This window comes from Nannobrachium achirus, assembly GCF_963921795.1.
Source record: "Nannobrachium achirus genome assembly, chromosome: 23".
NCBI classification, from domain to species: domain Eukaryota; kingdom Metazoa; phylum Chordata; class Actinopteri; order Myctophiformes; family Myctophidae; genus Nannobrachium; species Nannobrachium achirus.
Window position 1 is genome coordinate 50,702,707 of NC_137830.1, and position 60,522 is coordinate 50,763,228.

The window sequence follows — 60,522 nt, forward strand, 5'->3', positions numbered from 1 at the left end:
CTCTACTAAGGGGTCCCTGCTTCATCTCTCTCTGCTAAAGGGTCCCTGCTTCATCTCTCTCTGCTAAGGGGTCCCTGCTTCATCTCTCTCTGCTAAGGGGTCCCTGCTTATCTCTCTCTCTGCTAAGGGGTCCCTGCTTCATCTCTCTCTGCTAAGGGGTCCCGTTAAGGGGTCCCTGCTTCATCTCTCTCTGCTAAGGGGTCCCTGCTTCATCTCTCTCTCTCTGCTAAGGGGTCCCTGCTTCATCTCTCTCTGCTAAGGGGTCCCGTTAAGGGGTCCCTGCTTCATCTCTCTCTGCTACGGGGTCCCTGCTTCATCTCTCTCTCTCTGCTAAGGGGTCCCTGCTTCATCTCTCTCTCTGCTAAGGGGTCCCTGCTTCATCTCTCTCTGCTAAGGGGTCCCGTTAAGGGGTCCCTGCTTCATCTCTCTCTGCTACGGGGTCCCTGCTTCATCTCTCTCTCTGCTAAGGGGTCCCTGCTTCATCTCTCTCTCTGCTAAGGGGTCCCTGCTTCATCTCTCTCTCTGCTAAGGGGTCCCTGCTTCATCTCTCTCTCTGCTAAGGGGTCCCTGCTTCATCTCTATCTGCTAAGGGGTCCCTGCTTCATCTCTCCCTCTGCTAAGGGGTCCCTGCTTCATCTATCTCTCTGCTAAGGGGTCCCCGCTTCATCTCTCTCTCTACTAAGGGGTCCCTGCTTCATCTCTCTCTGCTAAAGGGTCCCTGCTTCATCTCTCTCTGCTAAGGGGTCCCTGCTTCATCTCTCTCTGCTAAGGGGTCCCTGCTTATCTCTCTCTCTGCTAAGGGGTCCCTGCTTCATCTCTCTCTGCTAAGGGGTCCCGTTAAGGGGTCCCTGCTTCATCTCTCTCTGCTAAGGGGTCCCTGCTTCATCTCTCTCTCTCTGCTAAGGGGTCCCTGCTTCATCTCTCTCTGCTAAGGGGTCCCGTTAAGGGGTCCCTGCTTCATCTCTCTCTGCTACGGGGTCCCTGCTTCATCTCTCTCTCTCTGCTAAGGGGTCCCTGCTTCATCTCTCTCTCTGCTAAGGGGTCCCTGCTTCATCTCTCTCTGCTAAGGGGTCCCGTTAAGGGGTCCCTGCTTCATCTCTCTCTGCTACGGGGTCCCTGCTTCATCTCTCTCTCTGCTAAGGGGTCCCTGCTTCATCTCTCTCTCTGCTAAGGGGTCCCTGCTTCATCTCTCTCTCTGCTAAGGGGTCCCTGCTTCATCTCTCTCTCTGCTAAGGGGTCCCTGCTTCATCTCTATCTGCTAAGGGGTCCCTGCTTCATCTCTCTCTCTAAGAGGTCCCTGCTTCATCTCTCTCTCTCTCTAAGGGGTCCCTGCTTCATCTCTCTCTGCTAAGGGGTCCCTGCTTCATCTCTCTCTGCTAAGGGGTCCCGCTAAGGGGTCCCTGCTTCATCTCTCTCTGCTAAGGGGTCCCTGCTTCATCTCTCTCTCTAAGGGGTCCCTGCTTCATCTCTCTCTCTAAGGGGTCCCTGCTTCATCTCTCTCTGCTAAGGGGTCCCTGCTTCATCTCTCTCTCTAAGGGGTCCCTGCTTCATCTCTCTCTGCTAAGGGGTCTCTGCTTCATCTCTCTCTCTGCTAAGGGGTCCCTGCTTCATCTCTCTCTCTAAGGGGTCCCTGCTTCATCTCTCTCTGCTAAGGGGTCTCTGCTTCATCTATCTCTCTGCTAAGGGGTCCCTGCTTCATCTCTCTCTGCTAAAGGGTCCCTGCTTCATCTCTCTCTGCTAAGGGGTCCCTGCTTCATCTCTCTCTGCTAAGGGGTCCCTGCTTATCTCTCTCTCTGCTAAGGGGTCCCTGCTTCATCTCTCTCTGCTAAGGGGTCCCGTTAAGGGGTCCCTGCTTCATCTCTCTCTGCTACGGGGTCCCTGCTTCATCTCTCTCTCTCTGCTAAGGGGTCCCTGATTCATCTCTCTCTGCTAAGGGGTCCCGTTAAGGGGTCCCTGCTTCATCTCTCTCTGCTACGGGGTCCCTGCTTCATCTCTCTCTCTCTGCTAAAGGGTCCCTGCTTCATCTCTCTCTGCTAAGGGGTCCCTGCTTCATCTCTCTCTGCTAAGGGGTCCCTGCTTATCTCTCTCTCTGCTAAGGGGTCCCTGCTTCATCTCTCTCTGCTAAGGGGTCCCGTTAAGGGGTCCCTGCTTCATCTCTCTCTGCTACGGGGTCCCTGCTTCATCTCTCTCTCTGCTAAGGGGTCCCTGCTTCATCTCTCTCTCTGCTAAGGGGTCCCTGCTTCATCTCTCTCTCTGCTAAGGGGTCCCTGCTTCATCTCTCTCTCTGCTAAGGGGTCCCTGCTTCATCTCTATCTGCTAAGGGGTCCCTGCTTCATCTCTCTCTCTGCTAAGGGGTCCCTGCTTCATCTCTCTCTCTGCTAACGGGTCCCTGCTTCATCTCTCTCTCTGCTAAGGGGTCCCTGCTTCATATCTCTCTCTGCTAAGGGGTCCCTGCTTCATATCTCTCTCTGCTAAGGGGTCCCTGCTTCATCTCTCTCTCTGCTAAGGGGTCCCTGCTTCATCTCTCTCTCTAAGGGGTCCCTGCTTCATCTCTCTCTCTCTCTAAGGGGTCCCTGCTTCATCTCTCTCTGCTAAGGGGTCCCTGCTTCATCTCTCTCTCTGCTAAGGGGTCCCTGCTTCATCTCTCTCTGCTAAGGGGTCCCTGCTTCATCTCTCTCTCTCTCTAAGGGGTCCCTGCTTCATCTCTCTCTGCTAAGTGGTCCCTGCTTCATCTCTCTCTCTGCTAAGGGGTCCCTGCTTCATATCTCTCTCTGCTAAGGGGTCCCTGCTTCATCTCTCTCTCTGCTAAGGGGTCCCTGCTTCATCTCTCTCTCTAAGGGGTCCCTGCTTCATCTCTCTCTCTCTCTAAGGGGTCCCTGCTTCATCTCTCTCTGCTAAGGGGTCCCTGCTTCATCTCTCTCTGCTAAGGGGTCCCGCTAAGGGGTCCCTGCTTCATCTCTCTCTGCTAAGGGGTCCCTGCTTCATCTCTCTCTCTAAGGGGTCCCTGCTTCATCTCTCTCTCTAAGGGGTCCCTGCTTCATCTCTCTCTGCTAAGGGGTCCCTGCTTCATCTCTCTCTCTAAGGGGTCCCTGCTTCATCTCTCTCTGCTAAGGGGTCTCTGCTTCATCTCTCTCTCTGCTAAGGGGTCCCTGCTTCATCTCTCTCTCTAAGGGGTCCCTGCTTCATCTCTCTCTGCTAAGGGGTCTCTGCTTCATCTCTCTCTCTGCTAAGGGGTCTCTGCTTCATCTCTCTCTGCTAAGGGGTCCCGCTAAGGGGTCCCTGCTTCATCTCTCTCTGCTAAGGGGTCCCTGCTTCATCTCTCTCTCTAAGGGGTCCCTGCTTCATCTCTCTCTGCTAAGGGGTCCCTGCTTCATCTCTCTCTCTAAGGGGTCCCTGCTTCATCTCTATCTGCTAAGGGGTCTCTGCTTCATCTCTCTCTCTGCTAAGGGGTCCCTGCTTCATATCTCTCTCTGCTAAGGGGTCCCTGCTTCATCTCTCTCTCTGCTAAGGGGTCCCTGCTTCATCTCTCTCTCTAAGGGGTCCCTGCTTCATCTCTCTCTCTCTAAGGGGTCCCTGCTTCATCTCTCTCTGCTAAGGGGTCCCTGCTTCATCTCTCTCTGCTAAGGGGTCCCGCTAAGGGGTCCCTGCTTCATCTCTCTCTGCTAAGGGGTCCCTGCTTCATCTCTCTCTCTAAGGGGTCCCTGCTTCATCTCTCTCTCTAAGGGGTCCCTGCTTCATCTCTCTCTGCTAAGGGGTCCCTGCTTCATCTCTCTCTCTAAGGGGTCCCTGCTTCATCTCTCTCTGCTAAGGGGTCTCTGCTTCATCTCTCTCTCTGCTAAGGGGTCCCTGCTTCATCTCTCTCTCTGCTAAGGGGTCTCTGCTTCATCTCTCTCTCTGCTAAGGGGTCCCTGCTTCATCTCTCTCTGCTAAGGGGTCCCTGCTTCATCTCTCTCTGCTAAGGGGTCCCTGCTTCATCTCTCTAACTCTAAGGGGTCCTTGGCCTGAAAACATTGAAGGGGTCTTCAACGTTTTCAGGCTCTAGAGCAGATGTTCTCACACTTTATAGGTCACGACCCCTAAAATAATCATATATGAACTGGGGACCCCCCAGTTCAAACAAAGTGTAAATTGTAGAGTTGAAGCATTACATTTAGATTGACTCAGTTCCACGTTGCAAGGCGTTGTGAGCTTGTAGATCGTCTATTTTCACAATATTTGCCTCTTTATGTTATTTGACAATTTGTCCAATGTTTGACCAGTTTATACTTTGATTACTTTTAAAAGTTCTTTCATTGTCACTTCACTGTCATCTGGGGACCCCCTGGGGGTCCCTCTGGGGGTCCCCAGATGGGGGTCCCTAAGGGGGTCACCGGGTGGGGGTCCCCCTGGGGGTCCAGACCCACAGGTTGAGAACAAACCTTTTCATGTCAATCTGAACAGTTTGTTCCAGAGACTCAATTTTTACAAGATAACTTTTTTGAAAATAGCAGATCTACAAGTTCACAACACGCCGTGATGCGACATGTTGTGTGCTTGTAGATTGTCTATTTTCAAACAGTGAATTTATACAGTAAATGGTTATAGTGGTTACACTGATTTTGATGCTATATACATGAATGTTGCTGGGGACCCCCTGGAACGCCTTCAAGGACCCCTGGGGGTCCCCGGACCCCACTTTGAGAATTACTGTATGATGATATCATGATCTATAAATCTGTACAATATTCATGTTTAAATGTGTTACCCCCCCATCGCTATGGAAACCAAACCATATTGATTCTATAAACCCCCCCCCGTTCCTGATTATTACATTATGATACACCACCCTGTCTGTCTGTCTGTCTGTCTGTCTGTCCTCACAGCCTGTCTGTCTGTCTGTCTGTCTGTCTGTCTGTCTGTCCTCACAGCCTGTCTGTATGTCTGTCCTCACAGCCTGTCTGTCTGTCTGTCCTCACACAGAGACACAGTGGAGTCAGGGTCATATAACCCAAAGCCAGCATAGAGAGGTTCAGTAAATGTGTCCTGGACGGTATATAGGTGTGTCAGTGTGTCTGATGACACTTCATAGAAGGACAGAGTCCCAGCAGGACAATCCAGATACACTGCTACTCTTTTGGAGCCAGAGGGACGATTAGGAAGGTAAGTGAGCTTACTATTGTGTGTGACAGTGTATCCGTTACCATGGTTACCATCATAACAGGTCAGATTCCATGACATTTTATTGCATCCAAGCTCACATTCCTCACCCTCTCCTTTCCTACTGATTCCTCTGTAAGTTACTGCTATATCAACCTCTCCACTCCTCTCTACCTCCCAGTAACAGCGTCCAGTCAGACCCTCTGTACACAGAACCTGGACCTTTCCATCAAACCTTTCTGGATGATCAGGATATGAATGAGGCTGTTCCACCCACGTTGCCTTCCTGTTGGTCTCAGAGAGAGAGAGGTTTGTGTCTGCTGTGTTTGAGTCCAGTGTGAGACGATGAGAATCTGATGAGAAAACAACACAGTAAACATTAAATACATCATTCACTGAGTGACACACATACGCACAGGCGCACACACACACGCACGCACGCGCGCACGCACGCGCGCACGCACGCACGCGCGCACGCACGTGCATGCATGCAAATACACCCACCCACACACACACACACTATAATAATGGATCAGGTAAGGTGTGTGTGTGTGTGTGTGGGGGGGGGGGGGGTTACAGAATCAATAAAGTTTGGTTTTCCATAGCGATGGGAGGGGGGTCTCTGTGTGTCTAACACATTTAAACATGAATATTGTACAGATTTATAGATCATGAATACAGTGGTTCTCAAAGTGGGGTCCGGGGACCCCCAGGGGCAGGGGCGGTAACATAGGGTACACCTGGGAGCTCAAGCGTACAGCTATGAGACGTTCGCCGGAGCCGGGTCTTTTTGGACCGGACTGCCACCCCACTTTTCAGGCTATCGACCTATTTCTTCTGTCATTTGGTCCGTTTTTTCCCCCCAAACGGCGCTATGGTCCCTATGTCCCCATTGTCTTGCTAAATCGCTGCTGGAGCTTGTTGCGACCCCCAGTCACTCATGCTAATTGCTTCCAATACACAAGTCTGTCTGCTATTACATGTTCAACCGGTTCTGATGGGCCAGGCTGCAGTGGTGTAAAGTAACAAATTACATTATACTCACTCAAGTAGCCTACTGTAGGCCAAGTACAATTTTGAGGCTTTCTCAGAGGCAAGTATTGTAGGCTACTTTTACTCTACTACAAATATTTGTAAACAGCTGTTACTTTGCATATTTCGATTATTATAAAGGCATACATTAACCACTTCAGTCTATATATTTAGGCCATTAGAAATGAAAATACAAGATCACAATGCAGACGCTTAGCTATAATTGTGAGCTTAGAACTGCTAAAATATTTGTATCTATGGTAGGCTGTGAAAACCTGTGAAATGGGACATTCTGCAAATGACTACGTTTTATTTATACAGTACATTTTGATACCAAAACGTCATTATGCAAGTACATTTTGGACATGGGACTTCTAACAGAGTATTTCTACTTTTAGTTACTTAAGTAAAACATGGGAGTACTTTTCTATTTTTCTTCACTGACGGCCGGGGCTGCTAATCGAGCATCGGCTCGCTCACTCTCTCTCTCCTCACTCACTGTAGTCAGTGCGATGCAAAGCAGTTCATATCTAACTTTAACAGTAGCTTGAATTTCCCTTCCTTTATTCACATTTAAACTTAATTTATTTTCTCGAAAATACATTGAGCGTAGCAGAGCCCTAGCTCATCCATAATGCTGAGATTACAGAAGGCATAATATGTCTACAACATTGTAGGGTATAATAATTAATATTGAAATAAGAACAGCAGGATAAAACAAGTTATTTATTGTGAAAAAGGGGTGGGGTCCAAAACGAGCACCCAGCTCAATATTGAAACTTCATCGCCCCTGCCCAGGGGTCCTTGAGGGGGTTCCAGGGGGTCCCCAGCAACATTCATGTATAGCATCAAAATCACTGTAACCACTTTAACCATTTACTGCTGAACGATTGACTACTTGAAAATAGACGATCTACAAGGTCAAAACGCGCCACATTGCGGGACGTTGTGAGCTTGTAGATCTGCTATTTTCAAATGAAGAATATTGGGAAAATGTTGTGTCTGGCACAAACGTTTTTCAGATGGGGTCCTTGACACACACCTAGACACATGCGCTCTGTGAGCTTGTAGATCTGCAATTTGTAAATAGCCAAGGTGTAAAGTATGGATAAAGTGGTTCAAATGAGTGATGCTGTGAACATTTTGCTGGGGACCCCCTGGAACCCCCTAAGGACCCCTGGGGGTCCCCGGGCCACACTTTGAGAAGCATCAACCACTTTAACCCTTCATCGACCGGTGTCTCCCAGGGCTCTATACCCTCCACACTCCAAAATAGCCGATCTACAAGTTCACAACACGTCGCAGCACGATGAGTTAAGAGCTTGTAGATCTGCTATTTACGGTGAATGTTCACGTATTAAGACATGTCCAACATTGGGACGCGGGGTTTAAATGGTTAATGGTTCAAAGAAGGTTCTTTGAGGAACCATCTGTGGTTGTGAGCTTGTAGATCTGATATTTGGGCGGGCGGACATATCTCAGATCTTAATGGGTTAACCGCTTAAACCTTATTTCAAATATAGTGAAAATAGCAGATCTACAAGCTCACAACGCCTCACACAGTGTGGTGCATTGTGAGCTTGTAGATTGGCTATTTTCACTATATTTAAGCAGTTCTGTTTTAATGCATTTATTTTTGGGGAAATGTTTTTAATTTCAATAAACAATGCATTGATGAAAAAAATAAAAGTGCTGTAGTTGTAATTTGTACTTTTTAATAATTGTAGCCGTGGACCCAGTCACCAAAATGGGAGGGGACATGTGATTTTCTGCGGTACTTTTTATTTCTGTTTTATCTATTAGTTTGGTCATTAAGGTCCACAGAATGAGAGGCCTGCTCTGCTGGAAACATCGCGAAAGAAAGTTATGGCCATTTGTATATTCACTGTCCCATTGACTCCACTAGAAATATTAAAAAAAGGAAAAAAAGTCTGCTTTAATTAGCATGTGAGGGGTCAAACTGGGGGTTTTTCTTCATGATCCTGAATCCAATGCAAGCATTTGTTTTGCATGAAAACATTCCTTGGGCTAGATTTCGGCCCCCCAAATACTGTGAAAAGTCATGAGTCATCACCTTTTTTCCACTTTTCACAGTTTTGGGCTGCTGAAGGTTAACCCAAGGAATGTTTTTCATGCAAAACAAATGCTTGAAATGGATTCAGAATCATGAAGAACCCCTAGTTTGACCCCTCACATGCTACTTAAAGCACATGTATTTTATTTTTTTAATATTTCTAGTGGAGTCAATGGGACAGTGAATATCCAAATGGCCATAACTTTTTTTCGCGATGTTTCCGGCAGAGCAGGCCTCTCATTCTGTGGACCTCAATGACCAAACTAATAGATAAAACAGAATTAAAAAGTATGGCAGAAAATCACATGTCCTACCCTATTCCTTGAGCTTTTGGGCTTGCGGGTCCCCGGCTATTGAGTATTTACTGGATTTTCAGGACAGGAAAATGTGGATTCAAGACATTTCCTCACTAATGTGTTTGTAAAGATGTCTAGTAACACATTTCATTTAATAAATTCCTTCTCAAGACATTTCCTCACTAATGTGTTTGTAAAGATGTCTAGTAACACATTTAATTTAATACATTCCTTCTCAAGACATTTCCTCACTAATGTGTTTGTAAAGATGTCTAGTAACACATTTCATTTAATAAATTCCTTCTCAAGACATTTCCTCACTAATGTGTTTGTAAAGATGTCTAGTAACACATTTCATTTAATACATTCCTTCTCAAGACATTTCCTCACTAATGTGTTTGTAAAGATGTCTAGTAACACATTTCATTTAATAAATTCCTTCTCAAGACATTTCCTCACTAATGTGTTAGTAAAGATGTCTAGTAACACATTTCATTTAATAAATTCCTTCTCAAGACATTTCCTCACTAATGTGATTGTAAAGATGTCTAGTAACATATTTCATTTAATAAATTGCTTCTCAAGACATTTCCTCACTAATGTGATTGTAAAGATGTCTAGTAACACATTTCATTTAATAAATTCCTTCTCAAGACATTTCCTCACTAATGTGATTGTAAAGATGTTTAGTAACACATTTCAAAAGGTTGAAACTCCCCTAGGCAGGGGTGTCACACCAAATTCTGGGCCCTGGGTACAAGGATTCACTGCGTGAATGTTCCCATGAATGTTCTTCATAGGGGAGGGGGTTTAACCCATTTAGACTGGGAACGTATTATTACGCGTTATGTTGTGCTTTAACTATTGAAAAATAGCAGATATACAAGATCACCGTGTGGCACCAAGTGCCGCTCTGCGAGCTTGTAGATCTGCTATTTTTGAAAAATAAAATTGAAAACCCTTTGTTTATATGTCAGTGGTGCTCAAACCTTTTCATGTGAAGGACCCCCAAAATGATATGTATTTGGCCACGGACCCCCATCTCAATATATTTAGTTCCAGGGACCCCTCAGAAGCAAAAATTGAGTTACAAAATACATATATATACAAGGACGCAACGCGGCACACGGTGCCACGCTGTGAGCTTGTATATCTGCTATCCAAAGCCTTGTTTTGTGTGAGAATCTCTATTTGTGGGAGCGTTAATTAAAAAGTATCTTTCTTAGTTTGTAGAATCCTAGGAGACACTGCTCCTCAGGAGTCCAGATCACCTGGAGGTTCTCTGGTTCCTCCAGAGGTTCTCCTGGATGGAGTGGAGGAGTGGAGCAGGACTAAGGTGCTCCTCACCTGGGTAGAGGGGAGCATGAGGTCCTGGGCTGTTCCCCCTCACCTCTATGGATGTGGTCAGCAACACTTTGTATCTGCTGAAGAACAGCTAAGCCTGTTGATTGAACTGTATTTTAAATGGTCTCTCTAGGGGTCCCCAACCCCAGTTTGGAACCACTGCCCTGGAGGGGGTTGAATTTCAATGTTTTGGATTGTGTTACTGAACACCTTTAAAACACATTGCTGAAGGTTTTTATAATATCCTCTGAATACAAGGAGGGAGGGGCCAACACAGTATAAAACACTGTATAAAACTGTGTATAAAATGTCAATGTGACAGACAGACAGACAGACAGACAGACAGACAGACAGACAGACACTCACATCTTGTAAGGAGTTGAGGGTTAGTCCAGTGTTCTCCTCCATGATTCACACTGTAGGAAATAGAACAACAATGAATCAATGTCTGACTGTCTAACACACACACACACACACACACACACACACACACACACACACACACACACACACACACACACACACACACACACACACACACACACACACACACACACTAGGGTTTAATACCGGGGTCCCGGGATCCGGGCTTCCCGGGCAGAGTGCACGTAAATTCCCTCCCGGGAATTGGCGGCGAGACCCGTCGTCCTGGAGGTTGTGTTTTTTCTTGTTAGAAAATACAATTTACTAGCAGCGCAGAGGCAATTAGACTGCCTGACACGTTATCCTCACCAGCCGTGCAAGCATCTCATCTGTTTCAGCTGTGTGGAAGGATTTTACCAGTCTCTGTGAGCTGTCAAGCAAGCCTGTCATCGAATATAGCTGATCTACCATCTCACAACGTAACGCAAAGTGCCGCGTTGTGAGCTTGTAGATTGGCTGTTTTCACTAGGCAAGTTTACTTCTTAAAGTGATGCGGAGAAAACACTGACAGATGATAATGGCACATTTATTTTCTTATTGTTGCATTAATTATGCTCTTAACGTTTTTACATGAGAAACTCTCCAGCAAAAAAAAAGGAACAAAATAGCCTTCTACAACCAGCTAAATGAAGAGCACGCACACCGTTCGTGAGAAGCTGCGGTGCGGTGTCGCGCCCTGTGAGCTTGTATATCTGCTATTTTTCTATAACTACGAAACACTAGATTTGACATCAATTGCCAAGAAATAAACTGTAAACACCAATAACGCATGCATTATTGATGTGTCCACTCCACCCAGTCAATTGCACTCACAAATGGCAACTCTAAATATGAAATAGCCTACTCTGTTGGTTTGCATTTCCACACAATATATTTTAACCAGAATTAAAACATCTGACAGCACTTTGTGACCATTTATGAATTGTATTGGCGTAGGCCTACCTTTCAAAATGAGTGGGATGGTTGCACACTTGTGCTTGTTTGCTTGAAGTTAGCAGAGCGAAGATGATTTTTGTGTTGCAGTGAACAGAAAAGCGCTTCTCTAAGTCGTGATATTTTGTTTTTAAACAAGTAGGCGCAGAATTTGCAGAAAACGTCTTTTCAAAGAGATTGGCCTACTGTATGTGGCAGGAAAATGAATAACATCCATTGCTGCTTTTGACAGTCCCGTGAATCGCGCAGCCACAGAGACCGTGTGTGGTGGATGATGTGAATTTGTTTTGTAGCCTAATGTCCGATCGGATATAAAGGTCCAACAACAGCGAGTCCTGAACTGAAGTCCGGATGACAGCGAGCCCCCGCGGACTGGCAATGATCATCATATCTTTCTAGTGAACTGAAGTTCTGATGACAGAGCCAAGCCCCCGCCCTGCGGACCGGTGATCATATCTTTCTACTTTTTGTCTCCGCCAGGCCGAGAGATATAGGAGACCGTTTTGCACCGTTTTTTCTTTTTTTTATATATATATATTATATATATATATACTGTATATATATTAGGGGTGCCACGGTTCACGGTATAAAACCGAACCGTACGGTACGCCCTGCACGGTACCCCGTTCAATACGCCTTTAGGAAACCGCGGTCTTTTTGTGTTTGCAAATTAATTAATTTCTTACAGCTGGACAGCCACTGTGCATCGTGCACAAGACAATCTCCACTAAACCCCGCTCCGCAAGTAAACACGCACTATAGCCCTCACCCCCACCTACTCTGTAACAAGAGCCGACATTCACACTCGCAGCAGAGCAAAGCAGTTGAGTCCTCACAGAGACAGAAAAACAAAACGAAGCAGCTAGTCGCTAAGCTGTGCAGTGCGGAGCGCACGCATTGTAGTTGTTGTAACATGGAGAACAAGTCCAGGAGAAATCTGCTTGTTGTTGTTAGTCCCAAACATCAGTACAGTCTGTTTTTAGACTGACCATAGCAGGCAGCGTTAGCAAGCAACATAGCCAAACGTAGCGTAGCCCCCAGCCAGAGTGTCAGACACCCGCTAGTCTCACTCACTCACTCACTGACTGACTGGAGGAACAACGCATGGTGAGTGTTGTTGCCATGTCTGATTATTATAAGCCACGTTGAGCTTGTTTTTATGTAAAGTTGCTTGTAGGCTAAATAATGGTGGATGCGGTGGTGAGCTTGTAGATCGGCTCGGCCACTTTCAAATAGCCGACGTGTATAGGTTTAAAGACCTCACGTGGCCTATATTCACTTATTTAAGCCTTGTTTTCATAGATCTGGTTGCTTATTCCTCTCGCAAAGTTTGGCAACACAGTGAACACACCCGTCTATTTTGGTTATAGTAATGAAAACTTACAGAGGTAGATTTGCTCAAGCTTGTAGCCTACTATAGTATCTCTTGTTGTGTGCAAAACAATTTGTTCATAAATAAAGCACTTTGAAACTGAAGACGATGGCCAATATTGATGATAATAGAAAAGAAAATAATTTTCCCCCTTTTTATTTTAATTTTATATTATTATTTTTTTAACCCACCTTAAGGCTAAGAGGCACTGTCATAATTCAATTCGCTTAGAAGCAAAATAAAAATAGATTTTTGGAAAGTAATTTATTTATTTTTATTTTTTTAATGCAAAACACGTACCGAACCGTACCGAAACCGTGACCCCAAAACCGAGGTACGAACCGAACCGTGGGCTAAACGAACCGTGACACCCCTAATATATATATATATATATATATATATATATATATATATACAGTATATATATATATATAATATACATATATTAACGGGACATCCCGGGGAGCCCGGGATAAGGTCAGAAAATTCCCGGGATTTAAAATGAGCTAAATTCGGGAAAGTATTAAACCCTAACACACACACACACACACACACACACACACACACACACACACACACACACACACACACACACACACACACACACACACACACACACACACACACCTAGTCTACTCTACTCACTTCAGAGTCTCCAGTTCAACATTGTAAGGAAACACTGCACTAACCAACATGGACACAGTCCAAGTCTACTCACTTCAGAGTCTCCAGTGCAGCAGAGAGCTTCTTCAGACCAGAGCCTCCTAAGTGGCTGAAGTTCAAGTCCAGCTGTTTCAGATGGGAGGGGTTGAAGGTCAGAGCTGAAGCCAGAGAAGAACAGCCTTCCTCTGTGAGCCCACAGCCTGACAACCTGCAGAGAAATCCATATTTAACAAAGTGCTGTTGATGTTCAAGTAGAGATCCACACAGAGAGAAAACACACTATTTATTTACCTCAGGATCTGCAGTCTACACTCTTCACTCTTCAGTAGAGCAGAGAGTTGCTCCACTTGTGATTCCTGCAGGCAGTTGAAACTGATGTCCAATTCTCTCAAATGGGAAAGATTAGATCTGAGAGCTGAGAGCAGGATGTCAAATCCTGTCTGTGTGAAGTTACAGCCAGCAAGTCTGTAATTAAAGATTACATATCTGGATTGATTATCAGAGTTTTTGGAGGAGGGACCAAAGAGATGGAAAGAACAGGCAGGCAGGAATAATGTGAAGTAAATCATGGTCATCTTCCAACAGGAAGCTAACTGACAGGAAACAGGAAGCAGCAAGTTAACAACAGATTAGTCTCGCGTAGCCAGACAACTATTCCACAATCTCTGAATGCTTGTCTGGGACAGCAGCTCCCTAACGGTGAGTAATGGAAACGGGCATTACCGTTCAAGAAAATATATTTAAAAATGTAATTTCTGCTAAGCAGCAAGCTATACATGCTTATATGATTTTTATTTATATAATGATAAATGTGTGCGATGTGAGACGGAAACGGAAGTGACGAGGAGGCTTCACTTCCGCTTTAACCGGTACTCATCGTTCTTCTCTCAATGCACCAGACTGTATGACGGGAGCATTTCCAAATCGCGGAGTCAACAGTCTGGCCACGCGAGACTAACAACAGATGATCCAGCAAACTGACAGAGAGGACGGACAGACAGACAGACAGATAGACCTGGTAGTTATAGTAATAGTTGTAAAAAAAAAAGTAAAGTGAAAAACCTCCCCGGGGTGGTGACCACAATCGCCTCCTCCTTCAAAGGGAAGCCTACTAACACTATGGCCCCCTGTGGACTCAATGAAGAATTTGACATCAAGCCTTTTGTGTGACATGTTTTCCTTCATCTGTATATATTTATTTATATATTTTTTTCTATTCGTGTGTACATATGTGTTGTTTTTCTGATGTTACCGTCTTTTATTATTGCCTTTACTCATCTGATTACATTTTGTGTACTGTTTATATATTTTGTTTTGGTCTTTTCTTTAGGCGTATACTGAGGGACTCTGTGTTTTTTACACATGTTATTTTGTTTACATTGTTTGGCTATTTTATAGCTTTAACCAGGCTACACTGGTAGACTGTTTATAAATATTGTCACTAGCCCAGATCCTCTGATTTTTAAAAGGGCAGTGTTATTAGAGAGACTGTGTCTGTCTGTGTCATTCACTTTAGACCTGATGAGACGCAGAAGGGCGTCGAAACGTTGTCGATTTTAATGTTATAATTAATAAAGAATCAACTTTGGGAGCGAGCCACCAGTGTGTGGACTTCATCTTCTTTTCCAAAAAAAAAAGTACACATAATATATCAATATTTTATCGCTTCTTATTATTTTTATTATTTGTTTCTAGTCAGTGTGGGTTACCATGATATCAGCCTTTATTGACTAAATGAAACAGACAACAGACTGCTGGTGCTGGTGGGCTGGGGAACCAGCAAACCTTCCAGTCTGTGTTTACACCAGTTTGACACTCAATGATTGTGTAAGTGGACGTGATAATTCCCTAGCAGCCATGATGGATCACATATTGTATTTACTGTAGCGTATCAGTGTGATGTGATGCCAGAGCATAGGGGAGGCTATGCCTTCCCAAATGCTACTGGGTAGTTTTCAAATTAGGCTATAGCCTATGTTCTCTAGCCTAAGAAAAAGACAGAGAACATCTTAAAGGACAGCAGTCATCCCGCCCATTCCCTGTTCTATCTCCTCCCATCCAAAAAACGTTACCAGAGCATCTCATCGCACACCACCCGTCTCAGTAATAGTTTTTATGCTCAAGCAATCAGGTTGCTTAACGAAGAGATGAAAGCGAGACGTAGGTAGTCATGTGCACTGTACGCAGTTTTTAAACTGTACACTGTTACACTGTATGGTTTTTGTTGTTTTTGGGTTGTCTTGGGTGACTTGTTGTCTTGTTGTTGTGGGTTGATGTTTTTGTGTGTAATAAGGCTGAGAGTGCTCCTGGCACAAGCATTTCATTGTATGTCTGTACCTGTATGGATATGCATGTGACTAATAAACCTGAACCTGAACCTGAACCTGAACCTAATATACAGTATGAGCGCAGCATTATATAGACAGATTTCTTGTTTACCAAATTTGAGACTTCATGCGCAGGTGCCTAAAATGTAATCAATTCCCCAAATGTGTTGTTTTGGGGTGCGCTCAGCGCTCAGCGCGGGTTTCAGTTCATTCGTACCTCTTCTGTGTTGGCTGGTGAGACGTCACCCGGCCACAACGGCATTGCACGCTGAGAACAGCTGACTGTACAAGCTTCAGTCATACTATAGCCTACAAGCTCACATCACGTTGTGGATGTGCCCGTAGGGACTCTGAGCTTGGAGGTCTGCTATTCTCTGCGTGCAACATCGTTGGAGAATAAAGGCTTGATCCTGATGGCCATGGGCTGCAGCTGCTGTGATCATACTCATAGAGCACTCTCTAGTCTCTGTCTCTCCGTTCTCAGTGGAGGAAAACGTACTGCGATTTTTTTAAACGTATCAATACTGCATTATTGAAATACTTTGTTACAAGTTAAAGTCCGGAATTCAAAATGTACTTGGGTAAAAGTAGGCTACGAAAGTGATGGCATCAAAATAAGCTCACAACGTGTCACAGCGCGACGCGTTGTGAGCTTGTAGATCGGCTATTTTCAACTATTCTTTATAGGTATAAAACAGGGCTAAAGAAGGTTCTATGTTTTATAATATAATCATTTATATCTGCAAAGTAACTAAAGTTTTCATATAATTGTAGTGGAGTGAAAGTAGCCTACAATATTTGGATCCGAGATGTAGTGGAGTAAAAAAGAAAAACAGCCTGGCATAGATGCTGTTTGGCTCACCCGCCGCCTAGTGGCCAGAGTGAGGACTAACCAACACCATATCATGATTCTACCATGATGTCAACTTAATGCACACTCCTCTTATTAGAATAAAACAATAAATAATAAAACAGAACTAATCTAAATAATGCTGGTTAATTAATCTGACCTCAGTATCTCCAGTTCACAATGTGGACTCTTTAATCCAGCAGAGATGAGTTCCATGAATGAATCCTCCACGTTGTTATAACTGAGATCCAATTCTCTGAGATGTGAAGGATTAGAGCTGAGAGCTGAAGACACAATTTCATAATCTGGCTCCTCAAGTAGACAGCCAACAAGCCTGTAAATGTAGAATATGTAAAAACAGAGATTATCAACACAGATTAGATCAAGTTCATGTTCAAGGAAAAAGAAAAAAACAAAACCATGAAAAAAAAAATCATTCAACCCCAAACATGGATCACATGGTGAGGGTTGTATCAACGCAGCCCCAGAAGCATTTCCACTTAAACCAGGAGGAACACTGATGTGAACATTTGAACTGTTTGTTGTGTGTCTTTAATGGTTATTTTATGTTCATAGGAGTTTGGTCATTCTAGGGTCAAGATCACTTGACCTTTGGTGTTGTCAATGTTTTGAGGGCACAAAGGTCAAATGCCAGGACAGGAAGGTCATCAAATAAAACAATGATTTAATGTCCATGGAAATAATTAATTTAACCCTTTTACTGCCAAAAATCTATTGCCAGTAAAAGTGTGTGTGAGACACACACACACACACACACACACACACACACACACACACACACACACACACACACACACACACACACACACACACACACACACACACACACACACACACACACACATATTAGACAGTGTTTTTGGTGAATAAATTAAGTGTTTGGTTAGAGGAGCTACAGGACTGTGGACATAGGAACATAATGTGACTGTTGTGATATTATAATATATTATACAGGTACAGTATAACTCATGTCTGTTTTATTTAACTACACTGGTAATATTACATTATATATGTAATGTGTTTTTTTATTATTCTCTTCTAATACATTTTCTATTATCACATGACTACTAACCGAGCCTTTCTGGTGTTCCTCACAGCTGGGACCAGTCTGGATTTCCCCCAGTTGGTTGTTGTTCTGTATTTGCCCAGGTCCAACTCATCCAGAACCTCCTCTGACGTCAGCAGCATGTGGGCCAGAGCTGAACACTGGGAGTGAGTCAGTTGTGTCTTTGATCTGTCCCCTGACTCCAGGTACTGTTGGATCTCCTGATGCAGTGAGTGGTCGTTCATCTCCATCAAACAGTGGAGGATGTTGATACATCTGTCAGGAGAGAACCTTTGATCATTCATCTTCTTCAGGTTGTCGATGGCTCTCTGGATGCTCTCTGGACTGTTCTGTGTCTGACCCAGTAGCCCCCCTAACAGACTCTGGTTGGACTCCAGTGAGAGACCATGAAGGAAGCGGAGAAAGAGGTCCAGGTGACCATTCTTACTCTTCGTGGATTTTTCAAAGGCTTTCTTCAGGAAGTCATCAAGGGTCATTTCTTCTTCTTCTTCTTCTTCTTCTTCTCCTCCTCCTCCTCCCAGGAATGTCTTCAGTACCTTCATGTTGTTCTGTGTGTAACAGTGGAACAGGTAGACTGCAGCCAGAAACTCCTGGATGCTCAGATGAACAAAGCTGTAGACCTTTCCCTCAGATTGAACAGTCTCTTCTTTGAAGATCTCTGTGCACACTCCTGAGTACAGCGAGGCGTCAGTCACATCAAGACCACACTCTTCCAGGTCTTCTTGGTAGAACATCATGCTACCTTTCTCCAGATGTTCAAATGCCAGCCTGCCAAGCTTCAGAAGAACCTCCCTGTCCTTCTCCATGAGCTGCTGTTGATTCACATCATGATACTTCTTCCACTTCCTCTTGGTCTGAACCCACAGGAAGTGGCTGTACATCGCAGTCTGGGTCTTGGGCAGCTTTTCTGTCTCGTCTGTCTTCAACATGTCCTCCAGAACGGTAGCAGTGATCCAACAGAAGACTGGGATGTGACACATGATGTGGAGGCTCTTTGACGTCTTCATGTGTGAGATGATTTTGTTGGCCAGCTTCTCATCATCACTGAATCTCTTCCTGAAGAACTCCTCCTTTTGGGGATCTGTGAACCCTCGTACTTCTGTCACCAGGTCAACATGTGCAGGAGGGATCTGATTGGCTGCTGCAGGTCTGGTAGTTATCCAGAGGAGGGCTGAGGGGAGCAGATTCCCCTTGATGAGGTTTGTCAACAGCAAACCCACTGATGAAGTCACTGTGACATCAGAAACAACGTCATTGTTCTGGAAGGCATCAGAATCAATGTCAATGTTCTCGAATTTCAGCGGAAACCTGCTTTCATCCAGACCATCAAAGATGAGGCCAACCTTCCAGACAGCGAGCTGCTCTGCTGTGACCTTCTTTAATTCTGGGTGGAAACGATGGATCAGTGAGAGAAGACTGTGCTGCTCATCTCTGACCAGGTTCAGCTCCCGGAATGAGAAGGGAACCAGGAGAATGACATCTTGATTTTCCAAACCCCTTGCCCAGTCCAGAGTGAACTTACGCACAGAGAAGGTTTTTCCAATACCAGCGATGCCCTTGGTCAGAACTCTTCTGTTTGGTTTATCTCTGCCAAGGAGGAGGGGCTTAAAGATGTCACAGCATTTGATTGGTTGGTCATGGAGGGTCTTCTTCTTGGAAGCTGTCTCAAGCCGCCAGACCTCATGTTGGGTATTAACCCCTTCACTCTCTCCCGCTGAGAGGTAGAGCTCTGTGTAGATGCTGCTGAGGGAGGGCACTTCAGTGACATATGTCACACGATCAAGACGGTTCAAACCAACCTTATAAACCTTTAAATACTCCTGTGGACTGACACCTGCTATGAGAAGACAATGAAGACATGTTAAACATTCAAGTTAATGTATATCTAATATACCATTAAAACTATGTCTTAAATACCCTTCTGAAAAGCTATACAATCTGTCAAAAAAGAGTGAAAAAAACAGCATAATAAATAACTTTGTATTAGGGGTGTAACAATATAGTAAATGAATGGAAAAAAATCTTTTTTAATTTGCAATGATCTACTGCATACATGGGCAACTGGTGGCCCGGGGGCCACATGCGGCCCCCACCTTCACTTGATGCGGCCCGCAGGTTAATACCGGAATACTGATATATTATTGATTTCAGCTGTTACAATTCCAAACATGACCTGCTTTAATTCCATCAGTCTATATTAGTAGCTTAATGACTAGTATAGTAGTATTAAAATGTATTTTTTTTATGTCCAATGTATTTGCATTTAGGTTCATAAAGTTAACATGACTATATAACTAAATTCAAAAACAACAAAAAATAATTCAGGATTCCAATTCAAAAGAAGCAAAAATAGCCGATCTACAAGCTCAAAACGCATCGCAGCGCGATGCGTTTTGAGCTTGTAGATCTGCTATTTTTGCTTCTTTTGTATGAGATACTAGAATGAGAAAGTAGGACGTAGCAATATGCAATGTGGCCCTCTGGAGTGAAGGTGGAAATATAGTGGCCCTCGCCATCATCAAAGTTGCCCACCCCTGATCTACTGTATCGATTTGCAAAAGCAAATATCGTACCGTTTGGCTCTGCATATCGTATTGTATCGTTTAAAATGCAATACTCGGTATGGAATCGTTTTGCAATGCAAATAATCTATTGTATCGAAACTAAGTATTTGTGCCTTGTATTTAGCAATTTTAAGAGGTAAAATTAAAAAGAGGGGTTTAATTACTTTTCCATTCCGTATAGCTACTCTTGGTCTATCGATAAATGTGTGTAATCTCCATATATTTGCTAAATAATAACAGGGTTTACTTATTTTATACCTAAAAAAATGCTCTATTGACACGTTTCACACAGATTTCATTTCTTTGCTAATATAGTTACTATATCGATTTTAAATCATTGAATTGAATCGTATCGTATCACGATGAATGAACCAATATCGTCCATGTATCGTATCAACCATGTATTGTGATGTGTTTCGTATCGTTGTTCAGATGTATCGTTACACCCCTACTTTGTATCATTTGTTTTTGTCTAAATGCATAAGTTAATCACCAGTATTTATTTAACATTGATACAGGAATACAACGTGGACATTTCGTCTGGTGATGTTTTCTGCTATTTAAACACTTAATTAATTGATACAAAATGTTAATTAGTGTAAAATGTTTCCAGTCTTACTTTGTTCACTTGTGGTTTGACTGGATGTCTTCTGTTCAGGTGTGGTTCTGAGTCTCTCTCTGTGGAGACGAAGACAATATAATATAGATAATATATAGTTTAATATATTAACTTATATTATTGAACTAACCGCTTAAGACCTGTATACTTTGTTGTACAATGATTAGCACTGATATACAAGCTCAGGAAGGGCTGTGATGCCATAATTTAGTGAGCTTGTAGATCTACTCTTTTCACCAAGCTTTTTGACCATATATTGTATAGATGAAAATGAATTACTTGACCTGGCCTGCATGGTACAAACACACTGCCCAGTTTAGTCGGGGGTCTTAGGGATAAAAAATGGTAATTTCGTGCTAATCAGTCTAAAAGCACCACATTTTGCACAGATGTAGCCCAGGGCATGCTCTAATGATTTAGCTAGGGACAGATGTAGCCCAGGGCATGCTCTAATGATTTAGCTAGGGACAGATGTAGCCCAGGGTATGCTCTAATGATTTAGCTAGGGACAGATGTAGCCCAGGGCATGCTCTAATGATTTAGCTAGGGACAGATTTAGCCCAGGGCATGCTCTAATGATTTAGCTAGGGTGCCCGAGTCGGTGATAGATGCCGACTATTGCGTAAATCCCAGAGTACGCCAAAACTAAATTAGGGCCAATGTGTGTACAGGTATATTGTATAGAGTTATAGGCCCCCATTTATCAACGTGGTGCAGATCAAAATTTGGTCGTACACAGAAGAGTGTCGGCATTTATCATTTCAACTTGACTTTGACGTTGGCGTAGGGTAGGATCAAATCTCACGTCAGGTTCTGAGGTGGTGTAGGATTCATTTTACACCTCTTATTCCATTGTAGACATGCGGAGCAGCATTGTCTAACTATCTGACACATGTATCCATTCCAAAATAAATTCCACACTAATAAATAATCCCTGTGAAAATATGGTCTATTTTATAAAAGCATAGGCTATCATGGACATGCACGCCAATTTTATGTTCAAGTTACAATGACAAGCAATTAAAATCTAGTGGTATGGAAGCAATCTAACGCAAGTGCTTTAACAGTCATTCAGATAAGATTGCCGATCTGGCTCAGAAGAAGCTATAGGTCAGGATATGACCACTTATGCGAGACTTGAGCATTTTGCGGAGTCGGAAGCGGCGCTTCTTTTCGTGGACCGTGAGATATCCAACTACAGTCAAGTGTGTCCTACATGTAATGGAGTGTATGTTAAGGACAAAACCCGACGCTCCAAACCTTCAGATTATGACTGCCTCCTTGTCAGTAGGATCGCCAGCACGGCAGACTGTGGTTTATGGGAGTACATGATTTCTTTATTTGTTTGCGTAACCAAAATAACGCACACTGCGCTGCCGCCGATATTGGGTTAAATTAATATATTCCATTCGTGACAATTGTGACAATGACTGGTGTGGTGTCAGTCACTCATGTAGGCTGCAAGATTACATTACAGAATAAATGGTAATAATTGTTCCACAGTGAACCAAAATGCTGCTGGGCTTGGTGATGCGTGTGTGTGTGTGGTCTGTGTGGGACGCTGACATCATGTCAGCGTCCCACACAGATTCCCATGTCAGTGACATGGGAATGAACTTGAAGCGACTGCTGAGTAAACTCTCTTCTATTGGCTTTCCTTTCGTTGTTAGGTCGTATTCGTGTTGTTCTAGTCGTGAAATCGGGCGCTTTGAGAATAATTAAGGGCGTGTTATTTAAATTTCAGCCTGCACATTTATCAACACTGAGATAAAATGTATGCCAGGTGTGTCTATTTAGGACGTGTTCGTAAATACCACTTGAACGTTGGCCTACTCAAAATAGGCTGTTTTTTACACTCCATTGATAAATGAGGGCCATAGAGTGTATAATGTGTAGTTGGAGTCACATACTGTGTATCAGGAGGTCCAGTTTCATCACTGAAGGTAGGAGGAAGTCCTTTAGACCGCTCACTCTTCATAGACAGAAGGCTGGCTGTTGGAGACTCTGCTCTGTGGTCAACACTTCTGGAAACACAAAGTCACTTTATTAAAGCAACATCAGCTCCACCAATCAGATACAAAAACATTACCGGATCTTACACTGTAGCATTGTGGGTAGTGAAGTTTTTCCTCTGTGAGATCGTCAGTTAAACATGCTGCTTAAAACTACATCACTGTGGGATGTTGGCATCAGGGACGTGCTGGCCACTGGGAAAAGCGGGACAACTCCCGAACGGCCGGTTCATTCCCGGCCGGTCCAGGCCGGCCATTAGGAAAAAGATTCGGCCTTCGTTCCATTTTGGGGGCTGGGCGGCCATCAAAGTAAATTGTCACTGTCGGGCAGAAACCTCGTATCTCCAAGTTTCAAATTTGTACATTTTTTCACAAAGCAAAGCCCTGCTTCATCATACAAGGCCGTCGCACAAAAGTAGTGATCTACAAGCACACAACACAACGCCTCGCGGTGCGAGGCGTTCTGTGCTTGTAGATCGGCTGTTTTCACTAGTTTAAATCATTTTTAAAATGATAAATACAATACAAACGGTTTTGGACATGCAAGGTTTCCACCCGACAACGACGAAATATAACTCATGAAATTGGCCCACTGGCTTGTCACTTGTCATGATCTGAAATGTCAAATCTTTGAGTAGCAGCAGCGCTATAGAGAGAGATCTCTCTCTATAGCGCGCAATGAGGGCCTCTACAACTCTTTTTCCCGGGCTGAATCAGGGGCCCAGCACGTCCCTGGTTGGCATTACTGTAACATTTATACAGAATGAGAATGAAAAGGTTCAAGATTCTTTATTGTTGCATCACATTATGAAAGCAGGACATAAAAAACACTGACAAACAAAATGATTGGATCTCTCCACACACACACACACACACACACACACACACACACACACACACACACACACACACACACACACACACACACACACACACACACACACACACACACACACACACACACACACACACACACACTTCATTCTGATTATTTAACCATATCTGGTTAAAGTAGCAGATCTACAAGCTCACGACATGACACGTTCTGACATGAGCTTGTAGATCGGCTATGTTCTGACCAAGTAGAGAGCCCTGAGGAACCCCGGTGCATGTCCAAAACAACCTGGGCTAAGAATCAGTGAACCAAAGATCACTACAGATGACAGAGAGATATTCTAGTACTGTCTACATCAGTGAGCAGATACAAGACATTCTCTAGTTCCTACAGATGACAGAGAGATACTCTAGTACTGTCTACATCTGTGAGCAGATACAAGACATTCTCTAGTTCCTACAGATGACAGAGAGATACTCTACTACTGTCTACATCTGTGAGCAGATACAAGACATTCTCTAGTTCCTACAGATGACAGAGAGATACTCTAGTACTGTCTACATCAGTGAGCAGATACAAGACATTCTCTAGTTCCTACAGATGACAGAGAGATACTCTACTACTGTCTACATCTGTGAGCAGATACAAGACATTCTCTAGTTCCTACAGATGACAGAGAGATACTCTACTACTGTCTACATCTGTGAGCAGATACAAGACATCCTCTAGTTCCTACAGACCAGTGATCTTACTGTGTGTGTGGAGGTCCAGGTTCACTGAAGTCAGGAGGTCTTTCTCTAGACCTGTCACTCATACAGCTGTCTGTCGGAGACTCTGGTCTGTGGCGAAGACTTCTGGAATCACAAAAATAGACATCAGTTTGTTCAAGATTCCTTATTGTTACATGTCTTTATACAGCAAAGAGAGTAACATTCTGACATTCTTAGGTTGTGTCTCCTCTACACATTGTAGCATCAACAAATAAAAGCTAGATATCAATGAAACTAGAAAGGTGCAATTCTGGGAAATTGCAAGTGTGGTTGCAAGGAAATGCAAAATGAATTCCTTCTTACCATTTCTATTCTATATTGTGATGTCATGTGAAGCATGACAACAGTGTGTGAAACATGAACAAAAGCTACACTTTTACGTTTGTGCGCAAGTTAAAAGCAGGTTCACTTTGCTGGCAGAAAAATAATAATAATCTTGGACCAAATACAATAGTATGTTGCCTATAGCAACCACACTAAACAATGACTATAATGATTGGACACATTGTTATTAGACTATGTCTGACTATTTAGTAACTTGCAGACGTAGCCTAGCATCAGAACATGTTCTAGTGTGTATATTGTATAGGAAGATTCACATCACATTGACATACTGTGTGTGTGGAGGTCCAGGTTCATTAGTGAAGTCAATCAGTCCTCCTTTAGACCAGTCACTCTTCATAGACAGAAGACTGGCTGTTGGAGACTCTGCTCTGTGGTCAACACTTCTGGAATCATAATAAATGTTTGAATAATTATAATGTGAATGAAAACAATCTGTTTAACCACTTAATACATATCATTTAGGGGGTCCTCGCCAAATACGGTAACAAGTCTCGGCCGTTCGCCCTCATTCTTTCTGCTGTACTTAACTGTACTTAAGTACAATTTTGAGTTTTTTTTTTTCTTACTTTACTTGAGTATTTCCAATTTGCAATACTTTTACTTCTACTCCACTAAATCTCAGATCCGAATATTGAACCTTTACTCCACTACAATTATTTAAAAACTTAGGTTTAAATGTTACGTTTTTTAACATTACGCCAGACAGACGCCCGGGGCGAACGGCCAGGAGGGCGAACGGCGTGGAATTCCCAAATACATATCATTTAGGGCATTGGTTGAATGAATCCCAGCAGTCCATGAAAGTCCCTGACCCGTTATGAGCTTGTAGATCTGCTGTTTCCACCATTTTGGGTCCCGGGAAAACGTTTCTCTTTTGGGTCACAGGTTACAAAGTTTGGGAAGCACTGATTTAGGAGGTCCAAAAGGCCAAATACATCAAATCACAACAAGTTGTCTCAAGAAGACCCTTTCCATGTAGTCAGGGACCCACAAGCCCAAAAGCTCAAGGAATAGGGTTCAACCTGTGATGTCATGCCGTACTTTTTTATTTCAGTTTTATCTATTAGTTTGGTCATTAAGGTCCACAGAATGAGACGTCTGCTCTGCCGGAAACATCGTGAAACACTATACAGGAAAAGAAAAATATTTAAAAAAGAAGAAATCTTCTTTAAGTAGCATGTGAGTGGTCAAACTAGGGGTTCTTCATTATTATGAATCCATTGCAAGCATTGGTTTTGCATGAAAAAACATTCCTTGGGCTAAATTTCGTTTTGGGGCAGAGCAGACCTCTCATTCTGTGGACCTTAAGGACCAAACTAATAGAAAAACTGAAATAAAAAGTACGACATGACATCACAGGTCATCTCCCCTTCTGGGCTTGAGGGTCCCTGGCTAATGTAGAGCAGATAGCAATCCATTGTCCCATCCTGACCAAGCAGTGGCAAAGCTCTTAGCAGAGAGAGATGCACTGTGTTCTTTCACATACTGTGTGTGTGGAGGTCCAGGTTCATCACTGAAGTTAAGAGGTTCTGCTCTAGAGCGGTCACTCTTCATAGACACACAGCTGGCTGTTGGAGACTCTGCTCTGTGGTCAACACTTCTGCAATCATACAAAACAACACAAACATGTCTATAATAATCAGCACGTGATTGGGAAAAGTATTCAAGCATGAGAGAGTAAAATCCCATGGGTTTCAGCTCAGTGAATTAATGAGTATAATAATAGAAAGAGTAATAAACAGCAAGCAGCAACACTGGGGTCCAAGAACCCAGTGCAACACACCATAACAACAGTCAGCTTCATGTTCCTCCAGTGGCCATTAGGGGGAGCCATGCTACCACTACTAAAAACTCAAAAAATCCCAGGATTTAAGTGGTTTGTTTATAAAATAAAATAAAAGTCAAATAGGTGGAGCTTATGGGTCAAAGTGGCCGCAGGTTAAATGATTATTCACAAACTGCATGTGATTGGACAGGGAGGGAACACTATTAGAATACTCTGTCTTGTATTAATAATAACTTGCACACCAGCTGTGCAACACAGGTGTCATGTTAGTGTTGTGTATATTGTAATGGGTTGACATACTGTGTGTGTGGAGGTCCAGGTTCATTAGTGAAGTCAATCAGTCCTCCTTTAGACCAGTCACTCTTCATAGACAGAAGGCTGGCTGTTGGAGACTCTGCTCTGTGGCGATCAACACTTCTGGAATCATAATGAATGTTTATACAGTTATTATGAGAATGAAAAGTTCAGTTTGTTCAAGATTCTTTAATGTTGGATCACATTATGAAAGCAGGGCTCATCTCCATGCTGGCTTGTGGGGGAAATCTTTGTGAAAATGACCAGAAACACAGAGTTACTGAAATAGCCCTGTATGACCATAACAGGTCTGTGAATCTGAGTGTACAAATGGAACCAAAGGGACCCAATGGAACCATTCCATTTGTACCCTCTCTGAGTGAAGGGGGTCCTTACAAATAAAACATGTGAGAACTAATGGACTCATAATGTGCCTGACATAGTGTTGTGTAATATACAGTCAGTCAGTCTGTATAGAGAAGATTCACCACTGAACAGCACACAGTGATTTGTAGCACTTCATTCACAAAGTGTACACACAGTAACTTCTAATCTATAGATAAACATTAATATCAAGTGTACTCATAGTAACTTATAATATATAGATAAAAATTAATATCAAAGTGTACACATAGTAACTTATAATCTATAGATAAACATACTCAGTGTGAGGAGCTCCAGCTTGGGGAGGAGATGTTGGAGACTCTGCTCTGTGGATGAGATGTTTGTCAGCTCCATCCTCCTCTCTCTGCATACACTCACTCATCTCTGGGTCTTTATTAAACCTGTCAGGGTTACAGTCAATGAAATAGATCATCTCTGGGTCTTTATTAAACCTGTCAGGGTTACAGTCAATGAAACAGATCAGAAAACAAAGCTTGTAGATCTGGAATTTCAGAAATCTTAAAGGTTCTACACCATGCATTTAAAAATAATTTATATAACATTGTTTGTGTCCCAAAACACATTTTTAAAAAGGTTCGAGGCTAAATTACCACTCCTGAATACAGAGCCCCTATCATTTCTGCCTGGCTTTCAGAGCATTTTCAGCTGCAGTACCACCTTGTCCTGAGTGGGAGGACTGCGCTATCGAGCCAGTTTTGGCCCCACACTCCTCCCCACCTCCTGCTCAGCAGGCCTGCCCACCGCTACCCAACCCTCTCCCAGCTCCTCCTGCCTCCTTCTCAGGCCTGCCCACCCCTCCCCAACCCCCACTCAGCACAGCAGTAGGTCCCGATTGTGATGTCACAATCGGACCTTAAAATCAGACAGCCCGTTCTGAGACCTGCTTACATAGACCTGCCCATAAACTAAGACACAATGGTCAGAAATAGGACTTTGTGAGGATAGAACATGCTGGTGGGACAACAAAACACAAAAAAATGGAAAAATGAAAACTCACAGTGTAGTCCCTTTAACACATCGGGTGCCCACGAGGTGTCTACACGCAAATCTCTTTGATGTCTCTGGATGCCCTGCCCCAGTGCCCACGACGTGTTTGACGCGTTTTACAATACTGTAGTTACTGTACATATCGCCTACCGCAATGAAGGCTCTACCACGGTGATCAAACGCCAACAATATGGGAAAAACACTACATTTCCCAAAATGCAGCGCGGTACATGTGACCACGATGTGAAGTCTCCCTGCAGCCACAAGCTTCTGTTCCACTGCACTCTATCGTCCTGCCCTCGCAGCCGCAGGCTCGCACGACCCGTATGTATCTGGATACTATTTTCCCAGTAACGGAGTCTCGGCGGAGATACACGTAACATGCCGGATTCTTCTCCAAGTCTAGCTTTTTCAATCACCATGTTCAATGCGCGGTCCTTTCTACCTACCGTGACACAAACGCTGTGGCCCAGGTTGGATAAAAAGATGTCCTGACTGAAAGAAAACTTTATCGTAAAAATAAACCGGATATCCGTGGATTACATTTACTCGTATCATGGATACTATTTTCCCAGTGACACTGCGGAGGACCGGAGGTAACGTAATGGCGGATTCCTCTCCTGGTCTAGCTTTTTCAGTCACCATGTTCAAAACGCGACCCTTTCTACCGCCCGTGATACACACGCTGTGACCCAAGATTGGTAAAAAGCTGTCCTGACTGAAAGAAAAGATCATCGTGAAAATAAAATTAGATATACTTGGATTACATTTACTCAACGTATTGCGGATACTTTTCCCACGACGCGAAGGTACGTAAATGACGCGTTGCCATGGGCACCAGCAACACACACACGTCATACATTCGGGCACTCAGTGTGTTAAGTTAGGGGGGGGGGGGGGTCCTGGTACAACATGTTTTCATATGGGGGTCCTGTGCTTTTCCTATGCAAACTGCTAGCAAAGTATTCAATCAATCATTCATTCGTTCAATCAATAAATGGTGGGTATTAATGTAAACAGGATTAAACTGCAGATGCATTTAAAGGGACAGTCCACCCTAAACCACATCCCACACTGTGCTGTTCCTTAGGGGGAGTTTCCCTTTAAACAGCAGAGAAACACAGGCCAGAATTTGGTCAGAATGTATTGAGAGGATGAGAGATGAGGTCCTCATTTTAGAGGAGGTCCTAAAATGTGGTGCCCAGCCCGGCCCATGCCTGTCACTGCCCAGCCACCGTTTGTTATGTTGTTAATACAGTATATTATCCTCGCAGCAGAAAATTAGGCATTGCCTAAAATACAGAGGGCTGTATTTTGATTGTCTTAAGTAGCAGCTCTTACGCCTTAACTTAAAGGCCTGTCCATACTGTCTCCGACCACCACATTTTTCTTGGAGAGTTAAAGGAGACATCCAGACCAAAACACATATAGGGTTAAATCTGTCTTTTATCATACCCCTTCATACCTGCTTTAGTCGATTTTTTTCATAGCTGCCCCTGTTGCTAGATTTCGGCTGCCCCTGTTGCCAGATTTCGCGGGCCCTCTCATAACTAACACAGTGGATTGTCCTTAGGCAAGTGCGGTAATTTCTTGAGCTTCAAAGTTAGTATTTTTTTATTGGATTGTGTTTACACAACGTCCTGAGACGAACCACACCGCTGTTTTGACCTCACAGGCACCCTTACTTGTCAAACAGACCCCTCCCTCCCCTCCCTTTCTAGCCTCTCCTCTCCCTGCTCTGGTGCAGAGCAGAAGCAGTTTGACAAGTAAGGGTGCCTGTGAGGTCAAAACAGCGGTTTGGTTGGTCTCAGGACGTTGTGTAAACACAATCCAATCAAAAAATACTAACTTTGAAGCTAAAGAAATAACCGCACTAGCCTAAGGACAATCCACTGTGTTAGTTATGAGAGAGCCTGAGAAATCTAGCAACAGGGGCAGCCGAAATCTAGCAACAGGGGCAGCTATGAAAGAAATCGACTAAAGCAGGTATGAAGGGGTATGATAAAAGGCAGATTTAACCCTATATGTGTTTTGGTCTGGATGACTCCTTTAAGACTTTTTCCAAACTCTAATTCAGGGTAATGCTTTTCAGAAGATGTGAGTGAAGTCATTTTGTAGTTTAACCGGACCTTTCCGACGAAAAGTCCAGCGGTCAGAGACATTATGGACAGACCTTTAAGTTAAGTCACACACAGAGTTTATGTGTGACAGTCTTTTCTAGTGCCTAGAAAAACCCTTGTCTCATTGTGGCCAGCTCATTGGCTATAATCCAATGAGAGCTAGTGCTTTCAGTGTTGCTATAGATACGTGAGAGAACCCATAGCCTGGAGTGCTGCCTCCCACACACCCCCTCCATTCTAGCTGCGCACAATGAGACGTCATGCTCTAGGGGGAAATGCACAGCAAAATGATCTGAGCATTAGGTTATGGGCCCGGCTCGGCCCGTTGGTGAATAAAGAATCGCCCGAGCAGGACTAGACAGAAAGACAGACAGACAGACAGACAGACAGACAGACAGACAGACAGACAGACAGAGACAGACAGACAGACAGACAGACATACAGAGAGGTGTGTCTCTGTACCCTAACCTCACCTGAACCTGAAGACAGAGAGATTTTTTTCCACTCTGGTTTCTGCCAAACAAGTTCTAACAAGAGAATAAAGACAGATAAATATCTGTCTACACCATGCTTTATGCGCACACACACACACACACACACACACACACACACACACACACACACACACACACACACACACACACACACACACACACACACACACACACACACACACACACACACACACACACACACACACACACACACACACACCCCGCCGCCCGCCAATTGAGTCTGAAATCTTATAAGGGGCTAAAAATGCACTTACTGTGTGTGTGGAGGTCCACTGAAGTTAAGAGGTTCCAATCTAGAACGGTCACTCTTCATAGACACAAGGCTGGGTGTTGGAGACTCTGCTCTGTGGCGTTTGGCAACACTCTGACTGACATCCATCTGGAGGTCTTTATTAAACCTGTCAGGGTTACAGTCAATGAAATAGATCATCTCTAGGTCTTTATTAAACCTGTCATTTTATCAAAGGAAAACCTCAGACCATGATAATGTGGAGTCCAAGGACCAAGATGTCATAGGCGCCAGGCCCCAGTGAGGAGGCTGATTTGAAGACTTTCAAATATAATTTCTTCCATAGTGGAAGAAATGATACTTGAAAGTCTGTGCAAAATTTCACAGAAATCTCACACTGTGTTCATGATTTGAGGTATTTTGTTCAAGGCGGAGCACTCCTGCAAACTTTGGAAGCCGATCTCAGCCAATCAGGATGGAATTTGACAAATCTGTTTGTTTTAATCACTATAGAGATAATGTGTAAAGATGTGTATGATGTTTGAACAAAATCTGTAGGAGTACTGTCAAAGAAATTGATTCAAAAATTGCCCTACTGGTGGCGCTAGAACAGGCCGATCTGCTTTGGGATCCAGTGAGTGTGTGCAAGGTTTCACTGCCATCGGGCAAACGGTGCCGGAGATTAGCTGTTAACAGACACACATATTGCTGTGTATATTGTAAAAGAGGATTCACTTACTCTGTGTGTGGAGGTCCACCGAAGTTAAGAGGTTCCAATCTAGAACGGTCACTCTTCATAGACACAAGGCTGGGTGTTGGAGACTCTGCTCTGTGGCGTTTGGCAACACTCTGACTGACATCCATCTGGAGGTCTTTATTAAACCTGTCAGGGTTACAGTCAATGAAATAGATCATCTCTGGGTCTTTATTAAACCTGTCAGGGTTACAGTCAATGAAATAGATCATCTCTAGGTCTTTATTAAACCTGTCAGGGTTACAGTCAATGAAATAGATCATCTCTGGGTCTTTAAACCTCTCAGGGTTACAGTCAATGAAATGGATCATCTCTAGGTCTTTATTAAACCTGTCAGGGTTACAGTCAATGAAATAGATCATCTCTAGGTCTTTATTAAACCTGTCAGGGTTACAGTCAATGAAATGGATCATCTCTGGGTCTTTATTAAACCTGTCAGGGTTTTATGGAGGATTGGGGGGGGGGGGGGGGGCTGGGGTATCAAATATGGAAGGATGTTGTCATGGTAAAATATTAAGATGATGTTCAGTTGTAGATGTAGATGTAGCACTTCTTGTGCTAATATGGTGAAAACGAACACTTTCCATGATCCACGTTCCAATAGAGAGTTTAACATCAAGTCGTTGATAACATGTAACACAACTCATGTAATCTATTTGCTATACTGCCCGTGTAATAAATATTACATAGGGCAAAAATCCCGAAAGCTGAAAATAAGGCTGAATGAACACAGAAGCAACATTAAGAGAGCTGACGTCACATCACCCGTGGCGCGTCACTTCTGTGAACAGAACCACAAAGTTGATGATCTCAAGTGCATTGGTATCGAAAAGGTATGGCTTAACCGTAGAGGTGGTAATCATGAGAAACTACTCCTACAAAGGGAATGTTATTGGATTCACCATTTAAAAACACTATTTCCCCTGGGCATGAATGAAGAATGTAACATGTCTCCTTTTCTATGATCGGCTTGGACATAATGACACCGCCCACGTTTTGATTTAGTAAAATATAACGTGGCTTTTTAGCCCTTGATACAATACTGTGTTTCAAAAAATGTGGCACATTGGATATATACATTTCAGTCTCAAAAGAGAATTGGGCATCGTCATTATCTCCGTTCCGCCGTTCACATGGGTATAGTTGCTGTTTATTGCAAGTGTATATATTTGTTATCCTAATGGTTGAAGCTGATTTATGAAAGGCAATTTGCTGCCCGATGTCCTCAGCGACAAATATTAGTTTAATATGAGATGGTTTGATTATGTATTTGTGGATATTGTTAAAGAAAAATGCATGTATTTTTATTGTTTATTTAATGAAAAACAGAGTTGACTTATTACGCAGTAACCAGTGATAGCAATCACCATTCAGGTGCGAGGTGTCATCCTCCTCACAGGGTGATTGGCATTGATGGTGTCCACCTGGGCACCTGTCATAGTTTCTATAAATAGACCACAGACACCCTGCAGTATCAGATACACTGAAGAAGGCTTACAGCCGAAACGTTTGTTTCTCATCCATGATGCAACAATAAAGAAAAAACAACTCTTGCCACTGTGTGCGATCCATCCTCCTCCTTCTACATGTTGATTTAAAGGGATACCGCACCAGTAGAGTCAGAGCGCGGTGGTAACCAAAAAGTCTATTCAGTTTGATAACATCTAAATGATGTGTTTTACATTCTGACCTGGGATCAGTAGAGTTCATAACAACTAAATGATGTGTTTTACATTCTGACCTGGGATCAGTAGAGTGGTGTCCATCTTTGAAGTCAATACCTTTACCCATGGACCTGTCACTCTTCATGGAGACACAGCTGGGTACAGGAGACCCTGCTCTCTGCTGATGGACCCTGACAGAAAGACAGGATTATTAAAATGTTTACAGTTTTGAATGAATATTTAAAGTTTTTAGGATTAACTCAAAGGTTTATTTCAAGTCAGGATTTAGATGGTGTTTTTAGCATGGGCCTCAGTCCTAAATGGGTTAATGGAATTAACTCATAAATAGTGGACCCCTCTTGGGTCCATTTGGTTCCATTTGTACTCGCCCTGTTGACTTCGGCTCCAACTAGGGATGGGATGATAAGCGATATAATTGTTTATCGTGATAAAAAACACTCATGATAATCGTATCGTGGAGATTTAATTTATCGTGATATCGTCCTCCATCATTCACTTGGATCAATTCACCTTTTATTTGCAGAGCTGCATATCCTGTACCACGTAAACCCTCTAGAATTGGTAAAAGGTACTTAAAACATACGTACTTGATACAGTCTTTTTTTCACTCTCTATCAAATGTCTTTCTCTTTGCCAAAAAAATAGCCGATCTACAAGTTCACAATGCATCGTAACACGACGTGTTGTGAGCTTGTAGATCAGCTATTTTTTGGCAAATGCTCCGCCCCAGGATAATGGATTTTGATTATCGGGATAATATCGTAAGTCACGATTTCTTTTGTCACAATAATGGTGATATGAAATGTTCATATCGTCCCATCCCTAGTTCCAACTGCTAGAAACCTCGGTGTGGTCCTGGACAGCCAGCTATCATTCAAGGCACACATTGCATCAGTCACCCGGTCCTGTAGGTTCACACTCTATAACATCCATAGAATCAGACCCTTTCTCTCCCAGGAGGCAGCCCAGCTCCTCATCCAGACATCTGTCATATCAAAACTTGACTATTGTAACTCTCTCCTCTCTGGCCTCCCAGCATGTGCACTTAAACCTTTCCAACTGATCCAAAATGCTGCGGCACGACTGGTCTTCAACCATGCTAGATTTCATTTTGTATTTTGTAATAAATAAGTGTCATACATATTCTGGTTCTGATATTCTGTAAAAAGAAAAATCGTTGTTGCCAGGAACATATTTGTCCGTGTACAGAAATATTGATGACCCTGTGTGAAAGTATAGCAGGGTAAAATGTTTGAGTTTCAACTCCTGCAACAAAAACATGCAACCAGTCAGTCTGTATAGAGCAGCTTCACCACTGAACAGCACACAGTGATTTGTAGCACTTCATTCACTACACATAGTAACTTATAATCTATAGATAAACATTAATATCAAAGTGTACACATAGTAACGTATAATCTATAGATAAACATTAATATCAAAGTGTACACATAGTAACTTATAATCTATAGATAAACATACTCAGTGTGAGGAGCTCCAGGTTGAGGAGATGTTGGAGACTCTGCTCTGTGGATGAGATGTTTGTCAGCTCCCTCCTCCTCTCTCTGCACACACTCACTCATCTCTGGGTCTTTATTAAACCTGTCAGGGTTACAGTCAATGAAACAGATCATCTCTGGGTCTTTATTAAACCTGTCAGGGTTACAGTCAATGAAATAGATCATCTCTAGGTCTTTATTAAACCTGTCAGGGTTACAGTCAATGAAATAGATCATCTCTGGGTCTTTATTAAACCTGTCAGGGTTACAGTCAATGAAATAGATCATCTCTGGGTCTTTATTAAACCTGTCAGGGTTACAGTCAATGAAACAGATCATCTCTGGGTCTTTATTAAACCTGTCAGGGTTACAGTCAATGAAACAGATCAGAAAACAGAGCTTGCAGATCTGAAAATTCAGAAATCTTAAGTTAGGGGGGTTCCTGTTACAACATCTTTTCATATGGAAACGGCTAGCAAAGTATTCAATCATTCAATCAATCATTCATTCATTCAATCAACCAATCAATCAATCAATCGTGGTTATTAATGTAAACAGGATTAAACTGCAGACACATTTAAAGGGACAGTCCACCCTAAAACACAACCCACACTGTGCTGCTCCTCTGACAGTTGAGAACTGTTTAAGTGGAGTTTCCCTTTAAACAGCAGAGAGAGAGAGAGAGAGAGAGAGAGAGAGAGAGAGAGAGAGAGAGAGAGAGAGCGCCCTAAAATGTGGCCAGTCACTGCCCTGCCACCGTTTGTTAAGTTGTTATTATATTATTATTATTATATATTATCCTTGCAGCAGAGAATTAGGCATTGAATTATCAGCTTGCCGTGGTTCTCTGGTAAAATACTGAAGGGTTGTATTTTGATTGTCTTAAATACCAGCTCTTATGCCTTAACTTAAAGGCATAAGAGTTTTCTTGGAGAGTTCAGACTTTTTCCAAACTCTAATTCGGGGAAGCTGTGCACACAATGAGACGTCATGCTCTAGGGTTAAATTCACAGCAAAATGTCAACAAAAAAGACAAGTGTTACCCATACATACACTAACCCTATGATCGAGATGTGGTGGTTCTGACTGTGACCTACCTACGGTCGCAACAAACACAACTACACAAATGGTAAATGGTGCATTTATATAGCTAGCCCACTTTACAGAGATTGTGCATTACATTCACCCATTCACACACACATTCATTACATTCACCCATTCACACACACAAATTCATTACATTCACCCATTCACACACACATTCATTACATTCACCCATTCACACACACATTCATTACATTCATTCACCCATCCACACACACATTCATTACATTCACCCATTCACACACATTCATTACATTCACCCATTCACACAAACATTCATACAGTGATGTCAGAGGAAATCTCCTCATCAGGAGCAGTTAGGGGTTCAGAGTCTTGCTCAAGGACTCTTCAACACTAACTCTGGGGGAGCCCGATCGAACTGGGAACCTTCCGTGTTCTAATGACGGCAACATCAATACATTTTCAACATTTTCAGGCTGCAACCCCCGAAATAATCATATTTAAAGTAAACTTGGGGGACCCCCCCCCCCCACACACACACACACCTCCCACCCTGACACTAAAAGTTGAGGCATTACATTTTGTATAACAAGGTTGTAGACCTGCTGTTTCTGTTCTGTTTCTATTTTGACAATTTGGACAATGTTTGATTTGTCATTTTAGAGGTATTAAAAAGTCCTTAAATTGTCATTTTAGAAATATGCAGATACCCTCTATACACTTAAACTTTATGTTGGTTTGTTTACTGTTGAGTGAGAAAACAATGTTGCACATTAAGTTAATCATCTGGGGTCCCGACCCACAGGTTGAGAATGATAAACCTCTATTGCATCGTGGTAGTTCCGTGTTCTGACAAAATGGAGTCTGAACAAACTGAGCCACTCCCTGACACACACACACACACACACACACACACACACACACACACACACACACACACACACACACACACACACACACACACACACACACACACACACACACACACACACACACACACACACACACACACACACACACACACACACACACACACACACACACGGCTGATGACTAGAGGGCCACTCTGTTGCATAAAGGTTTCATGGACCGGAAATAGCAGATCTACAAGCTCACCTCATGTGGCTTCAGCGATGTTCTGTGAACTTGTAGATCTGCTCATTTCGGTAACATGTCGGCACTCCGACACATCGCTATTCTGACCCCCTAAACCTAACCTTAACCCTAACCCTAAACCTAACCTTAACCCTAACCCTAAACCTAACCTTAACCCTAAGCTCAGTAAAACTAACACTGGTGAATGCTAACCTGCCAATGCTGGTGAATGCTATCCTGGTGATCTGAATGGAGACCCGTCCCCACTCATTTCAGTATCCGACACCGTGGTACCATGAAGTATACATCTGATCACATTGGCAAATAATATTAGATACAAACATTTTCAAAATAGTCATTGTACAAGATCAAAACACCTCGCATTTATTACTTTTATTATTATTATTATTATTATTATTATTGTAACTTGACATGAACCTACTGTATTAGTGAGGTTCTAAACATATAAATAAATTTCTACTCACTCTGTTCACAAGTTTGAACAACAAAATGTCCGTCTTCTGTCCGTGTGCATCGTGTTCCACATCTGTCTCTCTGTCTGTCTGTCTGTCTCTCCTTACTGTTAAACAACTGAAAGAACAAAGAACAGAAACTTTTTTCTCTCTCTCTGAGGAGGAGTGGTTTGTGCAGAGAGAGAGTACCTGAAGTCATGTGACTTACAGTAAACTGCCTGCTGGTGTGTGTGTGTGTGTGTGTGTGTGTGTGTGTGTGTGTGTGTGTGTGTGAGAGAGAGAGAGAGAGTGAGTGAGTGAGAGAGAGAGAGTGAGAGAGAGACTCGAGGGTTGTTCCAGGTCACTCTGTTGCATAATGGCTTCATGGACGGGAAATAGCAGATCTACAAGATCACCTCGTGTGGCGTCAGCAATGTGCTGTGAACTTGTAGATCTGCTCATTTCAGTGTGCATGTGTATGTACAGTATGAGCCCTAAGTGTTTAGGTGTTTATATGTTTCTCTCCTGCGTGTTGGACAAGACATGATCACCTCAGCTGAAAACAGGTTTCCCCTGCAGGAATTGTGAACAGACTTTATTAGTTTAAAAGGCAAAACATTATGCTTTTCAGCTCATTTAAATCAGGCTGTTGTAGCTTAAGCTGAAAGTGGGTGAAGGTGGGTAGAGGTGGGTGGAGCTTGTAGATCTGCTATTTTCACTAGTATGGGTCCAGGGTAAACGTCTAATTTCTCTCTTTTTTTTTTTTAAATATAAAAGGCAATAAAATATGTCATCACGAAAATAAGGAGAAAATGAACACTTACCAGTCGTCATCAAAGTGAAGCATTATGTTTAAATGAGACGTCCATCACTAAATTAACTACATCTTTTTTATTTCACTCAATATCTAGAACGTCAATAACAACGTTAACAAATACAAAATATACAGTAAATATATACAGTATACAAATACAAAATATACAGTAAATATATACAGTATACAAATACACATAAAAGAAAACAGAATTATCAAGACAATGAATCATCAAGATAGTCTGTGATGTCATCAGCTTTTACTGCTCTTCTGATTGGTCAATGACTCCAAAACCATGACCTTAATGAACTTAACTTTACAGAAACACTTTGTAACAAAGAAACATTCCTTATAGAAACACTTGATTCTTTCAGAGAACTCTGGCTGTTTGTGTAAACATTTGACTGTCAAAACTCTGACACAAACTCTGACCGAACATTTTAAACACACGTATCGAATTGGGGGGGGGGGGGGGGGGGGGTATTACATTATGTTTAAAGGAGTAGTTCACCAAAATAAATGCTCATTTTCTGTCCCAAAGGGTTAGGGTCCATAGTTTGAGGAGGGACAGAGTCTCAAAGAGTCTCCTATTGACAGATGATCAGTTGTCAGATTACTGTCTCAGAGTCAGGAATGTAAGGAAAACTAAATACTCTTGAATTAATTCAAGGCTTCGTGGCTTGAGGAACTGATAGAAAAATACATATTTTTTTTGGTGTGAACTACTCCTTTAATTTAGCATCACAATTCCTTTAACCACTGAGGCCAACTCTACACTTGTGTTCTAAATCTAAAGGTTATTGAAAAACATAAATAATACCTTTTCATGTCAAGGACCCCTGTAATGATATGCATTTGGCCGTGGACCCCCCATCTGAAAATAATTTGTTCCAGGGACCCCTTGAATAATTTTGACCCGATTCTATAAATATCTTCTAAATCCTTCTTCTAACTCAGTGGTTCTCAAACCATTTCATATCAAGGACCCCCAAAATTACACGTATTTGGCCGTGGACCCCCATCTCAAAACATATTGTTCCAGGGACCCCCCAGAAGCAGAGATTTGAGTTACAAAAGTCTGCTTTGAAAAAAGATTTGCACACATTTTCAAGATTTTTCAAAATATAGCAGATCTACAAGCTCGCAGCGCTGCACTCTGTGCCACGCTGCAAGCTTGTATGTCTGCTATCTTTTAATATCTAAAGTATTACATAATTCCAGATTGTGATGCTAAATGAACACATTTAACATTGGACCCCCTGGACCCCCTCAAGGACCCCCACGGGGGTCTCTGAGGGGGGTCCCCACACCTCACGTGGAACCCTGACTTCCTCTCCTGGTGACCACTTCCTCTCCGGACGCCAGCTTCCTGTAGAACTTGGCCAGTTCCTGTATGGGCGGGGCTTGGGACCCGGGCGAGCACGGGATGTCAAAGTCCGACGACTCCTGAGACCCCTGCAGCTCCTCCTCCTCCTCCGATTGGACGCTCTGGCTGCCAATCATCTCCTCCTCCCTCTGACGCCGCCCGTCGAAAGAGGCGGGCCCTCCTTGCTCCCGGTCGACGAGCGTGGAGGTCGTGGGCGTGTCCTGATCCGATGACGCCTGATTGGACGAAAGAGAGAGACATAAAAACACTAGGGCTGAGAAACTGATTAATTGCCATTAATTAATCATAGCGATGCACCAACCAAGAAGAGACAACAAACGCCAAGGGAGAAGTAGCCGATCAGAGCGCTTTGCTTGGCCCAGTGGATGCGAAATTTAGATTTAAAAAACTCACTCGTTGATTCACTCATACAGCAAAATGTGTTTTACACATTTTGCACAATCGCATATTAATATGCGATTAAAATGCGATTAATTGCGATTAATTAATTACAAAGCCTGTAATTAATTCGATAATTCTTTTGAATCGCATCCCAGCCCTAAAAAAAAAAAAATTTTAAAAAAAAAAATTATGATTTTTTTCTCCGCTAAAACATGATTATCAGGTATTATGATTACTAGAAGCTGGGCCGCCCTTCGGGCGGCCCAGCGTCTAGTCGGCGACCTGGCCAACTCGGAACAATGTAAATAGGGAATGAATGCCCCGCCCTTTAATGCAAACCCCATTATACCTGTTTTCATAGGACCCGTTTTGACCATTTGTCTGCCTGTGTCCATTTATGCCCATATATGGAGATATCTGTATCTGTCTGTCTGTCGGTGTCCATTTTATGTCCATATATGGAGATCACTGCAGTTATAGTTCTGGGTCCATTTTATGCCCATATATGCCCATATATGGAGATATCTGTCTATCTGCGTCCATTTTATGCCCATATATGGAGATCTCTGTATCTGTCTGTCTGTGTCCCTTTTATGCCCGTATATGGAGATCTTTGTGATTCTGCATCCATTGTATGCCCATATATGCCATATATGGAGATATATGTTTATCTGCGTCCATTTTATGCCCATATATGAGATTTCTGTCGCTTTTTCAAACAGATGGTCAAAACGGGTCCTATGACAACAGGTATAATGGGGTTTGCATTAAAGGGGGAACCGGCACTGTGTCTGCAACACAGTCGGAGGCACAGACAGATACAGAGATCTCCATAATGGGAATAAAGGGACACAGACAAACAGATGGAGGAGGAGACAAAATTAATGCAAACCCCATTATACCTGTTGTCATAGGACCCGTTTTGACCATCTGTTTGCCTGTGTCCATTTATGCCCATATATGGAGATATCTGTATCTGTCTGTCTGCGTCCACTTTATGCCCATATATGGAGATCTTTGACCATCTGTTTGCCTGTGTCCATTTATGCCCATATATGGAGATATCTGTATTTGTCTGTCTGCATCCATTTTATGCCCATATATGGAGATCTATGCAGACACAGTGCCAGTTCCAGAAAATCCTGATGTCAGACATCAGAATCCGAACCTTTCGTGCTGGTTCCAGAAAATCGTGTATCGGGTCGGGTCGAGGCCGAGCACTGCACTACCTGCTGCGGTGGGGAACGCACGTGCCGAATTTGAAATAGGGAATGAATGCCCCACCCTTTAATGCAAACCCCATGAATGCCCCAGCCTTTAATGCAAACCCCAATATACCTGTTGTCATAGGACCCGTTTTGACCATCTGTTTGTCTTTGTCCACTTATGCCCATATATGAAGATCTCTGCACACACAGTACCGGTTGCGGAAAACTCTGATGTCAGACTTTATGCCCATATCTGGAGAACGCGCGTGCCGGTGGGAAGAAGGGTTCTCGAGATACGCGGATTACATACATACATACACATTCACAGAGATTTTTTGTTGACTCCTGGCGTACGTGATGTCAGAGCCTTTTATGAAGTGATGTCACAATGAGTCAGCGATTGTGCCGATTTCCTCAGGAACAGCCTGATGTTAACAATCAGCTCCGCGTAAGGAGATTCCGAACGTTTCGCGCCGCTACGGGAAAACCGCATGCCGAGTCGGGCCGAGGCCCGGCACTGCACTCCGCGCCGCGGCGGGGAACGCGCGTGCCGAATCTGAAGCCGGTGGGACGAACGGTTCTCGAGATACGCGGATTACAAACAAACAAACAAACAAACAAACAAACAGACAGACAGAGATTTGTCGCATTTATAGATAGATAATAGGAGGAGGATTATTTTCCTAAAAAGTGTACAGAAAGAGTTAAAATTTGGTTTTTATGTGGCCACACCCACCAGTTCATTAAGTATGCCTGGTTGTCATGGTGGGTGGTGACCCAGCTGAAGTTAGCCACACCCACAGTGTTGGGTGAATGGTAATTAGGGGAGGGGTTGATTCTATGATGTCATTAAATCAGTGTTTTTCGACCGGTCCTTTTGACTCAGAGGCTTTCAGCTTTCAGAAAGAAACCAAAAATACACAGGGAAGGCAAATGTGTACATTATAACAGCACCCGGTGGTCTAGTAGAGTAATGTTAACTCCATAGACACATACAAAACATATTATAACCACACCTGGGGGTCTGTTAGAGTAACTCCATAGACACATACAAAACATATTATAACCACACCTGGGGGTCTGTTAGAGTAACTCCATAGACACATACAAAACATATTATAACCACACCTGGGGGTCTGTTAGAGTAACTCCATAGACACATACAAAACATACCAGTAAGACTCCCTAATCGGGAGATAATCTCCACAAATAGGCCAAAAGTTTGTTTTACCAATTATCAAGACATACGGGCAGTTGACAGTTTGCCATGGTTACTCATTGAAGTTGAATCTCCATATATGGAAATAACCTACACATCACACTAAGTCTGACCTCACCAGCCCATATTTGGGCATGAGCAACTTATGTCTCCATATATGGAGATATGATGACATCACACAGTCCTCAGCCGATGATGTGGCGTGATGTCATACAATACACAAACGAGCCCTACAGTATAAAGGGGCAATTCTTGCCAGGAAAGAAGCATTTCTTCGACTCAGACCTTATCGCCAGGGTTGGCTTATAGCAGCTGTCGGTAGGACCATATATGGATTCTGTTAGTGTGGATCTCCTAACAGGGCATCATCTGGGATACAATCCCTTTTATGCCCATATATGGAGATCCCTAACAGAATCCCTTTCATGCCCATATATGGAGATCCCTAACATAATCCCTTTTATGCCCATATATGGAGATCCCTAACAGCATCCCTTTTATGCCCATATATGGAGATCACTAACAGCTAACAGAATCCCTTTTATGCCCATATATGGAGATCCCTAACAGAATCCCTTTTATGCCCATATATGGAGATCCCTAACAGAATCCCTTTTATGCCCATAGATGGAGATCCCTAACAGAATCCCTTTTATGCCCATATATGGAGATCCCTAACAGAATCCCTTTTATGCCCATATATGGAGATCCCTAACAGAATCCCTTTTATGCCCATATATGGAGATCCCTAACAGAATCCCTTGTATGCCAATATATGGAGATCCCTAACTGAATCCTTTTTATGCCCATATATGGAGATCCCTAACAGAATCCCTTTTATGCCCATATATTATGGAGAAATCCCTGCTCTGAGTATCTGACATCAGTGTGATGTCACCTGTTTATGCCCATATATGGAGATCCCTGCTCTGCGTATCTGGTTGCTATGGTAAACAGTTGGTTGCTAGGGTAAAAAAACATGGTTGCTATGGTAAACAGTTGGTTGCTAGGGTAAACAGTTGGTTGCTAGGGTAAAACCATGGTTGCTAAGGTGGTTGCTAACGTACACTAACAAACCAGCAACAACAGACTGTTGCCACAGCAACGTACACAAAGGTTTGTGTACACATGTGGTGTGATGTCATACTGATGCGGAGATATGAGCAGGGCAAAGGTGTGACGTGTGACCGACGGACGGACGGACGGACGGACGGACGGCCGGTGGAGGTTTTCATAGTAAACTGCTCCCTGACGGTCGCAATTATAACCACACCTGGGGGTCTGTTAGAGTAACTCCATAGACACATACAAAACATATTATAACCACACCTGGGGGTCTGTTAGAGTAACTCCATAGACACATACAAAACATATTATAACCACACCTGGTGGTCTGTTAGAGTAAAGTTAACTCCATAGACACATACAAAACATATTATAACCACACCTGGTGGTCTGTGAGAGTAAAGTTAACTCCATAGACACATACAAAACAGAAAAAGTACAAACTGTGGCACCACCTCTTTTAGTAAACAATCCTTTACAAATAACAAACTGAAACTGTATTGTATGTTTAAAGGGTCATGAAACACAACATCACTTTTTCTATAAATATATATTATATCAATGATTCACTTGTAATAGGGAGCAGTGATATGGTTCAATTTGCCCATAGGCTTGGGGATTCAGAGCTTTCTGCTGTCTCTGTAGCTATTTCTGTGTAGGCCTACTTCTAGTTATAGGGTAGAAAAGAAATATTTTGCGCCACTCATTAAATATTAGCTCACAGTGTACCATTTGTGTGCCGTGACGTTGGCATATCTAATTAATATTAACGTTTGTTTAATATAGAGTTGTATCAAGGGGGGGGGGGGGGCGTGGTTTCATTGTACTGACAAGAGAGTTGCCTTATTTGGAACCGCAGCTTGGCGTCTCGTTGTGTCGTTCAGAGCATACACTGTAGAGCTGTCGCAGTGGGCACTTGTTGCTGTTTGCATTTCGGAAACAAATTTTAAAACCAGCCATTGGAGTTGTAAAACGTATAAAGATTCGGCAACTCCATGTTCTATAACCAGTTAAAATGTGCAAGTATTTTACAAACAAGCTGTCTGAGCTTTTATCCATGGACAAACTTTCTCCAGCTCTGGACTGTTTACCACGGAACCGGAGAAGAATGGACGCTAGGCTAGCGCTGATAGCTATTTTCTGTGTAGTGTAGCCTATGTGTTGTGTGCTACTGGCTTCACATGTGTTTAATAAATGTTATTTTCCATGCATTCATTGTATTCTAATGTTTTATGATTTTCCTACACTGAGCCTGTTAGGATAACTCCCTCTTGTGGCTGTTTCTGGTATTATGGATAGAAATGTAACCCAGTCCAAAGCTCTGATCATCATCTAAACCAGTGCTCAACCTGTGGATCGGGACCTCCAGATTATTTGGGGGGTCCCCAGATGATTAACTTAATGTTGAAACATTGTTTTCTCACTCAACAGTAAACAAACCAACATAAAGTTTAAGTGTATAGTGGTATCTGCACATTTCTAAAGTGACAATTTAAGGAACTTTTTAATACCTCTAAAATGACAAAGCATTGGCAAAAGAATTGTCAAATATTAGAGGCAGAAATTGTGAAAATAGCCGATCTACATGCTGCTATTTTCACAACAGAACATTGTTTTACAGTACAAGATGTATTGATTGATTGATTGAAGACTTTATTAGAAGTTTGCATAGGAAAAGGTACAGTTTCATAACGGTACAGTTCACTGGTACAAGGTCTACTAAAAGGAGATACATGAAAAGACTAAGCTTATTTCCACTGGAAACCATTGAAGTATCTCATATAACATTGAATGACAACTAACTGATGTAACTCTTTTTGTTCGTCATATGATTATTTTGGGGGGTCGCGTCCTGAAAAGGTTGAGAACCACTGACCTAAATTGTAACAGGTGTGACAGTGCAACTACAGTAGTAAGTACAGTAGCAGCTGTGATGCTTTCCTCAGCTAGTAAGTAACCAGTAAGACTCCCTAATCGGGAGATAAGCGACCGTAGGTCTCGCTAGAAGAGGGCCATGTGAGAAATGAGGGGTGGGGTCTCCGCGTTGCCTTGGCGGACGAATAGGTACCGGCCCCGGCTCTCCCGGACGCTCCTAGGCCGAGTTAGGGCATTTTATGTGAGCTGCAGTGGAGGGGGTCCTCCACTGGGGGCGCCACCACTTTTGCATCCGTTCTGGAGTAGCAGGAGTGGGTGGTCCCCGGGAATTCCCCGTGAGCAGCCCCGTGGGGGTGGTCATTTGGTCATTTTTGCACATTTGGTATTTTTTTTACACCTGGGGGTCCCCCAGGGACCTGGGGGTCCCTGGAACTCCGGGGGTCCTTGGAGGTTGTAGTTTGGCAGGTAAGGAGTGTGTCTGGCATGGATCGGGGCAACGGTTGCGGAGATATGAGCAGGGCAAAAGTGTGACGTCTGACGTGTGACGGACGGACTGACTGACTGACTGACGCACGGACACCTGGTGGAGCTTTCTGTAGTAAGTGCGACCTACGGTCGCAACAATGGGTGCGTTCAGAAATGCGCACTCAACGCACTGGTGTGCCATGTTGTCGTTCGTTTATTCGGTGCACTTGGTGCGTTGCCGTTCGGAAATCCAGTGCGCGGCGCACTGGTGTGTTGAGTGCACGCACTCACCAACCCTACTCAGAAGATGGGGTTTGACGGTGTGGTGCGTCGGTGCGGTGCTTTGATTGGTTGGTTTTCATGGCCATGTCTCGAACACTTCTCATCTGTGAACAATGGAGGAAATGACCGCAAAATGCAGCATTTGCAGCTTAATTGGTCGTTTGGGCTTGATAGTTTCACACGCATTAACGTGTAAACTAACAGCAGGTATTCCAATGCTATGAATTACATCTCCTTTCAATATCAACGTTACGTTAGCATACTTAGCAACTGCTGCTTTTCAGAAAGTTTACCTTCAGAGTTCAGAGTGAAAAAGCGCACAGCTGCCTCTTAAAACTGGTTGTTCGTAAACCAGTGAACGCACTCTACGTCGTCACGCCCACTGCACTCACTACACTGAGCACACACCCGGTGCGGGTTTCCGAACGCACCCAGAGTAACTGCTTCAGCCACAGATCTTTCTCCCCCTGCCAACACATTGTTTTGTGTGTTTAAAACAGGGCCTTGGAAACTTTGGGCTTGGGCTTTTTACAGATATAATCTGACATTCTTCAAGGAAAAGGTTTTTTTTTTTTTTTTTTTTTTTGAGATGTGGATTTTTCGTTGACTATCTGTCTAGTACTGTACAGATACACAGCATCAGGGCAGAATAACTAGTAAAGTATTGCGTTATCCTTTTAGCCTTAATGTCATTCATGCCCACTTGCCTGATAAGCAAGTCGTCCATTATAAAAGGATGGTAAAATGTGCGCTTATAGAACAAATTCATGTTAAATGCAACCGATAACGAGAGCAGATACTAGACTTTTGAGGCTTCAGGCTGGGGATGCAACTCTCTCCACCACACTAGCTCACCTGCTCCCAGAATGCAACAGTTCTATCCTGGAGGCGTCTCCTTTGGCGAACCTGAAGTCTCCTGTGTACAACACTGTACCCTGAGAGCCTTCAAAGAGAAACCTGCACACACACACACACACACACACACACACACACACACACACACACACAAACACACACACACACACACAAACACACGCACACACAAACACACACACACACACACACACACACACACGCACACACACGCACACACACACACACACACACACACAAATGTGATATGACTGTCAAATACTAGGTGGGCCATAACTCATTGAAGACATTAGTATGCAATGTCGCTCCCATATTAGACTCCAGGCAGCGGCTACAGGCTACGGAAACAAATTTGTGTTCATAGGAGAGGAGATGTGACTGCTGTGTGGAGACGACGAACAGAGAGGCGGGGGAAGGGGGGAGACACACCACAAACACAGGATCTTTTAATTTTTTGGCATCTAGTGTTAGCTATGGCCATATTATCACTACATCTAGTGTTAGTATAGCTATGGCCATATTATCACTACATCTAGTGTTAGTATAGGTATGGCCATATTATCACTACATCTAGTGTTAGCTATGGCCATATTATCACTACATCTAGTGTTAGTATAGCTATGGCCATATTATCACTACAGATATCTAAAAAAACATATTTTCCCACCAGCAATAATGTTATAGTGTAACTTATGGTCCACTTACGATGTGGTCCACCCATAATGTTATGATGTAACTTACGATGTGGTCCTCCCATAATGTTATGATCTAACTAGGGATGGAAATCGGAATCGGCCAATATAAAAAATCGGCAGGTATGATATCAAACCGGGCGAATCTGTGACCGGCAGGTCACTGACATAAATACCGGTTTTATGCCAATTGTGTATGGCACTGAACAGCATGATGCTCTGGTCCTGTGACTAAAGTAAACATAATTAGTAAGTAGCAGCCAGTCTACTTAGTAGCAGCCTAAAGAATACGGGTAATAATAATAATAATAATAATAATAAAACTTTATTTGTATAGCACCTTTCATGACATGAAATGCAGCTCAAAGCGCTTTACAGAGCAGAAGATGAAGCAAAGTTCTTAACAGAGAAAATAAATAAATAAATAGTTAATTAGAATGATTACAATAAAGCAGACATTGCACAAAACATTGACATTAGCCATGTTTCCATAAACTTATTCGAATTAGGGAAGCGAATTATCAGAAATACGCATTAAGACAAAGCGAATTTAGCCCGTTTCCATTAAACTGGTGAAATGCGATTCTTGGGAGATCCTGCCTGGGTCCGTCTAACCAACGTGCTGTAAATACTTCCCGCGGGCTTGCCTTGCACACAGTGCACAGAGCTGGGATGGGGGCTGATTTTTTCGGTGTCAGGCATATTCGCCTATAACATATTCGCCTACACGCATTTGGTCCTTTCGCCTGGCATTTTCGCCTTGGAGGAGAGTCTTTTCACCTACCTGTCTGAGCCATTTCGCCTACCCTCAATTCTGCTGTCAGACTGTCCATGTTTTCATATTATCTCTTTGTCATTTAAATATTATAGTGACTGTGACAGTGGTGTTACATGTCAACCCTACACACGGCTATCCTATGCACTCCATAGTAATCACATAAATACAGAGCTATTGGAATCAGGTGCGCCCAAATAATTAATTAATCCATGTCCCGATACTATACATTCTTTGGTGCAGTATTGAACAGTATTGTAAAATGAACAGTATTGTAGGCCTATATTGTTTTAACATTAGGCTATACAAAATAGATATGTAGGCTATTAGCCTATATAGGTCTATATAAGATATATGCTACACCGACCTAAATAGCCTATAGAATCAACCTTGCCTGTCAACAGGCATAAAAATTTATTTTGCCATTTTTTAGGAAATAAAATGTGATGTAAATAATAAATGTCAAATAAACTGTTAGATTCACTTTACACCACTGTCACAGTCACTATAATATTTAAATGACAAAGAGATAATTTGCAAACATGGACAGTCTGACAGCAGAATTGAGGGTAGGCGAAATGGCACAGACAGGTAGGTGAGAGACGTGAGGGCACTGCTGTGACTCGCTGCACACACGCATCCCGACCCAGAGCCGGTCGCACCGCCGCGGAGAAAGTGCAGCCGGCGGGAGCACAGAGCAAGCGACCCCGGCCGGGGCGCCCCGAGTGGCGTCCCCGAGCCGAGGCGGCTCAACCGCCGCCCGATTGAGTCCTCCGGGCAGACTGCATCCTGCAGCATCGCAGATGCAAGCTGCTGTGAGCTTGTACGGCCACTTGGCACGCGCATCACGGTGTGATGACGAAGGGTCACTCTGTGTGCAACAACCGGTTTGTTTTGTGGGCTAACGCTATAATACAATGGACGTTAATTAAGCGGCGGGGGAAAGTGTTATAGGAGGACGATATGGACCAGAACGTCATATTTTATTCGCATTTATTGTCTGACCCGTTTCCATTCACTTATGCGCATTTAGTTTATTCGATAAAGGCTCAAAATCCTCCTCCTCCAAGCGGATACATTTTTTTGCGGATAATGAAAGTTTATTCGCATTTTTAAGTGTTTCCATAAAAAGATTTAGCGAATAAGCCGTTAATGCGCAAAAAGTGGCTTTATGGAAACGACACTAGGCCTAATAATAAGCCACTCCCGCCCTACTAATTGTTTATAGAAATTATAGCTACTTATAAGTACAGGAGGATGGAGCACTTCAGCTGGCAACTGGTAAAAACCTAGCCCAACCCTACCCTCTCCTGCCCCTTCCTTGTATATACTTACTGTTTGTTTAGACTTACTGTTCTCTTTTTTTTTTCCTTTTCTTTATATCTACTGCATAGTACTGTGTTCTATTTGTCTGTCATTCAATGTTATACGAGATACTTAAATGGTTTCCTGTTGAAATAAGCTTAGTCTTTTCATGGATCTCCTTTTAGTAGACCTTGTACCAGTGAACTGTACCGTCATGAATCTGTACATTTTCCTATGCAAACTTCTAATAAAGCCTTCAATCAATCAATCAATGGCCTTTTTATCACAGAGGATGTACAGTTGGAGAAACACAGCACACAGGATACTAGGCAACAGAACAACATGAAAGCTTGTATGTGTGCATAGTTAGCCTGAATACAATCACTCATACTGACCATCATATAAACATTAACATTTATGTAGACACAGCCAAACATCAACACATATTCTCTCTCTACCCGTGCGCGCGCACACACACACACACACACACACACACACACACACACACACACACACACACACACACACACACACACACACACACACACACACACACACACACACACACACACACACACACACACACACACACACACACACACACACACACACACACACACACAGACATGGCAGACATAATAAAATACATAATTTGTGCTATTGGCTTCTAGACAACCTAGAAACGTAATTAAACATACCGATCCTATGTTTTCTGGGTAAGCAAGGAATCAAATGAGTAAACGATGGGTGTAAAATGTTCCGGACCCCCACCCCCTTTCTGGGGGTTATCTATTTTGGGACCTCCCAGAACAGCACGCCAGTTAATGTCAGATTTTCATATTAGAGTTATTTTGTAGGTTTTAAAACATCCTGAGTTCATTTATTACACTTTTAAAGCAGCCAGAATAACCTTTCTGACTTTTGATTGGGGTCTTTCCTTACCTAGGACCCCCCAGACAGACCCCTGAGCCTATCTCAGTAATAGCTCTGCTACTGCTCCAGAACAATGTTAAATTAGATCATAATTGAAGCATAAAAGTTATTGTAGCTGGGCTCTGAAAACAAAAAGGAGTAGAAGCAAATACCAGGGTTCTTCCACGGGGGGGTCCAGGACCCCTGGGGGGTCCTCAGAGTTACTACAGGGGGCCCGCCAAATCTTGATGGGATCTTTTGTTTTTACATTTGAAACTTTGAATGTTTTTTTGTTTTTTTTGTATCCTGGGTTTATGTATTGTACTTTGATGGTTTAGGATTCTCAGTATTATTTATAATAACGTTTTGTGCTAAGACAGTTATGGTTGACAGCTGTTACTGCAGGGATTGCAATAATAATAAAGAATGCTATTTTTGGATAAAGTTCTCCCCAGAATAGGGATGCGAGGATTCAAGTTGTTCATTTAAAGGAATTGTATCCCACAAACTGAGGACCCCCTAGGGGTCCAGTCAGGACCCCCTAGGGGGTCCAGTCAGGGAGAGAGGGCGAGATCATTTAGCGACCTACAACCGGGTTGCAACGTGGTCGGTAGTTTTCAGCGACCGGGTCGCTAAATCAACCGACCGGGCCGGTAAATCACCGACCGGGCCGCTAAAGCGACCGACCGGGTCGCTAAATCTACCGACCGGGGCGCAAAATCTTCCGACCGGGTCGCTAGATCTACCAACCGGGTCGCTAAATCTACCGACCTAAAACTGCAGGCCGGTCGGTAGATTTAGCGACCCCCGGTTGTAGGTCGCTAAATGATCTCGCTCCTACTGCAGTCAGGACCCCCTAGGCCTAGGGTTCCAGTCAGGACCCCCTGTTGAAGACCCATTCTACACTGTAAAGTTTAGTGTTAATTTAACTGTATGTGTACAAATGGAACCCACCCCCACCCCCACCCACACACACACACACACACACACACACACACACACACACACACACACACACACACACACACACACACACACACACCATTGCAAAGCAATGGTGTTAAGATGTAGCAATAGACCGTATTCACACCGCGGCCATCTTGGATCACATGACCACATGGGGTGGAGCGATGATCCCAAAATATGAGTTCTGTTCAACCAATTTATTTTGACCAAATTGACCAATGGGCAGATGACAACATCAACATCCCCAAAAGGATTAGAGCGCTACAGTAAAAGGATTGATTACATCCATGGTAACAATATTCAAGGTTAGGTTGTACTGTGTACAAAGACTTGCAGTGCTTGCTCCACCATCATATTAACCATTTGTTGTTAGATTGTTCCTGATTAATATGCAAAAATCATGATACAGTAAGTTAATATGATGGCAGAGCTCATATTTTGGGACCATCACTCCATTGTTTACAAAGGTTTGTAATGCAGGCTGCCACCCCAGGTGGTCATGTGATTCAAGATGGCCGCAGTGTGAATAAGGTCTATCCATCCATTTCTGAAAGACTTTACTGTAGCATTATCTGCGGGACACTTCCGGTTAACAGCAGACATACAAGCTCACGTCGCGTCACAGATGCAACCGTTGTAAGCTTGTAGATCACATTCGGCTGCGACGCCGGAAATGCCGCTGGCCTTCTGCGCAATGCACCATGGGATGTTGGAAAGTTGTGGATAACGATCGCAGCCCCAATTTGCTTTGTCATTGGTGAGGATGTCACTAGTGATGTCACTGGTGTACGAAGACAGAACCTTTATTTTGACAAATCCATTCATGCCAACGAAGCTACATTAGTTCAAATTAGACACTAAGGATAGAGAAGCATTTCACTTTGATGCCCTTCTTTATTTCATTAATATTTCAGCAGCTTTGACAGACAATACATCTTATTACGGTTTTCATTTCAATCTTTTTACTCCACCGGTTTTAAGGGGGTGGAGATTCCCAGATGGAGGCGGGGCTGTGTGATGATGAGAGAGGCGGAGTCTATCGGAGGCACAACAAAGAAGAATCTTCAGGTACAATCAAAAAGTGTTCCAAATCGTTCCTCTGCCTTTTCAAGTCTTCACGTTGCTGTAGTTGTGCAGAGGACATAGTCGTGTTCCACCTAATCTACACGAGCCAGAACCACCACTTAAAGACGCGACGTGAGCTTATAAATCGGCTGTTTACGGCGCGCTATTTTTTTAAATGTATTTAAAATGTTTGCCTGATGGACATGCCTAACATAGGAATGTCAGGTTGCTCAACTTAAAGTGAACCGGGCCAGACCAAAGTGAACCGGGCCAGACCAAAGTGAACCGGGCCAGACCAAAGTGAGCATTTAGTTCAAGTGGGGACTTGGACAGTCACGTACAGATCACGATGGACAATGGGGTGGATTGACGGACTGAACTCTGCGTTGTGAATAGGACTGGCTGTCGTGAAGAGCCCGTTTCACCAGGAACACAAAATCACTTTTGTTCCATTTGTGTCTGACAGCAGCAACACTGGGCAACACTTTGTCCGTGGAAATAAAAACTACACGTGAAACGTTATGCAAATATAGAAATTGACATAAAAGCACACGCACACACAGGACTATATACTATAGCCAGGCAGCTCAAATGTGACCATATTTTACTTGGTCGCAGTTTCTAATATGCTTTATATTTATTGGATAACAGATGGGTCACGTTCCCTCCAATCCCCGGTTGCTTGAGAATCCAATGTCTGGAGTTTCCTTAATAGTCGGGGGCCTAAGGGAGATGACATGGTAATCTCGCGCTAATTAGTCTAAAAGCGCGAAATTTTGCACAGATGTAGCCCAGGGTATGCTCTAATGATTTAGCTAGGGCGCCCGAGTCGGTGACCTTCAGGGTCGCCACAGCGGCCAAATCAAGTTGGGCTCCCATTGACTTTCTATACAGGAGGAAAATACCCAGAAAAACACTTTTTTCTGGGTATTTAAGTTGGATTTGAGGGGTCTAACTAGGGATTTGTAATGATGCTGAATCCATTGCAAGCATTTGTTTTGCACAAAAAACATTCCTTGGGCTACAAATGGCTCAAGAAAACAATGGTTTAGTGATGAAAAGTGATGAGTCATCAGTTTTACCCATACATGCATCGTTTTCTGATGCCATTTCTAGCCCAAGGAATGTTTTTTGTGCAAAACAAATGCTTGCAATGGATTCAGCATGATGACAAACCCCTAGTTAGACCCCTCAGATCCTACTTAAATACCCAGAAAAAAAATGTTTTTCTGGGTATTTTCCTCCTGTATAGAAAGTCAATGGGAGCCCAACTTGATTTGGCCGCTGTGGCGACCCCGAAGGTTGCCGACTCGGGCGCCCTAGCTAAATCATTAGAGCATGCCCTGAGCTACATCTGTGCAAAAGTTCGCGCTTTTAGACTGATTAGCGCGAGATATCCTTAAGTCCCCCGACTATAAGCTACGGGACTGGAGGGAGCGGACAGTGCCCAGGTTTTCAAAGTGCTGCACACTAAAGCTATTTATTTACACGTAGAAAAATAGGGGGAAAGAAAGTCTGTGCAACTGAACTTTTTGGGAGCACACCGCCGCTAAAAAGCCACGGAACGGAATGTGACTCGTACCGCGTACGAGTTCATTTATTCACTGTAATGAAATGCTTGTTCTGGCTGCACACGCAAACACACACGCACGCACACGCACGCACAGCATAAACAATGTCTGTAGAAAAAAAACAACTCTTTGCGCTATGCGTGTTCACATTCTTATACACGTGGGCCTACTGTACACTCTACACTAGATGTTGTCGTTTCCCCCCCCTCCCCGATATGAAAGCGTTAAATTACATTAAGTTACATTACAGTGCAGTGCAAAATAAGTCACTTTTTTCTTTCTTTTTTTCTCGTAAAGACATTCCTCTGAAGATATGACATTCGATGTTCTTTCGCTCCCGTCTCGGCCATGAGGAAAGGAACTGAGGGATATCGTTTTAGTTCCTTCCTTTTGTATCTTTTAAAACGTAGATACAGACAGACAAACTGAAAACACACAGAACGATCGCGTCACACTCGAGAGAGTCTGCGTTCATTGCTTTGCGCTGGGGCTGCGTAAAAAAGTGTCAAAGTTGTGCGCTGGCAAAAATAAATCTGGGTGAACTGGGGCTTTGAGAGACTTTTTCCCTCCCCCGCCCGACCGCCAAATTGTTGACGTCGCCTAGGATGAGTTAGCAAAAAAAAAAAAAATGAAAAATGAAAAAAGAAAATAATCCACACAACAACAAAAAAAAAACAGCCACGTTGCTTGCTAATGCTGCCTCCCGGCGCCTGCGGACAGAGAGAAGCCTGACCCTGACCCTGACCCTGACCCTGACCCTGACCCTGACCCTAACCCTGGCCCTGGCCCTGACCCTGACCCTGACCCTAACCCTAACCCTAACCCTGGCCCTGACCCTGACCCTGACCCTGGCCCTGGCCCTGACCCTGAACCTAACCCTGACCCTGACCCTGACCCTGACCATGACCCTGACCCTGACCCTGGCCCTGACCTTGACCCTGACCCTAACCCTGACCCTGACCCTGACCCTGACCCTGACCCTAACCCTGACCCTGACCCTAACCCTGACCCTGACCATGACCCTGACCCTGGCCCTGACCCTGACCCTGACCCTGACCCTGACCCTGACCCTAACCCTGACCCTGACCCTGACCCTAACCCTGACCCTGACCCTAACCCTGACCCTAGCTGGTGTTGATCTTGAGACTCTTCATGCGGTGCAGAAGTGAGTCCTTCTCCATCTGGGCCTCGGCCAGCGCCATCTTGGCTCTGGAGAGTTCCACTTTCAGACACTCGTTCTCCTCCATCAGCATCTGAACAAACAACCCCAAAAGAAAAGGTGACCAAGATTAGTGGAAAAGACTTGAACCTGTGTGTTTGCGTGTGTGCGTGTGTGTGCGTGTGTGTGTGTGTGTGTGCGTGTGCGTGCGCGCGTGCGTGCGTGCGTGCGTGCGTGCGTGCGTGCGTGCGTGCGTGCGTGCGTGCGTTAAGCCTGGGCGATATTAGGAAAACCTTCAATATTCGATAACGTTGTTGAATACCTCGATATCGATATTACTCACGATATTAGCAAAAACAATTGCATTATATAGTTTTTAATGTTTTTCTGCTTTAGGTCCACTGCCTGCTTAACCCAGATAATGAATAGCATATCCTTTCATGCACACTGCACAGTGCACATAGAATAAAGAAATGAAATGCCTTATTTCCATTTTCCAACAATGGTTTTATTGAAATAACCACACCTGGTTCCGCACCCAGGATAAGGGACGTGCAGAGAATGTTAGAGAGGCAGGGGCTGACATTTCTAAAACTGCCTTTTGGTGGAAATATGGAAAACAGCAGACCTCCAAGCTCACAGCGCCCTCTCGCTTGGAGGTCTGCTATTTTCGGTGCGTGATACCACACTGAACTAAGCATAATCATCAATTCTTTCAACATAAGATGCTGCATTCAAGTTCAGGAGAGTTTGGACAAGACAATTCTCTTGAATGCTGCCTACAGGTATGACATGGAAAGAGGGGGCATTTGCATTTCTTTCACCATGGTAAAAACTGCATTCGTGGTCTGGAGAGGGCACTTTATAGCCACTTTTCCACTGACATGGCCCAACACCACTCCACACCACACCGCCCACTTGTGCCAGGTTTTCCACAACAAGGACCTGGGTAGAGTGGTGTGAAAGCAGTACTAAACGTGGTACTAAAAAGTATCCAATCTAGAGTAGGTCTGAGCTAGGCCAAACAGGGCCAAAACACTTCATAATGAATGATCACTCACTGACTTTTCATTTAGACCACCAGGATATAGTTGTAATACATGATAATAGATTTGTTTCTTACCGATAGGGGGACTTTTGTGCAGTTGAACATGTAGATATTTTGTGTGGTGTGATGTTGTGTGGCGCTAAAGCTGCAGTCTAAAAGGGTCTTATGTGTGCACGTGGCTGTGTAGCGACCGCGGTTTTCCCAGTGAACCTAAGCACAAAAATAAATAAAAAAATAAGACCTTAAACCTGGCGAAAACAGTTGCGTGCATTAGCGCAAGATGACAATAAAGGAAATCATTAAATTAACTTCTGAAAAGCCTACTAGGCCTTAAAACCTGGTGAAAACAGTTGTGTGCATTAGTGCAAGATGACAATAAAGGAAATCATTAAATTAACTTCTGAAAAGCCTACTAGGCCTTAAAACCTGGTGAAAACAGTTGCGTGCATTAGTGCAAGATGACAATAAAGGAAATCATTAAATTAACTTCTGAAAAGCCTACTAGGCCTTAAAACCTGGTGAAAACAGTTGCGTGCATTAGCGCAAGATGACAATAAAGGAAATCATTAAATTAACTTCTGAAAAGCCTACTAGGCCTTAAAACCTGGTGAAAACAGTTGTGTGCATTAGCGCAAGATTAGATGAGGATAAAGGAAATAATTAAATGGAAAACATTAAATTAACTTCTGAAAAGGCCTACACTAGCCTACTAGTAAAACTAGTGGAACCGCGATCTAGCCACACGTGAATAATTGTGGTTGTAAACAATAACACAGACAATATAAATCCTTAGTCTAATAAAGGGAAGAAGGGGTTATCATCATGGCCCCAAATAACTTTTAAATATCTTGCAATTGGCGACGAGTCTCTTCGGCAAGAGTGCCTCTCATTACATAAAGCTATATTATAACCTCTCCATCGATGGCAATAGTCAGTGGTATGGTGTTCCCCACACTCCCAGGCCCCCACCCTTGTGCTCAGGTTCACTGGGAAAACCGCGGTCGCGGCTGTGTAGGCGTGCTCCTCACCTTCTCTTTGCTGGACACGGAGGGGAGGAGGGGGAGGGGTTGGGGTCTGCGTGGCTTTGGGGAGGGTGCAGACCACGGCCACGGCCTCGGGGACCGGGCTCAGAGAGGTGTCAATCAGCAGGCCGTCAGTCTGCGGTTGGTTCAGAGAGCTGTCACTCAGCCTCAACGCGCCGTCGCCACCGTCGTCGCAGTCCGTCCTGGCTTTGTCCTCTGCCGCCGGGCCGTTGTTCTCCACTGAGACCACAAGAGGGAGTAGCTGTGAGCCGCTTAACATCTGGACCAGGGGTTTTCAAAGTGGGTGACGGGGCACCCAGGGTGCCGTGACGGCAGTCCAGGGGTGCCGCGAGATCATTTGATAATTTGGAATTTATTTGGACACTTGATAAAATATTTAGTATCATTTTAAACTTGAAGTACCAAGTTATTTTCAGTCAGTTCTAACCAAAATGGCTGTTATCTCAACGTTTTCCTCGCAACATAATCACTAAAATATCGTCACTGCCGGGCAGAAACCTCGTATCTCCAAGTTTCAAAATGTGTACGTCTTTTGGTAAAGCAAAGCCCTGCTTCATCATACAAGACTGTCACACAAAACTAGTGAAAACAGCAGATCTACAAGCACGCAACGCAATGCGAGGCGTTGTGTGCTTGTAGATCGGCTGTTTTCACTAGTTTAGTACATATTATAGATGATAAATACAAAACGAACGGTTTTGGACATACAAGGTTTCCACCCGACAACGATGATATGCTATAAATATAAGGTGCTGGGAGTGAGAATTATAATGTAGGGGTGCCTCGGATTAAATAAATATTGAGATAAATATTGAGACAAAAAAAATTGGGAACCACTGATCTGGACGACGTCTATGCAGGACCAGTTATGAAATGAAACAGTGGTTGGAGGTGTAAGCATGTGGTGTGTGGTGTGTGTGTGTGTGTGTGTGTGTGTGTGTGTGTGTGTGTGCGTGCGTGCGTGCGTGCATCACCTCCTATAGAGAAGGAGCCGTCGTCTCGTCTGTGTATGACCAGACTGTCCACGTGCACGCTGATGGGGGAGGGCTCCGGGTCCGAGGGGTTCTCACGTGGTCCGTCGTCCTGTGGGAGACACACGTTGTGTTTGTTGAAACCCATTAACTCAGCGGGTGCCCACGGCGTCAAACTCTTTGATGTCGCTGGAGGCCCACAACGTTTTTGACGCGTTTACTGTATTCACAGTATTAAATTTAAATCTCACCGTTAGGTCGGGGCTACGCCTGGATGCAGCCCATTCACCGCGGGTCGCTTCGAATCGACGCTGAGAGCATCGCGCGGCCGTTTTTTCTCCATATAATCCAATGCATTTCCCCATCTTTAACGCCCTTTATCTCTGATGTTTGTTTTATGGCTAAAACTGTGGCGGGGTGCGGCAAAATGACCAACTTTTGATCGGCAATGAACAGCTATGATCAACACTGGTCCATACAGTAAGTTACACAACAACATCCTGTCTGCGGTCATGTGACCAAGTGAGGTCATGACGCATGCATTGACGCAGCAGGGCCGTATTCAATAGAATGGTGGTGGGGCCTGGGCAGCGAGAGGGGATAAATGGGGCTCAATCTAGGGGCACCCAGTGTGTTAAAGAGTAGTTCACCCCCAAAATGACTTATTTTCTATTGATTACTCACGGAAAACCTACAGTGTGTTTCTATGTCAATGGTTCTCAAACTTTTTTAATGTCAAGGACCTCCAAATATATGGATTTGGCCACGGATCTCAAAATATTTTGTTCCAGGGACCCCCAGAACAAATATTTGAGATACATTCAAAGATGTGCCCCAAAATGTCACGACTTTTCAAAAATGGCAGATCTACAATCTACTTTTTTGGGGGGCTTTTTCTGCCTTTATTTATAGGAGATAGAATGAACAGGAGGACAGCTGACCTTCATGTCCAGGTGTGTGTGTGTGTGTGTGTGTGTGTGTGTGTGTGTGTGTGTGTGTGTGTGTGTGTGTGTGTGTGTGTGTGTGTGTGTGTGTGTGTGTGTGTGTGTGACCTTCATGTCCAGGTGTGTGTGTGTGTGTGTGTGTGTGTGTGTGTGTGTGTGTGTGTGTGTGTGTGTGTGTGTGTGTGTGTGCTGACCTTCATGTCCAGGTGTGTGTGTGTGTGTGTGTGCTGACCTTCATGTCCAGGTGTGTGTCCCCGACGATGATCTCCATGGGCAACACCTGCGGGGCCAAAAGGGAATAAATATCGTTAAGAGGATACAATGTCTCCACAATATGCCTTTTCAGAGATATCGTATATATCGTGATACAATGAAAATCCTGTTGAAATTGTTGATAGAGCAGATTCATTGCATTGCAGAATTCATTTAAACCTGCATTTTGGTCTAAATCAGTAGTTCTCAAACTTGAAAATGTCAAGGTCTCCCCTTAACTCTGACAGTATACAAATGAAACCAAATGGACCCGTAAGGGTCCATTTGTATACTGTCAGAGTTACAGACTTGTTAAGGGTCGATTTAGACCTCCCAAAAGGAACCCAGAGAGTCCCTGGACCCCACTTTGAGGACCACTGGTCTAAATGGTCTGTTACTCCTTTTTCTTTAAGTTTTTGTCTCCTTGTAGGTGTTTGTACTGTTAAGTAACTTGAAAAATCACACCCAATGTGAAGTGAGCGGTGGTCGTACTTGCATAACGTCTTCAATTGGTAATTGGTGATGTAATACAGGCTACACACACACACACACACATTGCTATGGCAAAACGCTGAGGAAAAAGACTAGAATATAGGTCTAGGATGTAATTGGTGATGTAATATGGCTACGCAAACACACATATTGCTATGGCAAAACGCTGAGGAAAAGTGGCTACAGACAC

The 60,522-nt window shown here is 43.6% G+C and overlaps 4 protein-coding genes across 4 annotated transcripts in view; all 4 read right to left on the reverse strand.

Moving 5' to 3' along the window:
• Positions 1-4,926: 4,926 nt before the first annotated feature.
• On the reverse strand, positions 4,927-15,862 carry LOC308308972 (stonustoxin subunit beta-like; the record flags this gene model as incomplete). The annotated part of the gene is made up of 4 exons (XM_080754425.1): positions 4,927-5,489; positions 10,249-10,298; positions 13,329-13,399; positions 15,818-15,862. The coding sequence occupies 4 exons, from the start codon at positions 15,860-15,862 to the stop codon at positions 4,927-4,929; spliced, it is 729 nt and encodes a 242-aa protein (XP_080610551.1).
• A 738-nt stretch (positions 15,863-16,600) lies between these two features.
• Positions 16,601-20,636, reverse strand: LOC308308973 (protein NLRC3-like; the record flags this gene model as incomplete). Its single annotated transcript, XM_080754426.1, has 3 exons — positions 16,601-16,784; positions 17,544-19,280; positions 20,626-20,636. 3 exons carry the CDS (start codon positions 20,634-20,636, stop codon positions 16,601-16,603), a joined length of 1,932 nt encoding a protein of 643 aa, XP_080610552.1.
• Positions 20,637-24,315: 3,679 nt separating this feature from the next.
• LOC308308974 (uncharacterized protein) lies at positions 24,316-37,681 on the reverse strand (the record flags this gene model as incomplete). The annotated part of the gene is made up of 10 exons (XM_080754427.1): positions 37,602-37,681; positions 34,940-35,059; positions 33,514-33,627; positions 31,758-31,901; positions 31,044-31,187; positions 27,425-27,547; positions 26,769-26,885; positions 26,169-26,282; positions 24,952-25,065; positions 24,316-24,421 (listed from the first exon to the last, which is right to left on the reverse strand). Exons 2-10 carry the CDS (start codon positions 35,038-35,040, stop codon positions 24,316-24,318), a joined length of 1,077 nt encoding a protein of 358 aa, XP_080610553.1. The 5' UTR covers positions 35,041-35,059; positions 37,602-37,681.
• A 17,866-nt stretch (positions 37,682-55,547) lies between these two features.
• The window catches only part of LOC308309192 (bridge-like lipid transfer protein family member 3B), a gene marked incomplete at its 3' end in the record, with an annotated part of 115,509 nt that continues 110,534 nt past the window's right edge, over positions 55,548-60,522 (reverse strand). The window contains 5 exon segments of the mRNA XM_080754682.1: positions 55,548-55,676; positions 57,659-57,700; positions 57,702-57,892; positions 58,648-58,756; positions 59,821-59,868. Of these exon segments, the coding sequence (XP_080610808.1) occupies positions 55,548-55,676; positions 57,659-57,700; positions 57,702-57,892; positions 58,648-58,756; positions 59,821-59,868 (519 nt within the window).